The sequence below is a fragment of the Sphaerodactylus townsendi genome, linkage group LG06 (assembly GCF_021028975.2).
Source record: "Sphaerodactylus townsendi isolate TG3544 linkage group LG06, MPM_Stown_v2.3, whole genome shotgun sequence".
Classification (NCBI taxonomy): domain Eukaryota; kingdom Metazoa; phylum Chordata; class Lepidosauria; order Squamata; family Sphaerodactylidae; genus Sphaerodactylus; species Sphaerodactylus townsendi.
In genome coordinates this window covers 39310548-39382636 of record NC_059430.1, presented here as the reverse complement: position 1 = coordinate 39382636, position 72089 = coordinate 39310548, and the positions used below count along the sequence as shown (strand labels likewise).

At 44.1% G+C, this 72089-nt stretch overlaps 1 protein-coding gene across 3 annotated transcripts; it reads left to right on the top strand.

Annotated features, from left to right (window-relative positions):
- Positions 1-18391: 18391 nt before the first annotated feature.
- On the top strand, positions 18392-63895 carry PDGFB (platelet derived growth factor subunit B). 3 transcript variants are annotated; one of them, XM_048502088.1, is made up of 8 exons: positions 18392-18473; positions 30313-31336; positions 46206-46302; positions 53013-53102; positions 55296-55501; positions 58016-58151; positions 58581-58746; positions 61155-63895. In XM_048502088.1, exons 2-7 carry the CDS (start codon positions 31247-31249, stop codon positions 58715-58717), a joined length of 756 nt encoding a protein of 251 aa, XP_048358045.1. In that variant the 5' UTR covers positions 18392-18473; positions 30313-31246; the 3' UTR covers positions 58718-58746; positions 61155-63895. The 3 variants fall into 3 exon arrangements, with proteins under 3 accessions (XP_048358045.1, XP_048358044.1, XP_048358046.1); XM_048502087.1 differs by having other exon boundaries at positions 58578-58746; XM_048502089.1 differs by lacking the exons at positions 18392-18473; positions 30313-31336 and adding an exon at positions 33986-34325 and having other exon boundaries at positions 58578-58746.
- Positions 63896-72089: the final 8194 nt, after the last annotated feature.

Below are 72089 nucleotides of genomic sequence, written 5' to 3'. Positions count from 1 at the left end.
TAAGCTGCCTTGAGTTCTGATAAACATTTAGAATAAAAATAAATAAGACTGCATCACTGTCCTTTCCAGTACACAGCGCAAAGCGCCTTCACCTTCATCCTCTTGCTGGTCTCCTCTGAGCTCTGACTCATGTTCAGCGAAGGTGCTCATAACCACATCAAAAGGTTTTGCTGGAAGCAGATGGCCTCCTGGCTACAGCTTGAGGATCAATTAAGCAAAAAGGCTCTTATTGGGGAAAGAGATGCCTTTTCCTCCAGTCTTCAAGGGCTTCTTCAGAGGCAGACGGAAAGACCACCCTGCAGCACTCCAGTGAACTATAAAGCCTGGATGGTCTGAGGGTACAGTCTGTGGAATGCTGGGAATGCCTTTTGCATGTAATGTGCAAAACTTGTCACCCATTAACAAGTCATTGACCTGTCTCTTTATCAGCTCTTTCCCCAGGGGGGGTGTACCGCTCTGTGCTGGCACAGAGAAATACGTGTTGCATAAGCCTCCTTTCCCAACAGCTCTGGGAGTGCTGCATAAATTTGTGTGTGTGCCACCTGCAGGGGTTGAAAGGATGCGATGTTATGAACACTCCCTCCCCTTACGGGCTGTAGCTCATGAATCCTGGGGTCAGCTGAGGGAGACCTAGGAGCCACTCCCATGCTCTCGAAAACAGCCGCTGCTGACACCCGCAATACAGTGGATGCCAGAGATGTGCTGTCTCTTCCACCTTTTCCAACACTTGTCTACTGTTCTTCAACTGTTCCTGCTTCTCATGCATTAGAGTCTGCCTGGCACATTATGGACAATTGGGTCTGGATTCAAAGGAGTCCTCACTTAACCAATCCTAGGAACCTGTAGACCAAAGTCAAATAGCTAATTCCCTTCTCCCCTTGGTAACCAGACATTTCATTAGAAAGCACTATTTCTTCATCCAGTGTGCTTTCTGCTAGGACAGATGTTGATGCCAAATTGAAGGAGTAAACTAGAATAGGAGCTGTATATAAATTGAGTAGCTTCCCTTGCTAAGCAACAACCACAGAACTTTTCAGGCTGCAAGATGGTCCAATGTAGCTGCTCAGAGATGCCCTTTGGAATTCTGACATCTAGTAGTGGTCACAAATACAAAAATGGCTGCCACAGGTGAAGCCAGGCACAAAATGGCTGTCACAGGAGGTGGACTCAACTACAAAATGCCACAGAGTGAGGTTAAGCATAATTTTAATATAAACTCTAAAACATTTCAGGCATAAGCCTTGTTTAACAGGGTATCTTTTAATTTGTGCTTCCGATCAGATCTCCAATGCCCAAGCAGAAGCCCTGCTGGGCAAAAGCCCCAGCTGGCTCCTCCCACTTTCCAAAAAACACTTGATGGGCATCAGGACAAATGCTGACAGGCACAATGGGCTCCATGGGAGCCACTTTCATGAATATATAATGACCAACACTTTAATGACCAACACTTAGATCCTCTAGGCCAGGGGTCCCCAAACTACGGCCCGGGGGCCAAATCAGGCCCCCGGAAGACATTTATCCGGCCCGCTGGGCAGAAGCGGATCTCCCCCTTATCTATCTCCTTTTCCCCAGGTTTACAAACAGCATTAAGCGCGGGCGACTCGCTGCTCATTCCAAGCGGCCGGAGGGGACCATACCAATGCAGCAAGGGGGGGGAGAGAGAAAGGCAGCAGAGCTGCCTTTCTCCTCCTCCCCCCCTTGCCGCATTGGGATGGTCCCCTCCGGCCGCTTGGAATAAGCAGCGAAGTCAGCCAGCGCTTGAGGCTGTTTCCAGGTAAACCTGGGGGGTCGGGTGCCAAACTCCCAGGCGGCCCCTGGAGCTTGTGCAACCCCGACCCCCCAGGTTTGGCCAAACAGCCTCAAGCCGGCGGGCTGCACTTCGCTGCTCATTCCAAGCGGCCGGAGGGGACCGTACCAATGCGGCAAAGGTGGGAGAGAGAAAGGCGGCGGAGCTTCAGGGCCGGATTGGAAGGGGACCGCGGGGGTGGGGGGCTTGGCCAGGGGCGGGTCGAGGGCGGATGGATGGCACCCCCCCGCGGGCGGCACTTGGTCCGGCCCCCAGCTGGGCTCTGGCCATGCATGAACTGGCCCCTTGTTTAAAAAGTTTGGGGACCCCTGCTCTAGGCTCTATGGCAAACTCTCTCTAGATGCAGGACTGTAAGGAGAATGTCAGGGGAAATAAATGAGGTTCAGAGTCATGGTGCTAGCCAGTGAAATCCATCAGACTGGTGAAAGTGGGCAGGAACAAATACAGAATATTGGCCATACATTATGAAGAACAACATATTATTTGTACATGGCATCAATGTACATGGTAGCAGTGGTGGCGAACCTTTGGCACTCCAGATGTTATGGACTACAATTCCCATCAGCCCCTACAATTGACCATGCTGGCAGGGGCTGATGGGAATTGTAGTCCATAACATCTGGAGTGCCAAAGGTTCGCCACCACGGTGGTAGTGCAACATAAGGAAAAAAGGACAGGTCCCTATTCAAATGAGTGTATTATCTAAACACTTACATTTTATGTATATTCAAACTTGGAAGTCCAGAAAAATATTATATAGTCTACGTTTTGAAAATCTGTATATATTAAAATAAATTAGCACACATGCACCTGATGTTTTTTCCAGGATAGAAAAGGTAGCAACCAAGCAAAATGGACAGTGATAACAAATGCTGATACATACGAGAATACAAACATCCTTATAAGGATACAGGCAGGAATGCAGAGCCAGACAATCACAGGAAAGCATGTAGCCTGATTACAATACACATTTTCTCCTTGCAGAGTCCAAAGACACATTCATGTGCAATGCCTCATGAGCTATCCTCCACCTTTGTTGCAAACAGCAGCCTTTGGCTCAGGGCTCTTTGGAGCCACTGAACTGCCAGGCCCCCAGGGAGGTGAAGATGGGTTTCATTGCCACCCAAGGAGCAATTTGTCTCACTGCTTACCTTCCAACAGACTTGGCAACTACTGCAAGGTGCTTCCTCATAGAGAGAGAGCTTGAGAAATTTGTAGGAGCAGGACAGAGGGGAAAGCTGGAAGAGCTAGCAAGCTGGTGGCATCAGGACTCTGACATCATGCCTTAACTACCACAATGTTTTTTTGAGATAAGTGTGACCTATTCCCACTCAATCCATAGCTGAAGCAGGAGTCGGCTCTTTGCGTCTGACTTGACCTTCAATTGTGGTTCAGAGACTTTAGGAAGTCAGTAAACAGTAGTGGTTCCACAACAGCTCCCCTAAACCTCACTGTGGCTTTGACTCTGGCATCCTGGGCAGGTTCTGGAAAGTTTGTGTTAGCCATGGTTCTTTGGTCACTCCATGTGTTTTTAGCCACATTGGCAGGGATTTGAGCTTAGTGTGACTTTGCTGAGGATATCATCCATTAAATTTGCATGGATTGCACACGCAATCTCAGCCGCTTGGAAAAGTTGCAGTTGTGATTTGGCACCAATCACAGGTCTATGCTGACTTCAATATGCAGCATCAGTAAGGTCACTGGGTGGGAGAAGGTTAACTATGTATGCTGGTTTGGGTCAATTGTAATGGGAATGTGATTTCAAGTGTGCAGTTGCCAGAGGGACAGCTGTGTTACACTACCACAGCAAGAACAATTATGCACTCCATAGGCCACTGACTTCAGAGGACATTTGAGGATCTCAGTCTGTGTATGGGATATCACTGTCAGTCTGTTACAGCAAAACCAATAAAAAGAGTCTTGCGCCATCTTAAAGACTAGTGGATTTATTATTATAAGACAATCATTTGTGAACAGGAGCTCATTTAATCAGACTATTGATCTTAGCCTCAAAAGGGGCTGCAATAATTATGCTGTAATAATTGTTAGTATCTGAAGCGCCACAACACTCTCTTTTTAAAGTGCACAGGTGAATCTGTAGATATTTCACCCATGCTTACGGTTGATGCAGATTGCAGATTGCCTTGGCTTGTCTGCATTCTTTCTAGTCTCTTTGACTGGAAAAAGCCAAAGGGCACATCTGTAGTACAAATTTTGTTTTATATCAAGTTAACTGTCACACCTTCCATCAAACGATCCTGGGAATGGTAGTTTGGTGAAAATGCTTAGCATTTTTCCTTAGAGATAATGAGTTGTTGCCCCTCTTATCTACACCTTGTAGAATTTTCAGGGGGTGGGGGAGTAACGTCTCTGTAGCATAGATATGCACAGAACAGACCCAGCACCGTGATAGATTTCTTTTACACATGAACACCTAGCAGGAAGATCTGCTACTCAATTCTGTTTGTGGTGCCAGACTACAGCAGTCTAACTACCAAAAATAAATACCAGGTGAGCCAGGGGATAAAGAAGGCTCTCCACCCTACAGATAAAGGGTTAGGGGGTCATTCTGGCATCTGCTCCTGCTAGTGAATGATGGGAAGGGAAACTGACTCAAAGGGAGCTAATTAAAATGTATATATAATTTCCATTCAGGCTCATAGCAGCTGCTTGTTCATTGTTGCAACTTTAAAAATAAAGGCTTCTTGGCATGGTGGCTGGAGGTGGAGGCAGCTCAGCATCCTGCTAGGACACAGAAAAGATGAGGAGAAACTCCCTAATTCAAATGCAAGTTGGTGCTGTGTTGTTTGCATTTGTCTCTTTCCCTTTTAGCTGTCGAACAAGCATCTCAGATGACACACCTTGCTAGCAGGAGACAGAAATCATGCAGAGGTAGCCCAGTTTGTTCACATATACAGAGAACATTTAAATTCTGAACAGATTCTTCATTCAAAACAACAGTGTGAAAATAAAACTTTTGCACATATGTGCATGCATTCAATTTGCAATTAGTCGTTCTGTTTGCACTGTCATCTAAAATTGGGTCTGAGTTTCAACAGAATTTGAAATATTTTTTGGCAAAAAGCTTTGTTGGGCATTACCATAATTTATGTCTTTTACAGTTCCCCGGCAGGCAGATAAAGATACTTTCCTCATGCTTCATATGAAGAAATGTCTCACCTGTTCAGCTTCTGCTTGTCACACAGTTGTTCAAAGCACAGAGGCTGTGCCAGACAAAAGGATGCAATCCTCAGAAAAAGCATGGCAAGCGAAAACTGGTTACAGTATCAAAAATATTTCCACAGCCATGAGGACTTATATTTTTCTTTTTAAATAATGGAAGTAGAAGCTTTCAGGAACCCACCCTTGATGGCAGGATACAATATGGAGCTCTGGGCAAAGAGAAAAGTCCTAGAAATAGCTTGCCATTAAATAGATAGCAATGGAATTCTGGTTTCCTTGAGGAGTCTCATGGAGATGGAGTTAGATCCAGACTATATTTTCTGCTAAAGGAAGGGGTGTGTAAATTTCCACCACCATCCATTTCCCGCTGCAGATCCATAATTTTTCTCTCATGCAATTCCTGTGAGTCCCCTGCACCTCAGCAGCAGCATTTCAGGGTGACCAGTGGTTGTTGTGGGAATGGGAGACACAGGGCATTTTCCCACTTACTCTCTGCCCCGCGCTACTGCAGGCAAGTAGCACGGGGTCCCCCGGCACTCCCCACTACAGGGGCGGCGACAACGCAGCCGCCCCGAGGCTGCCGCTGTTGCACCCCCTGAGCATGTGTCACTCCTGGCGCTCTTCCAAATGGCGCCTTTTGATGACCCCGCGCAGAGCGCGGGGAAGCCTGGGCGCGCGCCAGAAATGTCGCGCGTTGAGAGCAGCGCGCGGCATACGGGGGTTGTGGCAAGTGGGGAAACGCCCACAGAAGCATTTAGTTCCACTGACCTAAGTGCCCCGGAGAAGTGAAAAATTTCATCTGGATCCAACCCAGCACTACCTTGGAACACTTCGAGTTAATCTCTGTGTTGGGCACTTCCACCTTGGAAGAGGGGTTCCATAACTCAGTGATAAGGGCACATGACTTGTTTGTTTAAAATTCAGTCTCTAGAGTATCTCATTAAGGAACCCAAGAAGAAGGCCCAAGTAACATTCCTTTCTCAAGACCCAGGAAAGCTCACACCAGCCAGATCAAACAGCACTGGGTTAGACAAAACAAAGGCTGAACAACAGGCCAGTGTTAGTGTGACAGTTCCAAATAAGCCTTCCTTTCGGACCCATTCATGGGTTCATATTTTTTTTGTCTCTTGCAAAACCTTGAAGTAACTCACTGATGTCTTCCATTTCAGTTCCAGAGAAAGCTTCTATAACTATTGAAGGACCCATTCTCTATAAATGGGTCTAATCCCCTTTTAAAGACTTCTACACTAGTATGTTATATTCTAATGGTGAAATCAGCCAAATCTTTGGATACTTCACTCCAGTGACTGGAACTGTGAACCTGTAAGACAGATGGGGTGTGGTTTCCGGGCTGTATGGCTGTGTCTTAGGAGAAAATGCTACTAGAACATGGCCAAACAGCCTGGAAACCACACAATACCCCAGTGATTCTGGCCGTGAAAACCTTCGACAATACAGGTAAGACAGATCTTTCTACAATCCTGAAAAGAGCCTTGGGTTTGCAGAAAAATGTGAAATATAAGAGAAATATGTTGGGGGGATTTAAAATTCCAAAAAATGATTTAAAAAGCACCTGTAGCTTTAAGCAACAGATTCCCTTAGTACTGCTGCTGGGCAACCACAGGTTCCAAGGCTTGGTTCTGTCAGTAAAAGGGGGAGGGGCAGAGCTCTTTCAGGGCACATTGGGATCAGACCTGACTAAGGTTGCCAGTTCCAGGTTGGGAAATTCCTGGAGATTTTGTGGTAGAGTTCGAGGATGGCGAGATTTGGGGAGGGGAAAGGCCTGATACACCAATAAAAAGAGGCCCCCAACACTGAATATAATGCCATAGAATCTATTCTCCAAAGCAGTTATTTTCTCCAGGGGTACAGATCTCTGTCATCTGGAGTTCAGTTGTAATTCTGGGAGACTGGAAGCTCTAAGTCTGGTTGCATCATCTGGGTGACTTGATACTACTCAACTTCTATGATTCAATTAGGCCTGGCTGCTTGCTCCTCTCCAACAGCAGCTGCCCTATGAAAGCCAGTGTGGTGTAGCAGAGCTTCTGAGCAGGGTCTGAGAGACCCAGGTTCAAATCACCATCTTCCTGTGGAAGCATACTAGGTAATTTTGGGCCAGTTCAGCCTAACCAACATCACAGGGTTGTTGTGCAGGTAAAAAGGAGAAGAGGTGAATAATGTAAATTGCTTTTGTTCCCACTGCGGACAAAGGTGGGATATAAAGGAAGTAAATAAATAATAAATGTAGCTGAAGATGGGAGGCAAAAAAAAAGTATGCTGGTGAATGGCTAATGAGGCAAGGAAAGGGGAGAGGATATGGGGGTTACCAGGAGGAGAGAATGGGGAGAAGGATGCAGGGGAAAGTGGGCCTGCCCCAGCAGCTGACTCCACACAACTGTGCCATAGTTGGAAAGGGGAAGGAAAACTAAAGACAGTGGGACAGATAAAATGTAGATTGGTTACTGTTTGGGAAGGAGAGAAGGAAGGAGGAAAAGGGGAGACGTTTCAAGGAAGGGAAGTGGAAATTGTGAGGGAACCTTGCACGCTGTCACTTATTCATTCTGTTAAGATCTAGCTGTGGGAAAGGAAGATATCCATGCTTCAGGACCCCACCTTTCCCAATTTTGCACACACTGCACAACAATTCAAGTGCCACACACTCTTCAAAGGGAGCCCATCCCACAGTTCTGCTGCTATAGAGAGGAATTCTCACATTCTCCAACACTGCTTTCTGGAGAATTCCCATCGTTTTCTGTCTGGGATGGGGTTAGAAACCTTGACACAGAGAGAAGGGATTCCATAGCCTGATCTTAATTTTTACCTGTTTGCAAAGCCATCGTATAACTTTGAATGCACCCTCCTTTTTCTTCCTCCCTCTTGTTTCTTTTCTGTCTGTGATTCAGATTGTAGCTGCTGTTCTCCTGTTTCCTCCCCCGCTCCTTGTGGGGATCTGGTGTTTTCTCCCCACGCCTCTGCTGCATTTGGCACACCAATCACGGCAAATAAAAGCAACATTCCAAAGAACTTGCCCCCAGATTCTTGGCAAAGAGATAAAACACACACACACACACACAAATCCCCTACCGAAAAAAATATATATGAGAAGCAGGAGAATTCACAGAATTCACCTGCTCACTGCAGTATAAATGGAACATACTGCCTGCAAGATCTGTGACAACAAACATGGACATTTTGAGGAAAACTCCTTTAATGGAGTTTCTTCTAGGATGGAAACTGAAAAAAAAAGTTATGAGAAACTCAGTGTTTTAGATGTTATGGGATTTGTTCATCAGAGGTATTGACTCCTTTTTGTTTTGCTTCATATTGGAACTTATTTCAGGAATTGAGTCTGAAGAAATAAGGAAAAGTATCCTTAATTCGAGAGCTGATTCCTCGCTTTAATTTTCACTAACATTTGGATAGATTACACAGCAAGAACACAGTGCCAGAAAGTTTTGACCCTGCTCTTTAAAGCTCCCCCCACCCCAAAATATCCGATGTTTCAGCCTTGTGAGGACCTGCTTGCATCTATCTTACAAAGTGGGCTCTAAAGCCATGAAAGGTTATGCTAAAACAAACATTTGCTAGTCTTTCACATGCCACAAATCCCATTTTTAAATCAAGAATATAGTTACTCCACCAGCGTGATGTCAATTTAACAAAACATAGCCTCAAAAACAATTCAAGGCCTCCAGTTGCTTCGTCATCTTCTCGGGTCAGCATAGAAATAATGGACAAGGATAGGCACTACAAGTCCTGCAGACTACAGATAGTCTTCCAGAGGTTGCTACTGTGCAAACCATATATATTTTTTAAAGTGTGGGTGGTTATATAAATGTTTGAACCAATTTCTAGCAACTTTCCCATTAGGACTTGGGAGAGCGCCCCCCCCCCCCCCCCAGGTGCTGGTACTCAGTACTGGAGATAAAGAACTGAGTACTGCCACAAAGAAAGGGCTGCCCAACACATATTCAATGGCAAAGATGTCCACTCAACATATACATGTCTGTATACTGTAGACAGGGGCAACTGAAGAGTGCTTGCAACAATGCAGCCACATCAGAATTTTTGAATTTACAAGCGGGGCAACTTCACCCTGTAAAGCGACCAGTAATACCAGCACAACTGCAATATTTATATGATTAACCAATCAGGTACACCAATAAAAAGGTGTCCCTAATTAATCAGATAGCAGGTTATTTTGAAGTAATCAGGTCAAGGCAAAGGAGGGCAGGCAGCATCAAATAAGAAGCTATTCTCTTCTCACATAAAAAGGAGAGTGTCTTCTCAGGTGTTCACTCTGACACATGCATCCAACACCTAAAAATAATAAAGAATCCTTTTTCCAGAATTTTCTTTTTGTATATGCAAACCTATGCAGATTTAATTAAAAGATGAATCAATTAACCCTCATATGGCTAGTTGACTTAACACTGCAATCCTACACTAAATTACACTAGCTGAAGCCCATTCTATGCACTCAGACTGGAAGATCTCTGCCTAGGATTGCTCCATAGAACTCTGCAGCTGAGTGGCTGCTCTGCTAAAAAGTCCCTTGAAATATTAGTCACCTAGAATTGCAGCAGCCATACTGGCTCTGTGATGTTCACAATGCTTTCGGGATACTAAGCAGGTGTATCAACACTAGGCATGCACCTTCTCCACCTGTGTTGTACCATGAAATGTGTTCTCCATTTTTGTGTTGTGCCATGAAATGCCTAGCTAAAGCTGTTGACTCCTTCCAGATGACTGGCCAATGCTTTTGTGCAACCTCTTGGTTCAGCTGACAATCAACCTCTTCCGCTTCATAAGAATGAACAGTACACACAGCTGCAGCATCACTGTTTTCGAATCCTAGACCAGGAGGCGGGTTTTGAGGTACACTCCCCACCACTCTATTTGTCGAAATGCTGTAGTTCTCTGACGCACATTTATGTCTCCATTACGGTACAGCCAAACTGCGGAAATGCACCAACGCAAGCATGACCTGACAGAATACAGTTGGGATAGTAAAGGCTGTGCTGGCAAGCCCATGTAGGTGGTCCAGAGTTAGAACAGAAGTGGGTGCAGGAGGAAATGGAAGTGAAAGGCTCTCTGTTCTAGAGCAAACTGCTTCACATGTGGGATTAGTGCCTCCTGACATTTACCCCTACACACATACACACACACACCTCTGGTTTGAAAACAACAAGAGGGCCAAAATGCTGGAAATCCCCTCAGCAGCATCATGTGGGAAGGAGGGGGTGGTCTTGGTAGTGATCTCACTCTCTTTGTGTCAGTGCATGAGATTAGTGACAAGTGGGGGAGGCGGAGAAGGACAACAGGAGGGGAATGACGGGCAGGAAACCAAGAACACATCAGACACTCTATATTTAGAGCTTTTTATTCAGCAAAAGACAATATTCCTTGATTTTGCATTGTTTAGGAGAGGGCAGAGGGCAGAAGAGCTATTGAAACCCTTTGTCTTTGGAGATGCCACTTTGTCTGGGTCCATGGGGGGTGGGGGAGAGAGAGGACATGTTGGCCCTCTCAAATATGTGTATTGGGGTGCTTTTGTTACAGAAGATGTCCTGATTTGGAGAAGGGGGAGTCTTTGCACCAGTCCTTGGCTGTTAGAATCATAGAATTGGAAGAGACCACAAGGGCCATCCAGTCCAACCCTCTGCGATGCAGGAACACACAATCAAAGCACTCCCAACAGATGGTCCACCCAGAGCCTATTCTGAGCCTGCAGAAATGTTGCTCTTTTCTGATGCAGAATCAACTAACCATCTTCTCTACGGCTTCATGGCTAAGGTTTCTCTGTGGTCACTTTTTAGGCAGACCTGATAGCAAGAACTGGGATGGTAAAAAAAATGTTCAAAGCAACTGTCATGTACTTTTTTAAAACCAGCACACTCATGTATTGGGATGGATGCTCTTGTGCAGAAACGGGTACTAATAGACTTCATAGTGGGATTTTTTAACATGATTCTGCCACTGAAAAAGGAATTATTTATGGGCAGACAGACACATGTAAGCTAATCATAACTTGATTCTTCTCAGCTGAATGCATGAGCTGTAGTTGTTTAATATTATGATGTTTGGATCTAAACCAGTTGCTGTGGAATTCTGACCGGGGTGAATCCATGGAAAATAGTGCCTATGGCAAGCACGGACACTGTGCCCTGGCCAAGGATCTGATACCCAACCCTGCCAACTTTGGGTACCCAGCCTGGGGATCAATCCTCCTGCTGGCCAACAGTGTGCCTTGTTGCTGGCTCAGGGTGGTGGGAGCCTCTCCCTGAAGCTCGGCTTGGGGTGGGTGCTGCATCACCAGTGGCTGAGCAGCAGCGAGGGGCTGGATGGTGGGTCAAGTAAGGTGAGATGAACGGACAGCACAGTGGGCGGGCAGGCAGAGATGGGCCCCATTTCAAATGACACCTAGGACATGTGCCATAACTTTCTTTCTTTAGATACGCCACTGGTTCTGACTGTGGTTAATCTGGATAGCTCAGTCAGAATCAGTTAAGGCTCAATGACTGATAAACATGAATGTGTGAATTAGCTTCTAAAGGCAAGCCAATATGAAATACATACTAAACCATGTTACTATAACATATCCATTTTTGACTTTGCCATGGAATGTTTGCAAGCATTATTGTGCCCAGTCTTCCAACAACTCTGAGCAGCAGGCCACTATTTTTTCCCAATTCACAGAGGAGGTATTGTATATTTTTGCACAGTATTATCTTGCCGTTATTTTCCACCATTCTATCCAGGCTTATCGGTCACAGAATGCTTTGCTAGGGAAAATAATTTGACCCTGCCCAAGTTAGTTAAGGTAAAAAGATAAAGCAAATCTGGAAGGGTTCAGTCTTCCACTGCCAAAGCTGTGGCTCATGTGCTGACTGAGGGCAAATTGTGATTCGAGTATTTGGTTTGGCTGCACATCTGTAGTCAGTGCAGTTTTAAAGAAGTCCTGAATGAAACTTGGAAGTGCCGTAACTTCCCAAACCTTCACAAGCTGGCAAATTCTAAACAGGATATGACCAAAAAGGAAGAAGAAATGAAATATGGCACCACTGTGTCCCATAGGTCTAAATAAAGGCCGTGACTATAAATGAAGGTGTAGTTGGTAACTCTTAAGGAAAAGACAGTGACTGTGGTGACCTCCACCCATAACAAAAGGAATAAACTGATCAACAGAATCCCTGTCAAATAACCCAAAGGATAAGAATAAAAAATAATGCACTCAGTTTTCACGCACCCTGAAACTGAAGCAGATGAAGGTTGAGGGGAAGAGGGAATCTATTGAGCCTCCAGCCACTCCTTTTGATTCTGTTCAGACTCATTTCATAGTAGGACATGTGTTCTGACTTCCCCTATCTATATGGGCAAAGCAGGTTCCCCCATATAGTTTTCAGGTACAAAAGTAGGGACTGAAGCAGAATGGTTCATGATCACTGTCTGCACCAGTGCAATGCTCCATAAACGGATGTAAAGGGGTCTGAGGGTCTCATTCCAATGCCAGAATGAGCAGGAAGGACTAAATTCTAATCACAGAAATTGATAGGAATTCTACATCCTACTCCTTCGTTCCCTACAGCTTTACACCAACAAACACACTGACTAGCAGCACACACTAAGCCAACTGGCAAACTAGCAGTGGCGTTTCTCCATAGGGACGAGGGGTACCCCTTGTCCCCGGGCGCAACAATGGCGGTCACGTGGGGGGCGCCAAAATGTCGGGCGGCGGGCCCCTCCCCCGCCTCCCCAGACTGCACCAGATCATGTGAAGCCAAGCACATAGCAGTCGGCAGCCTGCCTTAGCCACGCCCACCCTGGACGGTAGCCTCTCTGGGCCAGTCCCACCATTCAGACAAGCCACCAGAGTCGAAGGGCGGGGAAGCTCCCGCCCTTCGTGCCTTGCCTCCTTCTCCTTCTCTCAGCGCATGTGGTCGGAGGTTGCACAAACCTCCTCCCCTGCTGAGTGACTGTAGCAGCGCATAAGGGAAGGAGAGGTGAGAGAAGGCCCGGGAGGAAGCAAGCAGCGGCAGCAGCAGGCAGCACAGGCATCGGCAAAAGAAGCGGGCTCGGGCTTTTGCCTTCGAAGTCCTGCCAGTGCCGAATTCAACAGCCTGTGTCCCTCCTAGTCGCAGCCACAGGAAGCAGGTTTGTTTTTCATCCGTCGGCCCATTGCTCTCCCTCCCCTGGCATAACAACTGGCCTTAGAAGAGGCTTAGGAAGGGAGTGAGGGAGAAAGAAGGGGGTTGCTGCTGGCTGGGTGCTGGAGGCGCCCATTCGACCCTCGTGCACTTGCGGGGGGGGAGGGGGATGCGGTCGCTTCACACAGCCTCCCGTTCTGAGCAAGAGAACAGGGGGCGCCAGGGCGGCACGCTCATCTGGGCTGTCGGTGCGCTGCTTTCAGCTCCCTTTCCTGTGTTTAGAGGCACCTGAATAGGTGGGCATGGAGGTGGACTCCAGTCCTTGCAGGGCTTGTTGCTTCTCCACCAGGGAGGTTTGTTTAGTTTTCCCCGCGGGCCCATTGCTCCCCCTCCCATGGCATAACGACTCACTGAGGCCTTAGAAGAGGCTGAGGGATGGAGAAAGAAGAGGGTTGCTGCTGGCTGGGCGCCGGAGGCTGGCATTCGACCTCATGCACTCGCAGGGGGGAGGGGAGGATGTGGCAGCTTCACCACGGCCTCCTGTTCTGAGCAGAGAAACGAGCGGGCGGCACGCTCAGCTGGGCCGTCGGTGCGCGCTGGCCAAAGGGCGCTCTGGCTGGGAGAGTAGGTGGCAAGCAGACGCTCGGGGGGGGGGGGCGCAGACAGCCTGGTCAGCTCCCTCCCTGTATTTAGAGGCGCCTGAATAGGTGGGCATGGAGGGGGACTCCAGTCCTTGCAGGGCTTGTTGCTTCTCCACCAGGAAGGTTTGTTTAGTTTTGCTCCCCCCTCCCCCTGGCATAACAACTGGCCTTAGAAGAGGCTTAGGAAGGGAGTGAGGGAGAAAGAAGGGGGTTGCTGCTGGCTGGGTGCTGGAGGCGCCATTCGACCTCATGCACTTGCGGGGGGGGGGGGTGCGGCCGCTTCACACGGCCTCCTGTTCTGAGCAGAGAACGAGCGGGCGGCAGCGCCGAAGGGCGCTCTGGCTGGGAGAGGACTGGTGGAGTAGACGGCAAGCACACGCTCACGGGGTGTGGGGTGCATGCAAAGGCCCCGGGGGGCGCAGACGGCCTGGTCAGCTCCCTCCCTTTATTTAGAGGCGCCCAAATAGGCGGGAATGGGAGGGGGACTCCAGTCCTAGCAGCGCTTGTTGGTTCTCCACCAGGAAGGTTTGTTTAGTTTTCCTCCGTGGGCCCATCGCTCCTCCCGCCCCAACAGGCAGTTTCGATTCCTTCCTGTGGCTGGTGCCAGGCACTTGTGGAGCAGTAGTGGTTAGAGCGGGTGCAGGTAGTGATGCAGAACCCCAAGGAAAACTTCAGGGGTGGTGGGGATGCCAGCTCGGCGCCTTATGATGAGGGGGCTGGGACAAGGAAGGACCAAAGTCCTGGCAGGGAAGTTGGCAAGCGGGAATCCCTGGCGGGACACAGGCTGGCAAGGTTCCCACCCTGTACCAAACTAGGAGTCTTCCTAGGGGGGGCACTTTGTAGGGGGGGACACCCTGCTAGGAGGGGGCTCAGACAGGCACAGGAGATAGCCGCAGATTGCCTTTATTACTGCTGATCCCAACATATCCTGTTTATAAATTCAAATTTTGAAGTGAATAATAACTAAGTGAATGGAACTGTGGTGCCCTCTTCACCTCTTCCCCAGCCAACCTCTTCCCCAGCCCGCCTTGTAGGAGAGAAGGCCCAGCAGCGCCCAGGTGAGGGGTTGCTGGCTTGAGCCACCCTCCTTTCCGAGGAAGCTGCCCCCCTGGTTGGGAAAGATCCAGCTGTTCAAAATTAGAAACCCACCCCTGCTTCTTCCCACCCCCCGCCTCCAAATGAGGTTTAGGAGGTCAGAAAGTGTGTACTACCAAAGATCTACCAGCATGATTTCTGAATTTCTAGCTTTATAACTCTGCAAAGAATAAGTCTATTGGGGGGGGGGGGTGTTAATGAAAGCTGAGAATTCAGAGATCATGGCAAAGGATTTTTAGAACTTCAAGTGCACACTTTTGGAATACAAATTAAAGAGAACATTCCATTGAGTTGCAACTGACTCATGACAATCCTTTGCATGGAGCATTCCAGGCAAGAAACAGAGGTGGTTAGCTATTGCTTTCCTCTGCATAGCAACCTGGTCTTCCTTGGTAGTCTCCTCCTATCCAAGTAGTGACCATGGGTGACCCTACTTAGCCTCTAAGTCCTGACAACCTTGAACCCAACTGGGCTAATCAGGATGGTGTGATAGCAATAGCAACAGCCAATGTTTTAAAAAGCACTCTAGTGATACTGCACCAGAGGAAGCGGGAATGCTGGGGAAATAATGGGTGACTCTCTGGGATGCAGTCACAGATAATTAAATCTCAGATTAATCAGTTACCAATAAATGCTGTATGTGTGTGTGTCTGTGGGGGGGGGCGACTCTGTGCATGCCCACAGAGAGGGCTCTGAGTGCCACCTCTGGCACCCGTGCCATAGGTTCGCCACCACTGCTATACAGAGTTCTCCAATCTAAGCCCATGGACCACTGTATACGAGCCTGGCAAGGAAGGGGGTGGTGGTGACACCACTCATCCTTGACAGCTGGAGTAGAGCTGTCTGGGGGTGATTTTTGAGAGATTTGCATGCTTAATACCCACTTGCACTGGCTGGGAGCTGTTTCTCAGGCTAACAACCTACCTCATAGGGTTGGTGTGAGGACAAAATTAGGAAAGACATTTGATTGGGGAGAGAGCCATGTATGTTATGCTGGGGCTGGGAGGTGTTTTGTGAGAGATGATGCTGACATTCATTTGGCAAATGTTTTGCTGGGGGTGATTTGTGAGAGATTTACATGCTTACTTGCACTGCCTGGCTTGGAGGAATGTGGCAGCTACTTTCCCTTCTGCCTAGGGACGACTGCTGTAGTAAAACATTTTGAAAGCATTTTGAAAAAATTGTCTAAATGTTTGATTTTTGCTGAGTGGTATAGACTATTGCTGTGTTGGGGCATGTTCTATGGTGATTTAGAAATGACCTGGTGCAAAAAATCATTGTTTGGTTGTGGGCGGGGGGGGGGGAAATGGCCACCCACACCGGGGGGGGGGGGGGGCAAACTCAAGTTTTGTCCCCGGGCTCCAGTCTACCTAGCTACACCTCTGCAAACTAGCTTTTTAAATAAGAAAAATGTGGTCTTGTATGCCATAGTCTGCAACTGCTAGTCAATACTGAATACAAAAAACAAAACCATTTAGTGTTTTGTGTTCTATTTTATATGTCAACACTAGAATATGTGAGGGCCTGTTTTAACACAACTTGCCGCTTCTACTGGGAGACAAGAAAGTGAAGACACAGAAAAACCTGATAATCAGAGAAGAAAGATCTGATGCAAATTTGAAAGTGATAAATGCAACTCATAAGCCAGCTTTCTCAGCCGTGTGGTAAGACTGCTCCGATATGATAAAGAGACAATTTCAGGATAAACAAAATCATATTGTTTACCACAATTGGAAGAAATTCTTTCCCCCATATTAAAAAAAAATCCTTGCATGTAAAGTAGAAGATTATACAATGATAGACCTCTGATTTATTCAGCTAAGTTGGGGAACAACCTGTCCATAGGCTCAATGTCCTGGCCCTGAAAAAATGAGAAGGAAAAAATGGCCTCCACACAGTGACACTCTAGGAATTTCTCCCAGTCTTTATGAGCAAGACCACATCTAGAAGTGATGCTGTGTCCTCTTCGTATTCTACCCCCCTCACATGCAGCCCCCCAAATCTCCCAACATTTGTGCTAGGAACTCTATAAAATGGAGAAACAACCAATCCCTGACCTGAACTCTGAAATGGTAGAGTTCAGCAAGACTATTGCACAACGGTGCTCCAAGGCTCACTTTTTGGGTTCTTTTCTTCTACCTCCCTTACATTGGTTTTACAACAACTTTTATAATGACTACCATGTGACCACTAAATTAGTCCAGATGGCAACCGCTAATGTACTGTGGCTTATCACATAGGCTGGGTTAATTTAAATCATCCTGACTATTGATTCTGCTATTATGGGATATTGAAAACCACCTGGTTTGAAATGTGTGCACATCAATACTTCACTATTTAACAGCCTCCACAGGAACTGTTTAAAGTCATCTCTGGGTGACTATGTACAAATTAGACCATAGAGTTGCAAACAGGGAAACACTGAATTGAAACTAGCCCAGAAAAATAATGGGAAAACTGGATCAGTAATGAGACTGAAAATGGTACAGGAGACATCTTAAATGCTAAATGGCTAATCATGACATGAGTTCATGAGCTTACTTTATCACCCGATCTGCAGCTGACGAACCGTACTGTTTCCCATGAAAGCACAGATTAAAATCATCCACCTAGACAATATTCACACATTTGCCTTTGCAGTGTTGACATCTATGTGCATTGACTTTGCCACAGCATTTTCCACTTGGAAAGTTCTGGAGAAATTGCCCCAGTTCTTTCCAAAAAGACTCTGGAAGTGTGAAAGGGGACAAGACAAAAGCATGACTGGCAATGTGTGGTGCAGGAGGGATTATGTGGACTGAGAATGTCTCAAAGGGCCCACCAGTGCCCACTGAGATGGGGCAAGGCCATTGGGGGCTGGAGGCAGTGAAAGGAGATCTAGTGTGAATGTAGCAATTGGCTCTGGGAGCCCCATGTTCAAATTCCCACTCTGCTGTGGAAGCTCATAGGGTACCTATGGGTCAGTCACACATTCTCAGCCTAACCTACCTTACAGGGTTGTTGCTCTGAAGATAAAATGGAAGAGGGGAAAATAATGTTGCAAGCTGCTTTGGTTCCTCATCGGGAAGAAATGGAGTATAAACATCTAGATAAATAAATACTTGGCTGCATTCCAAGCCACATGAGAGGAAAGTGGGAACAGGGTCTTGGCTAATGCCCACCTTGGCCTACCCAGGAGTTGGCCTTGAGTAGTTCCCATGAAAGAAAGAAACACATTGCTACATGAGAGAAAACATGAAAACTGTAGAGATTCCAATTATTTTAGAAAAAATTATATGCATTTTGGAGCAGTTACCTGGGTAATTTACCTCAATAACTTCCCTAATTCAAGACGGATTTGCTCTTTCTCTCTCCCTCTTAGATCTGGGAAGAAGCAGGGGCCTGGGTGGAGGTGGGCATGGGGTGAATTAAGCCTGTGCATGGTTGTGGGTTGGGGAAGAAACGCAACCGCTTTTGATTTTCACATCTCTTTATTTTACCTCATGAGTCATGTCATCATGTTCTCAGGAGCTGAGTAACTGCCGGGTCTATTTTTACTCTTGTTCAGCAGGCTTCCTTTCCTCTGCTGCTGCTGCAGGAGGAGTGAAGGACATGAGGATGGTGAGTGGGGTGGGGGAGATGGTTGGGTTATAAGAAAAGGGACTGGGTAGTGGTTGGGAAAGGAACTGTTGCGGGGGGGGGGGGGGGCTAAAAATTTCTCCCAGTTAGGAAAAAAAAAATAATGCGTTCACATTCCAAAAGAACAGGATGTATTGTGATGTGTGTCATATATAAACAGCTATATCGTTATATTTTGGGGTGGGGGAGATATTTCTTTCCAGTGATATTTGGCACTTCTGAAAAATAAAAAAGGAAAGCAGGGTCCCCCCTCCCACATCAAAACAGGAAAGAGATGGAGGGAGAGAGGAGGGTGGAGGGCATGTACACCATCACTTGCTGCTCAGGATGAGTTCTTTTTATCTGCCGAAGTCCAAGAGGGGGAAAAATGAATACATTCAGTACAGATTGTTGTATTGGGATGGTTTTTTTTAATCTTTTGCTCCTAAAAATATATAGACATCATAACAAGTCTAAGGTAACTGCTTTCGCCTCTAGACAGCTTTAATTTTTCTCAATGTATCTCTCTTCCTTGTGACATCCATCAGGGGACAAGGGCAGCATTCTCAATTTCATGTTCTGTGGACTAGCTGCCCACCCCCCACCCCCAAACAGCCTTTCATCATCATATGGTACTGACAAAATTATGGAAGGATACCTCTTTCCCATGCTTCCAGTGCATTTTTACTATGGATTTTAGTGGGCTGTAGGGAACTAGAAGGTAGTATTTCTGAGTTAATAAATTCTGAGCATAAGACTGGTCTAATACCTGAATAACTACCCCTAAGAGAGAGCTTGGTAAAAACTTTTTTTAATTCATTTTTCAAAACATGCATGCTGACTATAAGCTTTTCAAATACTAGGAGGAGGCACTGTAGAGCTATCACTGACCATTCTACAGATTCATATTGGGTCTCCCGCCTTAATCTCTATTCACATTATTTCTGCGCTTTGGGGGTGGTCTATCATATGACTTCATGTCATACCTTGGAAAAGCTAAATTTAAGCCTTCCAAAATGTATGCACTAGCATGCATTTTGGTGCAATTGCTGTAGGCACCTTCTGGATAATGCCCACCACAAGTAATACACTGCTAATCTAAATGGTTATAGCGCTTTCAGAACTATTTTTAAAGTTTTTTTTCAGTTAACCCTTTTACATTACACAAGATCTGGGTACCATACCTGTCCATGCATGTGTTCATATATCCCTCTAAAAGGATCACAAAAAATCTTGCTGTTTCCCTCAGGTGTCCAGAAATTTCTTGCCACCTGCTCTAGTCCATTTTACATTTCCTTTGAATTCTATGAGATTAACACAAGCAAGTATTAAGTGAAAAAATAGCAAAGGACCTAGTTTCTAAGCAGTATGGTCCCCCACCACACTGTATATTCAGAGTTAGCCACTCCACAATAAAATGAACAGAAAAAACCACATACTTCAAAGACACAACTATATCACAAGCCTTGGGCTATCTTTTATTTATTTCAAACATTTATATCCTGCTAACCTTTCCAAAAGCATGTCCAAGACGGCAAACAGCAAAACAAAACAATTTCACAACAATATTATTCCACAATTGTGACTTTGTGCTACCAAAGGCCCTAATTACCTGCACGTTATCCTTGCCTGGTTCCCCGGAACTCATTCAACATGTGAGTGTATGTTCCACCACCCCCTACCATCTCCTTGACGTGAAATAGTGTTGAGGAGCAGTTATTTGTCAAATTGAAGGCACTACCATATACTGATGGGCTATAATATTTTTCTCCAGCATGGTAAACAGTTACTCAGGTCAGGAAATTGGTGGTTGGGGGGAGGGAAAGGCTTAAACCACTCTTCCTGCACATGATGCTCTTGATCTAATACTGGTCCCTGTGTACCTGTGAATTCATTTCCAAGCACAGAACTCCAAGTGCACATGTGGTAGACAAGATCTGTGGTAGACACACAGGGCATCCAAGGACAATACATTGTGTACCGAGGCCCATAGGAAAAAAAGGCCACTATAAAATATGCTGGCTGATGAAATATATAAATAGCTGCCTAATGATGAGATTAGTAGTATCAAAATAAAATCCAGCAGAATAAAATAGAAACAAACTATTAAAGTTTAATAACAACCACAAAAGAATATCTCATAACAGCACATAAAAGAAACTTAAGCTAAGAAACCTGGAAGCAGAAAAATATAAACAATGACCTCAAGAACCAAATACTAACTGAAATAAAGCTATTGTTGTCGGCATGAAAATAACAACAAAGATGATGTCTGCCGACCCTCTTGTGGAAAGCGGTTCCAAAGTTGAGGTGCCATTGTGGAAAAGACCCATTCCTGAGAAAGGTCTTTTGAACCAATCTCTTTCTTTGATTCACCTGCTCCCCTCACAGGGAGGAGAAGGAGAGCTGGAGGTGAGCCTTGGAGGTTAAAGAACCCCACCAAAAGCAGATGAATGACAGTGAAGCAGTGGATCACTATGAGGTCTTGGCAGCTTCTGTAATGCAGCAGCAGCCACTTAGGTGGCACATTTTGCTCCTGCATACACTGTGAATAGCCTCTCCCCTTTAATACCTGAAAAGGTTTTTGAGCCACAGGCCTCTGGAATTCAGCAAAAGACACTCTATTCAAATGCCAAATGCTCCTTAATTCTCTAATCCATCCCACACAATGACAACTTTCCCCACCCCCCTCTTTCTCAGCCATTAGAGCTAAAATGATGCCCTCAAGTCATCTGTGCAACTGATTAGGTTAACAATAGCATCTCTGAGTTACACATTCAGAATGTTATTCTGATCTCTTAGCCAAAGATGGAGCAAGTCCATTGAAACATTGTGATGCTACAGGCATAAAACAGATGAAAAATCAGGGAGAAATTCCATTTGTTACTGCTATTTCACCTTTACTTTGCTGAAACTTAATAGCCCATAGGGCATCTCACGATGGTAATTCTCATGTTAAAACTGAGTGCTGCTTTGAGTACTGTGAGACAGAAACATGGTGTATAATTCTTTTCTATTTATTTACTTATTCCGTTTATACCACACCCCCCCCCCCCCCCCGCCCCATGGTATTCCAAAGGGGTTTACATTGTTCTTCTTTCCTTCATTTTATACTCATAACAGCCCTGTGAGCCAGGTAGGCTGAGAGAGAATGACTGGCACATGGTCACCTAGTGAACTTCCATGCCGGCACAGGGAATTCAAACTTTACGTTTGTCAGTTGTTTTCCCTTATGACAGAATCAAGACTGAAGCAAAATGCCCTGCCTGGGCAGTTTGTGCTAGAAGCAAGATGTGCAGAGGTTCACATGCAACTACCTTATACTGAATCTGGCTTTTGGTCTACCAAAGTCACTTGTAGGTTTCCGAGCCTGTATGGCAATTCACAGTAGTATTTTTTTCCTGATGTTTCATTTGGGGGAGCCCAGGCTGGCATCTTCAGAGTTCCTGATCCTCTGAAGATGCCAGCCACAGATGCAGGCGAAACGTCAGGAGAGAATGCTGCTAGAACACGGCCATACAGCCCGGAAACCACACAGCACCCAAGTGATTCCGGCCATGAAAGCCTTCGACAATACAAAGTCACTACTTTCTGTTCTGACTGGAAGTGGTACTCCAGGTGGAGGTCTTTCAAACTGCTTATTACGTGACCCTTTAAACTAGAGATGCCACAGACCAAATGTGGGACCTCTTCCCACAAAGCAAATGCTTTACCTTGAGCCACAGCCTTGTTCCTCAGCCTCTTAGCCATTATGCTATAATGGGTGAAATGGAACTCTATGTACCTAAATATCTTTTGTAGCAACCTCAGCAACCTAATCCCACCTAAACCCCTTCAAGAGCCTTGTGAGAATATTACCATTTTACAGAAGGGTCATAGAAGATATGACACAAAATTCGCTCAAAGCCACACTGTTTTGGTTTTAAGCAGAAGGGGGTGGGGTGGGACTGAACCAAAGTCCAGCTTCCTGTCTACTGGCTCTCAATTCCTTGCCATCTTTTGTTTATACTTTCAGCACATGCAGCTTGCAACTTGGATCTCAATTGCAACAAACAACTCCAATAACTCAAAGATAACCTTTCCAGGGCCAGGGTTGTTATTTTTCATGTCATATTATCCACTGAAGATTTATGTCTCCTGTGAGTGAAAGTGGGGAGAGCACAACATGCGAAAATATCTAGGGAGAAAAACTGTAGAAACATTGATCAGGGTTCTGTATCTACTAAGGAGCTCAGGAAGGGATTTTTTTCTATCAAAGGTATGGCCCTGCTCTGTCTGAAAGACACAGGAAGGCACTTTAGCTTATGGGGGCACAAACTACTGACTATATATGGTTTTATGTAGTAATTGTAAATGCCATTACTCATATATGAGGTTGCACAGTTTACCACCAATTCCTCCTTCAGAACATGGGATAGATCCACACCCACCCCTACAAAAGGTGACAGTACAGTAAGTACAGTTGCAAAAAGAACTCCCTCGTTCTATAGGAAGGTACACAAACTGTCAGCCATAAAATCACCAGCCAACCTTTGCCAAATTATTCTATCTCAGTCCGTATCTGAAATAAAGGGGTGCTGACCTACCTTACAAGATTATCAGATGGATGACAGAGATAATGTGCGTAAACCATTCCACAAAGCAGATAGCAGATTCAAAAAGCAATATATAAATGCTAAATATTTAATCAGGTAGGCTTGCAAGTGAAAGGAAACAACTCTCCATGTTGCCACATACATGGCATAAATAACCTGACATAATCACTCTTCCTGACAGATATGGATCAAAATTTAAATGAGGAAGCAGGCTTAATATAGGTCGAAGATATTTTAAGGTGCTGAAGGCGGAACAGCTTTGGGAAAAGAACATCAGATGGTTGCCCCAACAGGATAGCACTGTTTCTACCAACCCAATCAGAACACATTTTGAGACAGAAGGTTGGAAGGAGCTATAGCCTCCCTTCCATCTATTGGCCTTGTTACCCCTCCCTTCTTCAGAGAAGACTGACTCCTGCAAAGTTGGTTAGAATGCAAGACAGCTGTCTACCCAAGACAACGCGTTGACATTTTAGTTGAGCAAGGATTTGAACCTGGGTGTCTCATTTCCAAACTCAATGCCCTATCCTAGAGGCGTAGCTGGGCCATACTGTGCCCAGTGTGCACTCTGCATTTTCCCTGCGCGCGCCCCTGCTGTGCCCCCCCACCTTAGTTCAGCCTGGAAGTGGAGACTGGAAAAAGCGGAGGTCTCCTGGGAAGTGTAGTTCCCACCAGGCTGTTTTCAGCCTCAAGTGAACAGGGCCGCTTTTCCAGCTTGCACTTTCAGGCTGAACTAAGGTAAGTGGGGGGGAGCTGCGGGGCACCATGGAGTGGGAGTGGGAGATTTTCCACCGCACCCCCAGGCGTGCGCCCGGTGCAATGCACACACTCTGACCCCTGATAGCTCTGCCTCTACTTTATCCATAACATCATGCTGGTTCTCGTCAGTCTACAACATTCGGAAAGCAGTGCCAGGGGTCAAGAACCACCACCATTCACAATGTCTTCAAAAAGATATTGTACCTGTTTCTGCCTTGTCCAAATCAAGCCTGGTCTGCTTTTATGATCTGACAGGGACAATCTGTTTATTTCCCATGTTAAGTAAACAAAATGAATAGCCACTGAATTCTTACACAACTTAAAATATTATTTACCTTTGGCCCCATCCAGGGCTCTAGGTGGATTTCCAAACATCCTCTTCCTTATTGTCTGAAGAATAAGTTGGAATTAGGTTCTTTCTACATCCATGCTTCTAAAAATTCCTCTTGGCATCATCCACATGAAAATAAATAACCTTCTTCCCATTCCAGCTCCCACGTAATTTAGCCGGATGCAAAAAAGACTGTGTACCAAAGGCTGAAGGGTTCAACCTGAGATTTCCAATAGTATTAGACCGCAAACATTGTACTTGCTGGTAACATAGCCTTGGACTCTGCACAAAGTCTATTTGATGTACATAAAAGGGATTGCTTGGTACCCCATCACAGAACACACTGACCTTTGTTTGGATGAAAAGACAGACAATGGTTACCTATAGATGTGATGGTTGGAGAAAATAAAAATGGCCATGAGCTTCTTTCTTTCATATGCTGAAGGTTTTGTCTAAAACAAAATGGTCATTAGCGTCTTTCTTTCATATGCTAATATAGAAAAAGTTGCCACTTGTGGGGACTGATCTCGTTAACAGGTAGCCTAGACATTCAATAAATAAGCAAAGGAAATTGTAGAAAGCCACCACGGAATAATAGTTCGAGTGTTAAACTAGAATCTTGGAGATCCATGTTTGAATCCACACTCTGACTGCAGGGTGACATTGGGCCACTCACACTCAGCAAACTAATTCAGAGTTATTGTGAAGATTAAACAGAGAAGAGGAGAATGCTGTAAGCTGATTTTGAGTCCCTGAGCAAAGAAAGTTGGGGTATAAATGAAATAAATTGATGCACCAAAACTGGAGTGATATGGTCTCTGTGACCCGCTCTTGGCAACATCCTGGCTGCATCATTCTGCACCAATTAAAGTTTCTGAACACTTTTCAAGGACAGTCCCTGTAATGTGCATTGCAGCAATCTATTTTAGATGTAACCAGGATGTACACAACAGAAGTCAGATTTTTCTTCTTGGGAAAGGCCACAGTTGGCTTATGAAGCTCTTCTGGCCACAGCTGCTACCAGCTTCTCTAGCATTAGGCCTGGGTTCAAGAGTACTCTCAAATACGGACTTGTTTCTTCAGGGGGAACACAACCTCATCCAGAACAGGTGACACCTTAAATTCTGGGTCATTCCTTCCACTTACCAGTAGTATTTCCACCTGGTTGAGATTGAGTTTAGTTCATTAGACTGCATGTTCCCTAAAACAGCCTTCAGGCACCAATTTAAGGTTTCTACCTCCTCCCTAGGATCAGTCGGAAGTGTAAGGTAAAGCTGATTGTCATCTTTGTATTTATTTATTTTACTTATAATTTCATTTATAGACCACCCTTCCCCTAACGGGCTCAAGGCAACTTACAACAATATTCACAAAAAAGCCAGAAACCAGCAACCAGTTCCCACAATATGCCACCCAGTGGCATATTGGTGACAACAACCCAACCTGTTTCAGATCACATTAATCCAGAATGAAACACCAGATCAACATTGGACCTGCACAATATGTAGGTCCAGTTATTATCTGTCACAGGCCCACGGTTGTCATATACGGCATGAAAAGCTGAGCCACTCCTGACAAGACAGCCTCAGCATGAAGGCTGAAGTGTCCCAGGGCAACCAGTGTAGGGGTCCTCACCACCACCTCATGACCCCCTGTCAGCTCAGGCAGAGAGACTACTAGGCACCAACCTCAGGAAACATCCTGCTCTTTTATAATGTTATTAACGTTTCAAAAAACAAACAAACAGCAGCTACACACACTATGAAACTAGAAGCCCTGAATGGGGAACCATGCTGTGAATGAGAGTCCCTACAAATCTCAGCAACACCACCTCCCCACCCACCAGACCTATACTGCTGTATCACTGGGGGGTACATTGGGAAGAGGTTAACCCCTCCCTCAGAGCTATGTATGGCCATGTAAATTGTGATCCATTGATTTCAATGGAGCTTCCAAATAAACACGCTCAAGATTTTTTTAAATTATATGCCACTTTTCTCTATCAATGCACCAAGTAGTACACAATAATAAAACACCAATATCTGTCATAAGACAGATTACATATACATTAAAATATACAGTCAGTACAAAATTACAATCCATTTAAAAGGATACATTTTTCAAATCTATAAATTCCAATGGACTTTGGAAATACAGTGGCATTAAAAATTATTCTATCAGACTACAAGTTGTACATCTGTTTGGTGTGTCTCAGAGCCCACAAATGCTGTTGTAAGGGGGTGGCATATATTTATCAGTCAGATCTTAATCATGTTTACTTACCTCCTGGTGTGTTCAGCTGAAACTTTGTTCCTAATAAGTTTGCTTATGACCACAACTGATTTCCCACAATGATCTTCCCTACACCAACACTGAGTTGGGTTGTCAGCAGCATTTTTATAGCAATGAACAGAGAAGTATTTTTACCCCACAAGAGTCCTTTGACTAGCTGCTCAATAAAGACAAACAATCTTGTTAAAGACTGACAGATTTAAATTGGACAGTCTCTAAAGTGCCACAAAACCCTCAGTTTTCGAAGCTTTTCTGTGTGATTATTACATTTTCTTGTGTGTCACAAAACAGAAGAATATGGGATGCAAATATATGATTTTGCAATGCATGGCAGTGTAAATCCCCCGAATCATGAGCAGGGCTAGATTACATGAGATCACAACAGTGCCTTTCTGGAAATGAATGAATGCAGACAGTGTCAAAGCCTGAGGAATGCCACGCTGAAATTAAGTTTTGAACAGGCTTCTTCTCCTCCTCATATACTGTGGCTGCTGTTCATAATAAAGGTAAGGATCCTGGGGCTCCACAGGGAGAGCAACCCCAGTCTTGTAGTTAGGATGAAATTCTGATATGGAGATTGAGTGCCTGACACAGCTGGCTGTCAGCTCTGCCAGGGTTCTCAGTCGTTGCAGTGCAAAGCACGCCTAAATCCCAGAAGTATAAAAGTGAAATTAGAGCAGTACTATAATCCTACATGTGTCTAGCTATATCTATGTGACAGAAAAAGAGAATGGGAAGGCTGTGCTGTTCAGTCCGTACGGCTGTGAACTGTCTGAATTTGATAAAGTTTGTGTGTATGAAATAGATATTTGGCTGACAAGATGGTTTTTCACAAAGATAGGGTTACAGGGTTTTTATTTAAACAAAGCCGAGAGGTACTCTGCGACTAAATAAACCCTTCCTGCTTTCTCCACATGATCCACTTCCTCTCAGCCAAAGTACTTCTTGTTTCACCCTTGATATCATCACCAAAATGGATGACCAGCTGATAATAGCAGATGGGTTCAAAACAGAGAGAGGAAGTCCTCTTTTTTGTGGTGAGATTTTGTCAAAGTTAGGGGACATGTCACAAGACCCTTCCCTTCAGTCCCTGTGTGAAAAGACTACCTTACCTGATTCTTCTTAGAACAAGCACCCAAATGGTAAACTACTTTCACAGACATACAGCTACACGAGATAGTCCTGGGACCATTTTTGAAATGTAACCTCTTATGACCCTTGGCTGTTTGTATAAATTCTAGACATGTGCTACATGACAGCAGCAAATTCAATATGGGCTGAGCATTTAGCTGTTAAAAGATTTTGAATGCATGTTTGTTGAATGGGAAAACAGCCTAGACGATGCCTACAAGTGGATGGAATGGCAGTGCAGCAACTAATTCCCACAGGAATAATATTGATGGCAACAACCAAGAGGCCCTCTCAGCTGTAGTGCACTTCGCATGCAGGAATAACACAATACAGACTATGCTTGTGGAATGTATACTGCCTTCCACCTGATCGGAGATCAACCTGCAGAAACCAAGGTGGTACCATCACAATCTAAATGGCATATGTTAACATATTTATTTATTTATAAATATTTATACCCCGCCTCATACCAAAGCCTCCAGGTGGTTTACACAAGGTAAAAAACAATAAAACATCACAATAAAAACATCATAAAAACTATAATAATAAAAACAAAACAATAAAAACAGCGTTAACAGCTAACTCCAATCCTAACTTCCCCCCCATTTACCCCACAGACCAGCAGTGTTTTTATTTATTTATAAAATACTAAAGTGGGATACAATACAGCATACTCCCATTTTTGTGGCGAGCTTCCACGTAATGTCATGCTGTTTCCAGGTAGAATGTGCACAATTCTTCAGGCTCTTCTCTTCAAGACATAACATAGGAAAACCTTCCTTTGCTCTGGCTGAAAGAGAAAATGGCAGGGAAGCTGTGGCAGAGACTTCAACTGGAAGTTGCGCCCACAGTCTTTTCAGGGAGGGCAGCAAAGTTAAGTTCCACCTTCAAAATGGTAGCGTTAAAACTTCTGTTTCACTGTCTTCCCTTTAACCGTTTAACTGACTTTCCCCCTTCAAGTTCACAGGTGAGCTGCAATGCCTTGAGAACTGCAGCTCAGCTGTGAAGACTGATGAGCCACCAGGAGGGAGACTCAGCAACATTCTTGCCACTTCTGTGCTGATAAGATAGAGGGGTGGGGATAGCAGCCAGCATAATGGAGATGGGGTCTGTGGACTCCGTCCCTACCCAGTTTCCTGAAGTGTCCACAGCAGTGAACACGTTTTTCATCCCCATGTGGAAATAGCACTTGAGTATCTGAACATGTGGTAAGCATACACAGAGTATTCTGGACTATGGTGCACCTAGTTCTTTTACAGCTTCATCACCACCTTCTTTTTCTTTCCCTTCTGACTTGGCCCTTCCCTTATCCTCATTACTCTTCACAAGTCCCTAACCTTTCATTTTTCAAATTCTATTTTGACTATTTAATCTAGAGGAACAACAAACCGGAGTCGGAGTTGTTCTCAGATTTGGAAAGGGGTCTAGAAAATGGCAAATAAGACTGAAGTTGTTCTCAGATTTCGAGAAGGGTCTAGAACAGGGGTAGGGAACCTGCGGCTCGAGAGCCGCATGCGGCTCTTCTGCCCTTGCACTGCGCGGCTCCAACGAGGCAAGAGCAGCTTTAGCCAATTACATTCCTTGCACCAGCCTGCAGGCAGCAGGGCTGGCGACCAACTTTCACCCACAGTTGGCTGGAGCCACACCACGGGCTTCCCCTCTCACCTGCTGCCTGTTGGGCCCGGGGATGCGGTGCTACCTGGCTGACCTTGGCGAGGGGTCGGAGCCACCCGACTTTCATCCTTGCCCGCCCTGCAGGCAGCAGGGCGGATGTATCCATGCGCTTCTCAGAATGAGCGGAGTAAAAGGTAGACAAAACCCCAATATATACAGTGTTATCTTTATTTTAAATGTCAAAAATTATTTGCGGCTCAAGGGTTTTCTTTTCCCGTGGAAAACGGGTCCAAATGGCTCTTTGAGTGTTAAAGGTTCCCTACCCCTGGTCTAGAAAATGGCAAATAATACTGAAGTTTAATGACTACCATGTTCATAGAAGGAAGGAAGGCAGATAGCTAACTGGTACACAGAAGGATATGAAGGTTTTGTCAGATGTGTTTTGGACTCAGGGATATGACCAACAAGAAACCAGAGGGATTGACATCTGCAACCATCTTTTGCAACTTCCATATTCATAAATTCGGAATGTGAGTAGCCTCAAGAGGATAAATTTAGGGAGGGAAATTGTGTTATTTTAGTCGAAAATGTTAACTATGCCTTACTCTCACCTGTTAACTAATTGCCTCTACTTCTCTCAGCAAATATCTGTTGGCTCAACTTTCCAAAGCTTGGATGTTGATTACACTGTGGAAATTACTATGCAACGGAATGCCTCCTAGCACTGAACACAACACCAAGCACCATGGATCCTGTTGTAACAACTTCATATTTCTTTGGCTCTCTTCTGCATATGCAGATAGATCAAAGATATTAAAAGCCTCCATCTCCCTCCTGAATCACAGAGGTGGCAGAGCTTAATGAACACAAATTAATCTTATCTCAAAAAAGAAAAAGTCGAGACAATATTAAGAGCCAAAACCCCAAATCCTGCTCTGATGGGAGTTACCATCCCTTTATCATTCTGTCCTGAAGGGACAGATTTTCTCGAGTACTTCCCTTTGATTTCAGTGATGTTCCTGCATTCACACTGTCTGCTGTTGTAGGTGGTTTTGTTTTTCTAAAAAAATTCTGTTGAGTTCTGAATAGTGCCTCATTTTTCCCTCTCTTTGATTCACAGCCAAGAGGAGTTTCTGCCAGCTCTGTCTCCTCCCCCCTCTTCTCTCTTCTCCTTTAAAAGAAGGAACAACTCAAAGGGTGACACCTTAATTTTCTTGCAAACTAAAAATCAAGACCCAAACGGGCTCTCTCCCTGGTGCTATCTCTCCTCCCACTTGAGCTTACCTTGTCTTTGTTGCTGAAACAGACCAGCGGAGGCAGTAGCAGCAGCAGCAGCAATTCCAGTCCGAGACTTAGCAAGGCTGGAAAGCACACGGGCAAGCTCCACTAGAGCCATCTGCTCACCTGGCCACATAGATACCAAGTCCAGCCTCAAAGTTTCACCCAACCTAAGCGTCTTGGAAAGAAACCTCAAACAGGCATCCAACCGAAAAGAGGAAAAAGTGAAACCCAAGAGGGGAAAGTGTTTTAAAGAAGACAAACAAGAAAGAAGGGAAAACTTGAAGACTTCAGTTCTCCCAGGCAAATTTCAACGATTTGATGTTTAATATTTTCTGAGGAATACAGCAGATTTTGATTTTGCCAGCAGTTTCTTTTTTCTTCCTTGAAAGACCTGATTTCACATGGTCTGTCAAATCAAAGGAAATGTTGAAAGACTTCTTATAGTGAAGGAAGAGGTGGTAGTGGGTCAGACACACATTCTGGATGTGCAAATTTTTTAATGGGGGTGTTTCCCTGTTCTATTTTTTAGATAGTTTTCCTCCTGTAACAAGGAGATAGAATAGTAATCACTCATTATCCCCCCTGCCGAAAAATCCTTCAGTCAAGACTGCATGATATTTTGGAGGGGCAGAAAAAGAGTTTAGAGGGGAGAAATGAAAAAGCACAGAAACCTCTGTGCATGAAAGACAACACAGGCTCTAGACAGAGACTTTTCCCTCTCATCTCTGTGCCTACAGTGTGGGGATTCTATTTTTTCAAAAGACTCTCCTCCAATGTGTCTAGAACTTCTGGGGATTGGAGTCGGTATGAATTTTGGAGTGCTCTTCCTGTCTCTCTGGTACCTGCCACTCATCAGCACTAAGGTGAGTACTTAACTGCATTTTCTTAAGGGGGGAATCTACCCATGAAATTCAGACACATGATAAAAAAATCCAGTGAGTAAGAGAATACTCTATGTAAGCACTTATCAACAAAGTATATATGCTAAAGAGTTAATATGTTTCTGGGCTACATTCTTCATTTTTAAGAAGAAAATTGTTAGATTTGTGAAACTACTCTTTTTCATGGTGATCCTAACCCATTTACATGAAAGTAAATCATTAAGTCTAGCCAAATTGATTTCCTCTATTAAGGATTACAGTTTTACAGCATAATCGTATGCCTTGTTACTCGGATGTCCCAATCAATTCGAGGAGACTTATTCCCTAGTAATCATGCAAAGGAATGTACCCGAAACTGGACTGCCAGCCAAACAAAAAGATGATTCAGTTCTGTTTGGAAGCTTCCCTCCAGACTGAGCAAGTGTAGTAGCTCTTTCAATGTTTGAATTCCTAGGGCAACTAGTGCAGAAAAGAAGGCTTTTAACTTTCTACCTGGTAGTTAGGCATTGTAAAACCTTAATTATGCAAACCAGATCTTCCAATTATCTCATTCACCCCTGTGCTCCTCAATATGATCATACATAAATTATACCCTTCTATAAGCAGCTGCTGTTATTCCAACATTTTAGATGCCTCTTCCATGTATTTAGGCAAAGCATGTTGTGTGGGAGCACTTTTGCACCCTACCTTGGTGGATAATGAGTTGACACCTTATGGTTTCAGAAGGGCTCCAAAAGTCAAGGAACCTCTTCCACTAAATGCCACACTGGATTGCCACAGAGGATCACTGCAAAGGTTCAGACAAGCCTACCTGGGAATTCAGCCCAGCTACTTGCTGCAATGAGGGTGGGAGAATCTATGGTAGTTACTGAAGGACTCTGCAGGATATATTATGTTGCCCAAGGGAGTCAGTGTGAATGGGAAAGTGCAGATAGAGCACTCGCCCTCCCTCCAAGGGAGGTCAGGCGAAAGGCAGCTGAATATTACAGTTTTGGCTGGCAGCTGAATTCCAACCAGGGGTTAGTAATTGAGGCCACAGTTTCCCAGCTGTTCCAAGCTGAAACTGCTGCAGAAGGGATCCTGTATCAGTTCCAAACAAATGCCTAGGAGGAGAGACCCGGAAAGATCGCAGAAACTGGGACTAGGGAGGGACTCTTAAAGGGCTAGAGCTCAATTGTTCTTTGATTTTAAAGACTATTCCTGCCACCTCTACATTCATCTTAAGAAAGTTTGCACCTTCTTTCCCCAGTTTTAATCCTATTGACTGAAATGTCTGGCAATGTCTGATAAACGAGGTTCCTTTATGGGAATTCCATCCAGTCCATCACCTTGCATAGGGTTATAATTCAGTTTCCACTGGCTGAGTGTTTTTCCCAGGGAACTTCAGTCGAGGCTACAGCCATTCACACCAACAGGTTATTTGACCCTGATTTACGCTCTCTAAAAACCAAACCCATGCCTTCCTGATGCATATGAAGAAAGGGGGAAGGGGCATTTTAACAAAGCTTTGTTTGAGATGCTTACTCAAGTTCATGTAACAGCTTCATTGCCATTTGCCTCTCAAAATCGTAACCACCTCGATCATTTTAACATAGACAGCGTCCTCTAACACCACCAGGGGAAAAAAGCTAGGTTATGCTTGGTGGGGGTTCTAACCTACATCTATGAATAAAAAAAATGAGGCATAGGTAATTAACAGTCCGAGTTACTATAAATCTTGTGCCCCTTTACGTCAGGTAACCTCAGGCCTTCGTATGCGTGAGAATATGAGCATCTCTGGAGAAAAGAGCCAGGCCAGCAAGGCAAAGAGATCTGTCTGCAAATGCATAGCTGCAAGGGAGGGACTGGAGAAATCAAGTCGGGTCGGTTTTCTGGCTCCTCCTTGCCACGAGCTGCCAGCAGCCGCAAGAAAGCCAAGGGGAGAAGAGCAGGAGGAACCATAATCCTGTAATAGGCGTTATTTATAGAGAACTCGGGGCATGGTACGGGCGATCACAAACAAACCGTGTTCGATTCAAAACCGCCCTTTTCAAATAGGAAGCAGGAGGGGAAGCCAACAGTGCGCTTTGGGCTAAGAGAAGAAGTGTTTTCAAACGGCAGCAGTGTGTCAGGAACGCGTGCGAGACCGAGAGCGGCTCGGAGCATGGGCAGAGTGCCCTATTCAGCCTTCCATGCTAGGCGGCTTGGTGGTTTTCCAGGCACAGTTTAAAAGGGAGTGAGCGCAAATTGGTCCGGGGGGGGGGGGGGGGGGGCGATTGTGCCTGCAAACCTATGCCAAGAGGCTGAGCCCTTCTTTTGTTCTCGGCGCAAGAACGCACCGGAGGTGGTGGGCACGGCAGGGTGCTCGCGCGCGCCAGCCCCTTGGCAATGCCCGCCAGTGGCTCACCTACTTGCAGGGGGAGGGCGGCGCCATCCGCTGGGCCTGGCCTGTTGGTTCCCCAAAAGACGCCCGTCTTTCTTTTTCGCCTCCCCCCGCGGTCCAGTCACTGCGGGAGGGAAGTGCTTCGCCTTGGCCCCGTCGCAGCTCTCAGGTCGCGTTCCCAGGCCTCCTCTCCTCTAGTTTCCCTAGAGTTTTGTTTACCCTGGAGGAATGGTAATTTGAGTTATTTTTCCTTCTCCCCCTCGCAAAGTTCCTGGGCCTTAATGGCTTCACAGGAGAAATCCGCAGGTGAGGGCTTTTCTCTGCAGGGAAATGCAAATGCAGGAAAAGCTCGGGCTGGCCTGCTCATCAGAGGGTCACTAGTCGGGTTAAAAAAAAAGGGGGGGGGGGGATCCTGGAAATTTACCGCATCTACAGAAATGAATGAGGCCCAGTACTGATGGTATCAGACTTGGACGGCCTAAAATCTAATTCCTGTGCAGCCATGAAGTTCAGTGGGTGACATGGAGCAGCACAGACTTACCTGCAGAGATGCTGTGACAGTAAAATGGAATTATCTCCTGTATGCTGCTGTGAGCTTTCAGGAGAAAGGTTGGTACACAAAAACCAATTTTCACAAGTATGTGCAGTGTTTCTAGTCAGCTGTACTAGTACATTTAGCAGTGAGGCAAAACTAGCAGTAATGGAACTTGAGTGTTTCTTTGTACTGCAGTCGAAACACTCTTAGCGCAGAGTTGGCTGGTACAGCAGAACTATATGGATATTATGGACCTCTTCAGTGCTATACTAAAAATGTTACTTATGCTAAATTATCTCTGATGATAAAGCCCCCTTTCCATTGGTTGTACAATCCAAAAGTTTGTCTAATATAATATCCCAGCTGAAGTTGGTTCAGTTAAAAGTAGCACTGTATGGATTTCTTTTCTCAGAGTGTGTTAGCAATATTCAAGCTGCTCCTTACGCACTTCCTCATTGCATATTGATCAAAACACACATGCTGTGTCAGTTATGAAGCTGCATGTATATAAATAACTTTTTAGCAACATGAGCTTGTTACTGCTCACAAGCATTCATTGGGAAAAGCTGTACATGAGTTGTATTTGATGATGCGCATGTGAATCCAACTAAGTTACTGTGGTTAGAGGTAAGCTCTTGCCTGAAGATGCCTAGGTTGGTTAATGAAAAGAAAGAAGTTTGCCCATCATGACTAGACATATACCACTAAAAGATACCATCCCTAGTTATACAGGTGACGCTCTATGCATCTAGTTTTTAATCATCTAGAAGTATGTAAAGCACTTACTGCAGACAGGTAAAGGCAGAGTCGCTGCCTTGAGGAGGATACATTTGTTCCTGAAACACGATCATCAGACAAAAGAATGGGCTGTGCTCTGAAGCAAAGGACAGAGACACTGCAAATTTACATAATATGGCACACACCTACTTGATAGTTCACTTAAATAAAGATTATCTTCCGTACCATTAAATGAAATTAATGAAATTTAATGCCTAAATTAAAATGAACATCTCGATGTGAAGAACATATCTACTCAAGGAGTGTGTGTTCCGTCACACACATAATGAATGATATTATTCATAAGCTAGTTTATTCAAGTAGGAATAGACGTTGCCACTTAAACCAACTGATAAGATCTCAAAGAAAGCAGGATCTATCTTGGATCATCTCTGGATAGTTGTTTGGACTTGGGTAATGCACAGTTGTTTCTATGACTTATGTACATAAGGGATTGATATGACTAACCGCTATGTCTGGCCACAACTCAATTACTGTTTGATAGAGAAGTAATCATCCAATATTACATCAGTTGGGGTGAAAAATCTGCAAAATGCAGGAAGAATTCTAATTGCTTGGTTGCTATTGGTGACATTGTAAGCCCGTTGACTTCAGTGGACTTACTCTGCGTAGAACAGCACTGTGTTACAACTTCGAGGAGGTTGCTATAGCTCCTTGATATTAAAACTAGAGAGCCTTGCCTGGGGAAGATTGCCAGGCTGTACTTCACAAACTTGTAAAAATTCCACTGCGTATACTCAGACCAGGACTACACAAAAAGTTACAAGACTTTTAGTACCATCCCAGAACCTTCTCCCATCTAATGGGAATGTGATACTAATGGTTAAAATACAGTCAAGTGGGGAGGTGGATCTGGGAGATTCCTTTTTCTTAAAACTCCCACCAAACTGACATCATCCTTCCCTCTTCTGCAATTTGGTCAATGCCATAGCAGCCACAGGAGAGTGGGTGTTTGTGATGCCTTCCTTCCGATGGCTGTCCTATTGTTACCCGAGTCATAAAGGGAAGCTATGTGAGCTATTTAGTGGTTTATATACATGAGGCCAATTATATTTCTTCCTTAGGCAGTAAACAATTTCTTTCCTTGGCCACTCTTGTAATCTGTTCTAGGAAGGAAATGTACACGGTCTAACCATCCTTGGTGTATGCATCCCTCAGCACGTACGTGCACATGTTCTTGCACACATGCTGTATTGTCACTTCAGTGTGGGATTAGGCTGCAGAAATTTCAACCCCATGGCAGGATGATCCTAGCATTTATTCCCCTACCTGAAGATGGCATTTGCCAGCTAGAAAATCCCTGGTTCCATTCAGTATGATGTCAGGGGTCTTCTGCTCAGATCTGGACTTTGAAGCTTTGGTTCTGAGGCTCTTACTCTCCACTGTCAACCTGTAGCTGGCCACTAATTCATTTCTGAATGGTGAGGCACTTGGTGTACCCTGTGAGACTCTTTATTGGCTGCAGATAGGACATTGTTCCTTGCTTCATCTCAAAGAATTGGAGAGTAATCCAGGTTGGAGAAATCAGACTGCAGGGGCTGCACTGTTTGGAATCACTGAATGAAGATTTCAGAACCTTATTTGCTTTTTTTTACATTTCTGCATGAGCACCCAGTGGTTTTTCCAAACACATATGATGTGTGAAGGAGCTGTTTGTTGGTCAGCAAGGATTCCAAACAGTTCAGCCCCTGCAGTCTGGATTTCTCTAACCTGGATTCTTCTTAATCGTCCTATAGTATTCTGTATTAATATGCTTTAGATTCTTCCCTTGTATTAGATGCCCTTATATTGCAGGCAAACCATCCTTGATTGTCTCCGGCCTTGAAAACTCTATGTGGTCACCATGTCAGCTGTGACTGTTGGCACTGTCCACCATTACACTGCAGATAAATTCTATGTCTCTAGTGCTGTAGTGATTGAAAGACAAGAGTTTTGCACACATGTTTCGTAAAGGGGCAAAATAATGTTCTAGTAGTGTTGGGAGAGATGGGGCTGTGTACCTGTGAATCTGGTTTTACATAGCCCTTTTGAACTCAATTTTCTAGTGAATGAATGAGAACGGCTTATTGGAGCAGTTAGATTGCACTGGTTATGCTAAGATAAGACATTGGAAATGGCAAAGCAATTCACAAACATGACTACATCCAAGGATGTCTCTCCAATCAGCTGATATATGGGTCCAGGGGTTAGTAATTTATGTTATTTCCTGCACTCAGCAGCGTACATCATGGCATTGGGGAAATTCACACTCTGCATACTGGGTGGTAGTGAGAACATAAAGAGTTGTAAGAACTATTAAGAAAATTAGTTTTACTCTTTTTTAGACCAACTGTATTTTCAGACCAACTATCTATTTAGTGACCATGAACTAAATATAAATATAAAAACTACAGTCTAAGATGTAATATGAATATGAAATTCTAGTATGGGTATATTTGTACAATAGTATGTACCACAGTATGACTGGTGGAAGAACTAAAAAAGTGCCCTTACATGTAGAATTTAGCTTTTCTTTGCTCATGAAGAAGCAACTTGAATGGCACATGAGAGTGAGAAACCCTTTTGTTAAGATTTCTAACAGTGTGGCAACAGAATTGTTAATGGTGTCTTCTCAGTTATGGAATCAGTGGCCCCCGGGGTTAAGTATTTTTTTTGCCGTATCTCTTGCTCAGTTCTGCTGGGACTCGTCTCTGTTCTCCATGCTGAGGAATGTCACGGTGTTTCCCCACCACCACCTCCAAGCACGGCTTGAGAAAAGAAACATCTTTATTTCTCCTTGTCCTCCAGGTGTGCAGTGTGCACCCCACCCTGATACAACACAGAGCCATAACAGTTAATCGCTGTAAGGCGCAGATTTCCCCAAGGGTTGGTTGGGACCTTGTGGGTGGCCTGCCAGGTTGGTGGTAGTGATGGTATCAATTTGGCATGCTGGGCATGTGAAACCTAGGTAGTTTTTCTAGATTATTGTTCTTTTGAAAAAAACCCACTTAGCTCTAACAGCTTTATTTGATGAAAGAGAATGTGTTGATTTAATTAGAATCTTCCCCATGCTAAAATTTACTGGGAAGATAGAGTAAGACAAGGAACAGGATGGATTCCAAACCTGGGAATTTGGGCCTGTTCAGAAATCAAAACGTTCTTGATAAGGTCTCTTTGGAGGAGAAGGGAATTGCTGTATGTCATGACTCTTCACCTAGCTCCTTCTCTTTGTTACTTCAATAATAAACTGGCCCCAAAATTCCATAATCTGCCATGATCAAGGGAAATAAAATGTTAAAGGAGAGGGAGAGTAGAGCCATTCATTCGTTTTTGAGATCAGGAGATCTTCTATACTACCTCATCTCCCAGAATTAGCAGCTTAATACAAGATAAATCTTCCCTTTTCTCTCTCTAACTCACTGTTGCTTGTCAAGTGCTATCCTTTGTCCATCACACTAACAATATGAAATGGGCAAATGGCGCTGAGGAGTTAGTTACAAAGTTTATACATATTTTTCATCAGCATCTACAGATAAGAGAGATAGCAAAATAAAGGTGATTTTGTGGGAAATGATTGTAGAACTGAAATAGCTGGAGTTTGGGTGAATGGGACAGAGATGTATGACTTTCCTAAAAGTGGAGGGAAGAAAGGGACATTATTATTATATATGAACAGAGGACCCACAAGGAGTTGTGGTGGGGGGCATCTCATTTTGCTTTCCTCTATTTCCTTCTTCCCTTCCCTGGCAGCGTCATCTCACCTCCTCTTTTCCTGCATCCTTCCCCCCTTCCCACCCACCAGCCAAACTACCTGTACCTGCCCCCCGCCCTCCCTGTCTTCAGCTTTCCTTCTTTCCACTCCCTGGCAGCCTCTACACAGAAAACAATGAACCTGCTGTGCAGTGGCAGCTATCAGGCTGACTTACATGGTGGGGATGCACCTGAAAGGACTTGCAGGAGACACTTCACTTTCCCTTGTATCCCCCTCCCCACACTATTTCCTTTCCCTCCTCCTAGCAACTCCCATATCTCACTTTCACTGCTTGCTTCTCTCTTTCCCATCCACAAAACTGCCTTTTATCTGCTCCTCTCATCAGCTATGTTTATTATTTCTTTATTTTTGTCCCACTTTTCTTCCCAACAGGGACCCAAAACAGCTTACATTGTTCTCTTCACCTCCAGTTTAGCCTCACAACAACCCTGAAAGGTAGATTAGACTGAGAAAGAGTGAGTGAGCCAAGGTCACCCAATGAGCATCCATGGCAGAGTGTAGATTTAAACCTGGGTCTCTCAGACTCCAGTTTGATACTCTAACCCAGTAGTGGTGAACCTTTGGCACTCCAGATGTTATGGACTACAATTCCCATCAGCCCCTGCCAGCATGGCCAATTGACCATGCTGGTAGGGGCTGATGGGAATTGTAGTCCATAACATCTGGAGTGCCAAAGGTTCGCCACCACGGCTCTAACCACTAGGCATGTCAGGCTTTTGTGGGGTGGCTATTGTTGAATGAGAAGAAGAGCTGGGCCAGGGTTAGTCATGCAAGTTACATGATAGCTGCCTTATCAGGTCTGAATGAATCGTCCCTCAAAGGCCAAAAGAGTCCTGGAAATAATCCTTTCCCCACTCTCTGTCTCTCCCCCCCCCCCCCATTTCCTTTATGGCAGTCCCAGTGCAAAGAGATACATTATGATTTCGCATACCAATGTGGATATATATATGAACAATGGCTAAAGAGGAAAGGCTGCTCCAAGTGGTTCATTGAAGCTGCCCAGACAGTCTTCTCCTATTGGTTGTGGTGGGTTTTCCGTGCTGTGTGGCCGTGGTCTGGTAGGTCTTGTTCCTAACGTTTCGCCTGCATCTGTGGCTGGCAACATTAGGAACACTGTCTACCAGACCTTGGCCACACAGCCCGGAAAGCCCACAACAACCAGTTCAGTCCAGCTGTGAAAGCCTTTGACAAATCTACTCCTATGTCTTCCATTTCTCTCACGTATACCCACGTCAGGGAATCAGGGCTTGACTTGGGCCTGGGAACTTCGTAAGTTGACCCAACTGGCTAGTAAAGTAACTCAGAATTATGTCCTCTCAGGGCCTGGTGCTTATTTCAGGCCCCAAAGGAAATGTGGATATGAAACCTTGGCCCCTGTAATTGGCAGGCAGCTGAAGCTTCTGGCTTGGCTGGAACTTGGCCTGCTGCCTGCCTGGTCAGGAGACCAGAACAGACTGCTTGCTGAGGTTCACGCCCCAGCCCCAACTTAAGCCTGCAGGTCCCTGAGTTGAGCACCCACTCCAGATCTGGGTCCTATTATAGCTGCTCCACCCCATCTTTGCCAACTAGATCTGTGGACAATTGTTAGAGCAGTGTGTATATGTAAAGAGAGCACTTGTACGTGTTGGTCTGGTGGCTTGTGAGCCTGTGGCTGCGTATGCCAGTACGCACTGTACACTAGAGAAGCTGTAAGATTGGGAAGGCAAGGCGCACACAGAGATATAAACATCACTGGGCTAGCAGGCAAGGCCTCAGGCACTTGACAGCCAGCCAGCAAGGCCAGTGTCTTCTTTGATCTACCAAGCAATTGAAAGGAGATCATTAACCTGCTCTAGACATAGAATCTTACCTTCCTAGAAACCATAAAACAACTCGGACTGCCTTGATTGGCAGGTGGAGAAACTCTGCCCCCTTGCTACCCTATTGCCTTTCTCCAAGTCATTTCACAGAGGAAGGTGGCTTAAGTTTTTCGTTAATGATTTGCACCGTGTATCTTTGCTTATAAAGTCTGAGAGTGTCTGCTTGTCTGGAACGTGGGTGTACAACAGCCTGAGCAAGCGGCTTCGTCTGAACCGGGTTGTATGACATCAGCACGCTGGGACAGTTTGGAGTGAATCAGTTTCCTGCTGAAGAAATGTAGACGGAAGGAAAGCAAGGCTCACAATTCCAGCTTGAAGTCCCCCTCTCGTAGACCCCCACAGCCCAATCCTGTGCCTTTAGACCTCGGTCCAAAGAGAAAATAAAGAGCCTTTGTTGCACAGGCACGCACGCCTCTCTCTGTGAGACAGAGGATAATGAACTTTACAAGCTGGGCGTGTTGACATGCTTTGGTCCAACTGATAACATCTCTGACAAGGAAAAACTTGGCACCTGAACCCACCTCTTGGAACAGGGAGTGGGAGCTTAGTCCTATAATCAGTTCCTCCTCATGTCGGCCTCCATTCTCTGTGTTCTGCAATTCCTCCAGTAAAAGTGTTGATCCCTGACACCTCCTCCAGTTTGCTGTCCTCCCGTTATTAAAAATGTACTGTTCCCTCCCCACCAAAGTCATACAGACATGCAGCATTTGCCCAGGTGCCCAAGTTTTGAATGAATTTAAACTGATTAAATATCTGGAGTCATCTACGTCGTAGCGATATTCACACGCTTTTCTTGACAGGTGCAATCCATTCAAAATGGCACCATTTATCAATTCTGCTATTAGGTTTCAAAGATCTAAGCTTTTGTAGACAGTCTTTTTTTCAATAAGCCTGTGCAACACTCGGATTCTGAAACCAGATGAAGATTTTGTCACTGCATTGAAGCTCTAACCAATCTAAGCTAGCTCATGAAATGACATTTTCTTTACAGGCAGCTACTGTTTGGTTCCCAAGTGAGATGTTCTTGTGTTCTCTGGCATATAAATATATACTATGACAAACTTACTTTGGTTTAACAATTGTTCCTTCTTTCTGAGAAACCCTGGGAACTGTGACTTTGTGAGTAGGACTAGGATCTCCAAAAGAGAATTCTCAGCATGGCAGTACAATCCTTTTCTGGCAATAAGCCCAACTATGTAGACCTCAACTAGGATTTTGAACAAACCCGCTGAGGATCTCAGTGTGTAACTGGAACTTCTGTGTAACTGGAAAGTCATCTGTATCTATGAACCCCCCCAGATAACAAGCAAACCCATAAATACATGGTATTTACTCTTATTTATTAACATAGTCCAAGGAAAATACGCTGGGTTTTCTTTCTCCCCTTTGTTTCAGAACAGCCAAATAAGTAGCCCTAGACTTGGACTCGAAACAACCCCTAAACTTGAACCTATTTAGGCTGTCTGCCCAACTGCATCAGGGGGGAGAGAGCTGCATCAGATAATTAGCTCTCTGGCCTCATCTTCCTGGCCCTCTCCCAAAGAAAAGGTGCCTTATATATACTTCAGCCAATTGCTTTGCTCACTTCCCTTCTTTCCCCTCTCCAGGCCAGCCTGCTGTAAAGCCAATACAAGTGTCTTGTGCATGCCCTGAACCTGGCCTCTGGAACTTGACCTCTTGAATTGTTGATGCTTTCCTTCCCCATTGCAGCTGTCTCTTGTGTGGGTTAAATAATATTATTAGAATAGTGTTTCAAGTCTGATAACACTGGAGTTATCAAAGGATTGTCAAAATGAGACATAAAGTATAGGAGATCTGGACCTTTACAAACTCGAAAGTGGTTTTCAGTTGTGATTTTCTCATTCTTCACTTCTTTTTGTGATTTTATGTTTTGATCATGTTTCATTTCATAAGCTGCTCCAAGCAGGTTCTTTGGATATGATGCCGCGCCCCCCCCCCCCGGCGCGGTGTCCCCCCTTCCCACACTTACCTTAGTTCCTTTCCTTTTCCTAGATCTTTTTCAGGCTGAAAAAAGGCCTATTCACAGTTCAGGCTTAAAAATATCCTGATGTGAGCCCCAAGGTCTCCTGGGAACTGTAGTTCCTCAGGCCGTTTTTAGCCTGTACTGTGAACAGGCCTTTTTTTCAGCCTGAAAAAGTTCTAGGAATAGGAAAGGAACTAAGGTAGGTGTGAGAAAGGGGGGGTGGGGGGTACTGCAAGTTTGTGCCATGAGGGGAGGGGCCTGGGGGCGATTTTCCGACCCCAGGTGTGTGCCCGGTGCATGGTGCACCCCCACCCCCTTGTAGCTCTGTCACTACCAGAATATAGTGGCAGTAGAAAGGGAACAAAGTCATATCCAAATAATGTATTATTCCAGCATTGCATCATCAGTTCAATTGTATCCTCTAACATTGTGCAAAGTGATTTAATCCATATGACAGGTATCTAGGCTAGAACAGCAGAACCTTAGCAGTCCATTTCCCAGGTCAGCAGTCACCTTAGCGACAATAGAGAAGACAATGAGTAGTAAGTTTTATGGAATGGTAATTTTTTAAAAATTACATACTTCTTCAGGCTGATACAACATTGAAAAGGCAAGTTTTAGCTTCTAGCTTAGCCTTCCCTCACTGTGTGTGTATTTAAAGACTAAAATCAATTCAATGCATTTTTAATTAAAAGTTATTACTGGGATACTGAGTGAATGTTTTGCTTTTCTGACAATGGGTGTAATCAGTCAGGAGCTTATGCACAAAACCTACTCAAATGACCAGGATTTGCTAAAAACTCCAATGATCTGATTGGGATCCTGCATGTTCAGTTGAGGCACGTGTAGGTCAGATTCCTATATTTGAACCTGTTACAACTATACATAAACATATAAGGTGGGTGGTGGAATCCCTTCCCTTTGATCATAAGCTTAGTTGTTGCTCAGTATGTGTCTTCTTTACCACTTTTGTTAAAGAGCAAAGAACAGAAGAATTGCTTGGATGCCATAGAGTTCTGCAACCTGCAGCTCTCCAGATGTTCATGGACTACAAATCCCATCAGCCCCTGCCAGCATGGCCAATTGGATTTCTACAGGTGGGGATGGGGGGGGGGAGAGCCGTTTCCGCCAGTTCCCCACTCCAGCTTCACCCGAATGCAGTCCCTGGGGATCCTCCATCCCTCTGGAGCAGCATTTTGTGGATAGAAATGAAAATCCCTTCTACCTGCAGAAATCTTTTGTGGCATCAAACTCTGTTTTAACTGGTTGTCCCAAAACTAGAGTATTTTATTTGAAACAAATGAGACCCAAGGCCATGATTTATTCTGGCTTCGTTGTAACCGGGCTAAGATTTGAGCAAATACACACATTCCCTCCCAAAACGGGGAGGATCAGATGCCCTATGGCACATGAAATATTTGGGTATTTGAAAAGGAAGAGAAGAAAATATAATTTCATCAAGTATTTCAACATTTCAGAACATAAGTATTCAAAAATTCAAGCAAGGGTTAACTGCCCTATCTTTGGCAAATGGAAATGTTATCAATACTACTGGTTGTTTTGCAATTTACATTCTATGTCTTTTCCTCCTTTCCAAGCCAGCTCTCTTTAGTAATACTACATTCCTTCCCATCTCTTCTACAGTGCTGGGGAGGGAGGGAGAGAGAGAGTGCTTCGTGTAGGGGGAGACAGTTGAAAACTGTAGAGTGGTACAAAATATGCTAGTGGCATGTTAATATGTCCCAAATGGCCACAGCTTGCCCTAGAATTTATTGGATGTCATGTATATTTATCAAACAGAATAGCAAATATATACAGTCAAACCAATACTGAAAGATATAAGGCCAGCCAAGCCTAAAAAACAAGGACTGTATATATAGGGATACAAGGCAATGTGGTATAAGCAGTTATTTTGAGTGTAATTTCAACAGATACTTCATAAACCGTTCATAAAGATTATTCATACAGATATATTGTGGTTATTTAACTGGATAGAAAGGTAATAAACACACATATAATGAGAGCATTTCATAAACATTGTCCATGAGGCACGAAACCTGCAATAGTCATATTGCGTTCCAGTCAGTAGAAAGAGTCAGTATCTCCAAAATTCAATGAATCAAAAATATTTAGATGAGTTGTGGTAGTTGGCAGCAACAGCTCCAGCAAGTGATGAAGAAACTACGGCGACAGCAGCCACATTCGCAGAACGCGTTGCGCGCTAGTCCACGTTTTCAATAGAAATTTCTTCAGTGCGTTCAGGTAATTCTATTAGAAATAGCTGCATAAATATAAACTGTCATTTTAGATGTTATTTTAAATTGTGTTGGACATTATATATGTTACATCTTTGTAGCAATATGGTAACAGTTGCTTTCATAAAAGCAGCGAAATCAAACAATTTAACGTCATCAACCATTTATCAACCATAACCAGCCTGTAGTAGCAGTAACTCCTGTATTGATTGAATATAGGTGACTTCTTGAAAAAATTACACATGTATACAGCAACATTTAGGGGCTCAGTGAACGTTATACGCAAACTCATGTAGATTTTTTTTTGTTTCTTTTGCAGAAAATATTGTTCTTTGTGTCTGTTTCTTTGAAAGAGAAGTAGCTTTATGACGAAGCAACTGGCATTGTAAAATCATTGGATAGGTGGAAGTCCCTGAGTAGTTTCCCATCCCTGTTTTTTGGGGAATACAAATATGTGTTTACATACATTTTGGATTCTATGGGGAGGGAGTAGCTGTGAGAGAGATAATTTGTTGAGGAAGAGGTAAGTAAGAAAAAAGGCTTAGATTGTTTCCCATTAGAAAAACTGCCATCACGTTTATGTGAAGCTGCTTTCCTTTAAATTTTTTTAAAAATAAAATATATAGTTTGCATGTATTGTGTAACTTTCTGCCCCTAATTCTTACCTCAAGAATGCAGATTTGTTGATAATACATTTGATAAAAATTGCCAGTTTTAAAATGCATCATAGTTTATTGTGAGTTGTATTGCACCTTTACTGACTGAAAAAAATCAGGTTAATCAAAAGACAAGTCTAACATCCCATTCCTTGTTCCCAGTGTTTTAACAGTATTCATGTTCTTCTCATAATGGGTCAACAATATAAAATCAGCAAAAGAACAAACTGAAAGAATATCCTCCAACTTTATTCTACGTGCTAGCTTGATATCAGAGACGACTGTGTTTTGTTTGGAAGGCTTTTCAAAGCTTGCTGGACCATTTGTGTGTCACAAGTGCCTGCCCCCAAGCACTCCCAAGGCCAGCCTATTAGCAGTGTGTTCAGCGTTCTTGTGTGTGCAATCCTGAGGGTCATCAAGTGTCATAGTTTTCAGTCTGTGGAGCAGAAATGAGGGATTCTCTCACGGACCATCGAGCCTCTCAGGTTTCCAGTCCCACCCTTTGGAAGTGGAATACTCCTGTACACATTTTGTCTTTGTTGTCCACTAGCTCATCCCCAGCCGTAACTCTAAAGCAACTGGTGCAAAACTATCTCATGGGATTTATTTTACACTTAATCTATTTCTCTCTTTCTCTTTATTGTCTGGCAGGGAGATCCCATCCCTGAAGAGATTTATGAAATGTTGAGTGACAGCTCAGTGCGCTCCATCAGTGACCTCCGGCGGGTCCTGCGGATAGACTCCGTAGGTAAATCTCCTCAACGTGGAATGCTCCTCTTCCTTAAAATCCAGGCAAAAACGACAGTAAGATGAGAAACCCCATGTGTTCCAGCCAGAGATGCTATTCTTGGAGTTCGCTCAGAGGAAGAGAATGCTTCATTCTCAAGATTTGGGACAGAAAACCACTGGCTATAGCTTGTTGGTCAAAGTCTAACTTGATTCACAAATCATATATGTGGGACCAACTTATACACAGGAAGAAAAATTTTCTAGGAGAAAAATATAACAGGGAGGACCTCAGTGGGGTGGGTATGGCCTGTTTCTGTTCCCTATTGTTCTAAGTAATTAATTTGCATGGCCTCAGAATAGCAGAAAGGGCAACAACAACAACAAAACCAACCCTTGGTATGTGCCTGGAGAAATGCCTAGAGGATCTCCTGGGAAATGACCAGGCCTAGTAATGGGAACAGAAAGAAATAGGATGGTTGAATGCACGGGTGAACAGATGCGAGAAGGATAGTGCTGTCTTCAGTACATGTACTAATGTACCTGCGGCAGGAACTGGATTTGACTCCCGTTCTTGACCTCATGTACATGCAGTACTTTCAGTGCAAGAAATACATACAGAGGTCTCATATAGTATTCATGGCATGTAGCTTCTGCTTCTGTGATGTTCTAAAGAATCCCTGCCTGATTAAACAAAATAAAGATCCACATAGTGGCCAAATCTGACATCTCTTTACAGGGATTATTTTTGGCAGAAACAATGGTGGAAAAAAGCAAGACACGTGAGAACTTTGTGGGGGGTAGAGGAAGAAGTCGGGGGTGAGGGCTGTGAAGTCATGGCTCCCCGCCGTTGAAACTTTCATCTGCCTGTTTGTGGTTTGTGAGAAAGTTTAGCCCAACAGTATAAAGTAGGAAATTGCCAAGGGCAAATCTAGATGAAGGAAACTTTTAATAGGACTGCCAGTGTAATAAAATGTACTTCTGTTAGAGATAAATATTTTGAAATACAATTTAACAGGTAACCTATTGCTCAACTGCCAGTATGCTGTTGCTGACTTCCTCTCAGATACAAATTTTCTGGCTGTCTTTACACTGTCAGCACCCACACACACACACATATTATCTGATTATCTTTTCATCACTTCTCTTCTTCCCTAGACTTTCAGAGCAGTTGTACCACAGTAAGTAGCCAGGAATTCCCCAAGTTTAAAATTATTCTCCTCCATGAACTTGCCTTAAAGGGCTTTAAACAAGCAACTGTTTTTTCTCCAACCTATACCTGTGAATGATTATACTGGACTACATTACAAGTTTGATGTTCAGCTCAGTTATAAGAAGTTCTTTGAATACTCAGAAATTGGTTATGTAGACTAGGTAGCATCCAAATAGCATGACAAGCCATGATTTGGTTTAAACTGTAATTTATGCTGCAAACTCCCAGATGGTGTATAATCCCTGGGTTGTATGCTACTTGAAAGATACAAAGCTGCATTTTACTGAGCCAGAACACTTTCTGTTAGGGTCAGTATTGCCTACTCTGAATGGCAGAGGCTCTCCAGGGACATAGGCAGAGGATTTTGACATCACCTGCGACCTTGATCTCTCTACTGGAGACTCTAGGGATTGAATGTGGGGTGTTCTTCATGTGAAGCCGGTGCTCTAAAACTGACCCACAGTACAAGCAGAGAGGGACTTCTTATGCCACTGTCTCTGGCTAGGTGCTTATGAGGGATGTCATTGATTTGTGAATTCCAATTAGTCCAAGCTATGAACAGATTCACTACACATTCTAATTTGTAATGCCAGTCAACAAACTCTATTTCAAAATGTCGAAGGCTTTCACGGCTGGAATCAATTGGCTGTTGTGGGTTTTCTGGGCTGTGTGGCTGTGGTCTGGTAGCTTTTGCTCCTAACGTTTTGCCCACATCTATCGCTGGCAACTTCAAAGGTATGTCATGACAAGATGTCATGACGAGATGCGACTTCACACTGTGCTACAGAGAGAAACACATCTTGCTATGACATTCCTCTGATGATGCCAGCCATAGATCCAGTCGAAACGTTAGAAGCAAAAAACTACCAGACCATGGCCACACAGCCTGGAAAACCCACAACAGCCAAACTCCATTTTATTGGACTATCTGTATTCAGACAGCAAAACTGACCAGGGTTTATCGTGATGTCTGAATGCATCCTTATTACTTTGAACCCTTCATAAGCAGACAGCGCTCTTAGGCCAAGATCAGGTCAGGGTACCATGCTAACTTAAACCAGGCCTAGCATAGCGACAGTTGCCCCTGGCCATCAGCTACTTGAGAAGAAGCTGCAGAGGGAAGGACATAGGAGTGAAAGGAAGTGAGAAATACCTTCCAGAGTTGCCCGTTTCTCCCAGTTAATTATTTCAGCATGTGTAAAGATTTTCCCCTCCAAAATCATGACTAATAGTCTCTTTGTTTTTAGATCAGAGCAGAGATCTTAAGGAGTCTGATCATTTCATCAGCTTTTACCCTAGAAAGTAGACTTTCCTGATTCATGGCACAGTTGCTGCCTTATGAATTTGGCAGTTTTGCTTCCTTCTCTCCTGTGGTACATGAAAAAGTGAGGCTGTAGAAAGAAGGTGAAGGGAGCCGAGGAAACATACTGGCTGCCTGCTGTCTCTGGATTTTATTTTGGCCGTGCGGTGCCACTCTTGGGGACTGTGGCCACTGAGCAGCAATAAGATGTGGAGGATTTGGCGCATATAGGAATGTGAGCACGCGTCACAGCCACAGGGTTGGCCCTGGGATATATTTATAAACACTTTCTTTGGAGTGAATTCCATTCTGTTCCAACTTCTGCTGCCGTCTGTCCTTCCCCCCACCTCCCACCCCCTTGCCTTCTCTGGTGTTTTGTCTGTTTGTAGCTTTGTAATCCTTGCCGAGACACTATCTACGGGGGAACAGAATTTCCTGCTTTTGTTTCCTATGCCAGTCGGACCACTGGCGTGCTCTCAAAAGCATTCCCGCTCCCTTTCAAAATGCCTGTGAGGGGAGGAGGGAGGGAGAGAGGGAGGGCACCAGCTGCGTTCTGCTATTGTTTCCCTTAAAGAAAGGCGACTAGGCCCCCACCCCCTGCCTTCACTTGGACTCTGCCTGCAATACAATGGTGTGGCTTCCAAAATTAGCAGCTCTGGCTTTTCCAGGGTTGGGCCTGCCACCCCCGCCAGCAGTCACTGTTTTGCCCTATCAAGGAGCAGAATAGCCCTGTTGGGAAAAGAAGGTGGGGCTGAGCGGTGAACTCTGTTTTCCAACAGAAGATTTGCTTCAAGTCAACAGTGCTGCTATTTTTCCCCTTGTCAATTTAACCTTTGGGTGAAAGGCGGCCCCCACCCTAGCCTGATAAAATTCCAACACAGGGGAATGGAATGATGGTGGGGAAGACGTGCAGGCAGCCTGTCAGCCCCTTTGGCACAGGGATAATAAATACACCTTTGTTCCACTGACTAATCTCACTTATTTCCTTAAGGGAAGGGGCATTTAAGGGCACAAAATTTGGGAGCGCTGCAAAGTAGTTTCAACTCCTACATTCGGGATTGTGTGGGCACTGTGTCTGAAGGGTTTGTGATTGACACTGAAATAGCCATTGGCCTCATATGACTTCTGACCATTCCGTGTGCTCATTAGTTACAGAATACCTGCTGTAGGCACGCCAACCACATCCTAATCAGGTGCTCGGGAGCAACAGCTGCAGGAGGCCATTGCTTTCACATCCTGCATGTGATCTCCCAAAGGCACCTGGTGGGCCACTGCGAGTAGCAGAGAGCTGGACTAGATGGACTCTGGTCTGATCCAGCTGGCTAGTTCTTATGTTCTTATGTTCTTAAGGAGTGGTATCAGATATAGAAAAGTTGTGCCTGTGGGTTGTACTTGCGTACACTTGCCACCTGTTCTTTATTTCAGAGACCCATTCTTGATTTCACCTCACGCTATTGTGCTCCTACCTTTTATGTGATGCACCTCTTACCTGGGAAAAACACTTAAACTGAATACATTACAAGAATGGTATATTCTAATAAAGTATTGCTTAGTATCCTGATGCACATGATGCACTGTTTCCTTCCAATCTCCCAATGCATCACTTATTTTGGAGCACTGGTGGCAACGTAGCTTGAAGATACAGCCCTAGTGGTGCACTGTGAGAAGCTGTTCTTTAGTCCTGGCCTGCTGTACAGATCAACACAACCCTTCAGTTCCCTCCGCCTGCCAATCCCAATCAAGCCCACACTATTGACGTCTGTCCCATTTCTCATGACAAGTCAGCTAGCTAACAGAGGAAAGACCTGCAGCTGAGTGGGACCTATCTTCTAGTTGTGCCATTGTCCCAGGCTTTAGAAGGATTGTTTGCAGGAACTCCTGGGGTGGGCTGGAAGGGTTTGACGGAAACTACTTTATTCAGCATTTCCTATGGGGAAACATAGGGGTGTGTGTCTTGGGAACTGAAGTGAACGATGTGGCAGGCCTTTCCTTCTCTTGGAAGCAATCCTCATTCTGTTGCCCTGCACACCTGAACCTTTCGGTTCAACCACTCCTGAGCTATTCATGTCTATTGTCTCTCTCCCAGTTAAAAAATGTTCCATTCTTTTCTTCCCGAAGCAGGCCCAAGGCAGATAACAAGACAGTTAGCCTTATAAGATGTAGACGTAAGAACACCCCATAACTATAAAACAAAAATCCAGTAACTATGGATAGATTTTTTGCTCTTGCAGGGTCAGGGCCCTTCTTTAAAAGGGAAATTCAGAGCTATCCGTCTGCAACCTTGCTTCTAAGCCTCCTGGACTTGACTCCTTAATCAGATAGGCCTTGTAGAAGCAAGGATTATTAGAATGCAAGCGATAATTCAACAAGGTATATTCATAGGACATCATCCTTTCTGGAAATACTGTTTGTGGTCCTCCATGGCAGTCCTCTTCTTAGCTCAGTTCTTAGTTTATTTCATCCTGCTATGGCATGCATGTCTACTTTTAGTGCATTTTCCCCTTAGCCTATGCTTTATTGTCTGCTGGAATGGTCAGAAGCCATATGCTCTATGACAGTGTTTTCCAACCTTTTTGACATCACGGTACCCTTGACCTCACTCTTCATATCTCATGGTACCCCTGCCATCCTCCCCACACCTTTCCCTCCCAGTTCCCGCTTGCCACCCCCACCTTCCCCTCCCAGGGTGTAGGGAACCACAGGGGGTGGGGGGTGGATGTGGCTGCTGACCTTGTGGCAGGCCCTGCCTCCTGGGCCAGCTCCATATCCTTGCTGGTGCCAGCGGGAGACACCGCAAAAGTGTGGGGAGCTGGTAGCATTGCCGCATTACCCCTGGGACATGCTCACGGCACCCCAGGGTACCACGGAACCCTGGTTGGGAATAGCTGCTCTAGGAATACTGTGAATCTGTACCTATTTAATGGGGAGGATTTAGTTTTTACTACACATACAGATTGTATCCTTATTTCCAATAATTCTTCACTCTTTTCCATCTTGTACAAGGCTTTTCAGGTCAAGACTGAAAAGAATGGGGAATTGTCATAGAACAAGCCATAGAAAGGGTATACGGTGAAAAATAAATAATATGGTATTTTTAAAATTTGGGGTAAAATGCATGTCATATTGACACATTTATGGTCTATCAATGTAAAAAATACAGAATGTAGAAACATACTCAAAATGTCTTTGGTGTGCTGTTTTGATGCCACCTCCACGGAAGTGACATTAGTTGTTGCCTCTCTATGAGCCACCTCCATATTAGTTTCAAATGATAATGGGTATATTGTTGAGGTGCACGTGCTCCTCTGGCTGCTTGCCACAATTCTGCATACACAGGATTTGGTATCCTATTCGAAATGTGGTTTTCTCAGGGGAAGACTATACATTCAGATTTTTAATGTCAGGTCCAGATTTCCCGAACCTAGCTCATGTTCCTTGCTGATGTGGGGAACAGCTTTTAAGATACAAAGGAGAGCCCAAATAAGGATTGGGATGCTGCCAATTGGGAAGAAAGGACACCTGCATTCCCTTCCCCACAACTGTTCTCCAATTAAAAACCTGAATATGTAGACTGGCCCTATGTCTCATCTTTTTCTCTTTTCTTCACTGTCTCATCTTTCACTTACACGCACACACACAATTTCTGCCTTTTTGGCTATTCATTTATATAGTGCATCATACAAGGAAAGCATTCCATTATTCCTAGTATAACCAAGTCATTTGCTTGTAGTTTCTACTCACGTTTCCTTATCCAGCCGTCTTTACTGACTTTCAGCCTTATATGTGCTTTTTTCTTATTATGCAAAATCAACCAGTTGGCAAATGTGGGATTGATTCATCTATTTTATTTGGTTTACAAAAATATACCTTTTCTTGGTGCTGAATTTGGAGCTTTCTCCAAAAGAACATGCTCTTTGTACCACACTTGTTTACCCAAATTGATCCTCCTAATAACTATCCTGTGAAGAAATGTGTTTCAGAGGGTCATTGTGTTGGTCTGTAGTGGAAGAACTTGATTCAAGTGCAATAGCACCTTAGAAACCAACTAGATTTTCTGGGTATAAGCTTCCAAGTGTCAACGTTTCCTTCGTCAGACACGTATGAAATAATGGTAGTGCTTTCCTTGATTTTATCAGACTTCCTTTCTGAATCTGTCAGTCTCCACATGCTTGCTGTATCATTTGGATCACCATATCTATGCCTTTTCCCCCTTCTGCAGAAGAAGATGACTCCAATTTCTATCTGAACTCCACCAGAATGCATCCTGGTCGAAATCATGTACCTTTTTCCCGACCAAGACGAAGTCTAGGTGAGTTTCAGAATTGGCTGACCTAGACTCATGTGAGGAAATGCGGTATAAGACTATTATTGTGGACAAAATGTGTTTTCTGCTGTCCTTTTATTCCATGTAAACCCACAGAAAAAGTGCATCTGGAAAGCATGGGTTGGAACCAGTCTATTGTCCAAACTTTCCTATACTTCAGCAGTCCCTTCTGACTCTGTGCAGGTTGATTCCGGAGATCTCATGACCTGTATGGAGGTCAGTGGGCTGCCCTGAGGAGAGGGTGTGTGATGAAATTACCATTCCTGCCTCTTCCATTAGAGGACCATCTTCCCCCTCCTCACTGCATCCTGCCATCTATTGACAGTAGGAAGGAGGGAGCGAGTTTGCCTTTTCGCACTGCAGCCAATCAACCTGCACGGCTGTTGCTCCACATGGGTACCATGGTTGCAAGAATCAGTTCTCCTAGGATCAGAAGGAACTGCTTGGAGAAGTGAAGAAAAGCCAGCAGGTGCAACTTCTCCTGCGCTGCAGTGGTGGGAGCTGTGTAATCCACTGCTTTTGAACCTTCTCTTTGTCAACTGTGGATTGGCCTGTTTTATTTTTGCTTGTTTGTAAACAAAGCACATTTTGTTTCCAGCAATATGTCTCGGCCACCTCTGACCTGACTCGGGATGGAATGTGCTCTGGGGTAGCTCAGTGGAGTGCAGGAAACACTGCATCTTTCTCTGCACTCCTTGCAGGTTTTTTGCAAAACGGTTTGCAGAAATCAGCCACGTTTGGTACGGTCTGTTTGATCAAACTGATTTATGAGAGCTGTCATAATCTGAATAGACTGTTGAAGCAGTGAGAAGGGTAGGATGAGCAAAAGTGTAGTATACTTTTGTGCTATTAAAAGTGCAGGATGGGAAATGGATAGTTCTGACACGCGAGGTACACCCCCGCAGGAAATTCTCCTGGGCAAGCCCCGTCTCGCATGTTGTCTTCACCTTTTAGTGAGATTTGAAGCAGGAGACCTTATTGGAAGTTTGTATTGCATATCCATTAGTACTTCATTTCAGTATTGTATTATTACTATTCAGCTAATTAATATTAGGGTCTAGCTTGGTATTAGTCTCTGCAATGATAGGGTTGCCATTGCCAACCTCCACGATGAGGCCTGGAGATTTTCCAGTATTATAATTGATTTTTAAACTGCAGAGATCAGTTCCAGAGAAAATGGCTGTTTTGGACTCTATGGCATTAGAGCTTGTTGAAGTTCCTCCCCTCCCCAAACCCTGCCCTCCTCAGGCTGCACCTCACAAATTTCTAGGTATTTCCCCACCAAACATTGACAGTGTTATTGTGGGTATGAAGACTTGTGTCTATAAAGAGCAGCTTTTTCCCTTTTGTTTTCTTTTTACCTGGCACAGCAGTCCAAAATGCCCCCTGAAATCCCAATCCCAAGGGTCTCTTCCTCCCTAGGAACAGAATTTCAGGGGGGCATTCAGATCTACTGCAAGAGAGGGGTGTGGAACATTGTGCTGCAGAAGGGTTAATCTGAATCCAACCTTCCAGCAAAATTGTTCTCCAATTCTGATACAAAAATTCCTTGTGCAATACTAGAACTAAATATTTCACTGAGAACTGAGTGGTGATGCACATGCTTTGTATAAGTCACTCAAAAATTTCTTGCCATGGCTTTCACTTGAATGTATGAATGGCTTCCACAGAAAAGCCTCAGGTTTGTAAAGGTGTTGGAGGAAAGGCTTGTTTTCGTGGTCCCTGCTTGTTACCATTTCTATGACTCAAATTAGCTGAGGGTTCAAAAAGAAATTGGGAAGCAGTAGTTCAGAGATGCAAGCACCTAGGGAATGACGTAGAACTGTGCTGGATATAAACTCTGTACTCTGTCTACTGGAAGTCTTCATTAAGACTCTGATACTTTCTGCATATGTAGGAGTATTTTTCCAGGGTTTTTTCTTTCTTTTTCTTCATAAAGATTAGAAACCAAATCTTTTACAGTAGTTATCTAATAATAATCTGGTTTTGACCCACAAGATGAACAAGTCAGTGCATTGGATGATGCTCAGATTCCACAGTAATGTGAAAATATGTGTGTGTGTTTGCGCGCACACACGCACGCATGCACGCGTGCGCGTGTGTGAATATTAATAGGACTAGAAAAATTATAGTTTTACGGATCAGTGCAAAAAAGTTCTCCTTTTGAAATATGTTCAGGTGGTGAGGAACCAATTGAGCCAGCAGTGATTGCTGAATGTAAGACACGGACAGAAGTCTTTGAAATCCCCAGGAGCATGGTAGATCCCACGAATGCCAACTTCATCGTGTGGCCACCATGCGTGGAGGTACAGCGCTGCACAGGCTGCTGCAACACCCGAAACATGCACTGTCTTCCTATGCGGGTTCGTGTGCGTCACATCCAGGTGGGCAAAGACTATTTTCCTTTTCACATCTCTAATGTTTCCATTTGAGCAAAAATAGTAACATATAGGAATAATAAGTTACACAGTCAAAAGAATAATAAGGTACACAGTCAAAAGCAGTCAACTTGACAGTTTTGGAAAATTAAACAATGTGGATCAAGGGTATCTCCAGCCTGATTTGCACTTCTCGCTCTCTGCCCTCCCCCCTCCCCACATATCATTTGTGAGTCTCAGCTGAAAACAACGCCTATAAAAGGATAGTATTGTGAATTTGGCCTGGAGAGCTGTGACTGCTTCTATCACAACTCTTTTGCCTAAATCGTTGTGTAATGGATGTTAGAAATTTGACAGAGTAACTTCCTTTCAGTATTCCTTTAATGTCTCAGGATGTTTTCTGGACGGAAGTGTCACCTGCAGGATCCAAAACCTGTACTCTACAATATATCTTAGAGACTGATTCTAACTGTAGTTAGCTGGAATGGCGGATGAAGTGGGAGCTCTTCAGCAGCCAGTTCTCTGCCTGCAGAAGAAATGTCTGCCTCCAATATGCTCTGCTTCTATATTTGTAAAGCAAACTTTACAAGATACTGTGACTCATCAGCACTCTCTCATCCAACCAAACCTTGTTGGAAAGTGTATAATTCTGTGGTTTGGTAATAACCCACAATTAAACAGAAACATTTATACATTCTGTACAGTTCATATCTTGAAGCCGTGGAGTAGATTTGAGTGTGTATTGCTCTCCTGTCTTTCTAATTCCCTATGTGAATTGGCTGACTTGCATTTAATCTTCAGCCTCAAAACTTCTTGTGTTTTGTCATAACTTGCAGAAAAGCTAAAGACATGCAAAAAGCTCTCAATGCTTTTCTTTGAATTCTGCTTTTGAGAAATCTGTTTTGATCCCCTTATAGAGGATCTGGTGTTTTCCTGGGACTGCTGTTTAGGACGGTGTTCCATGGCACTTTTGTTTCAGCAATCCCCTATCTTTGCTGTCACCCCACTGTGTTCCCTATAGTTTTCTGCAGGGAAGAATTTCCCACACGAGCCTTGTGTAATGTCTTCTCTGCCACATGACTTATTTGGGTCTTCTGTGGTACTGTAATCTGATCTTACAAAACATATTTCACTTAGCTATACTCAGTCTCAGATAAAGGTATCCGTACAGTCACTTGAGGTGGAGCAGTAGAGAAAATCAAATGCTTCAGCATTGGAATATAGTCCCGGTCTGGCATGTTGAGTTCTGTGGCAGAGGAATTTACAGTCTACTAACATCTTTTTGTGAGACAGAGTATGGTGCAGAAAAATGCAGTCTGGGTCCTATGTAAAACTAAGCAGAGTGAAAGTGGTACGGAGGCTGAGGCAGTGTGGTGGTAGAGCTCAGAATGTCCAGCCCTCTGCTTCTTCTCAATGACAACGCACCTTACTCTCAGTACGCACTACACCAGCCAGCAGTTCCTGTTCCTGTCTAGAAGCATTGCAAGCGGATACCTGACCACTGACCTCTCGCTCTGATTCTGTTAGATAGATCTTGATGCTTCCTCCCAGACAGATTGTTTAAAAATATCATGCAGATCCCTTGCTTGACCTTAATATATATATGTGTGTGTGTGTGTGTGTGTGAGAGAGAGAGAGAGACTGACTATGAGTGTGTGGCGGGGGGGATTCCATGGGCCTCTCTTGGTATGAAATCATGTGGCAGAGAAGATGTACACCATACAAGTGTGGGAAATTCTTTCCTGTATAACTCCAAGGGAGCATGGTGGGATGACAGCAAATACAAGATTGTTTTTGTGGAAAAAAGCAAGCCATGGGTCAAAGGCTAGCCGAAAAATGTGACCTATGAATGCTTCCTCTGAAAATAGAGATCCCTGTATTGTTTGGCTAGAAATAGTTGCCTAGCAGGCAGCATGTGACTGAAGCGTGCAGACCAGAGCTTTCAAAGAAAGATAAACAGATAGTTTGGTCACCATTTCTGGACAGGACACTGTCCAGTGCTCTCATCAATGGCAGATTTTTAAGTTACTGTCTCTTCCAAGAGAAAGCAATATTTGTGATACAGTGCATTGTCTCAACACACCATATATGTGGGTCCTGCCCCCCCCCCTTCCCCCAGGTTATGGTTCAACATCTAGCTGGCATAATGTAGAACTATTTTCTTTGCAGCTTTCTTTCTGTAGAGTATCAGTTCTTGACTTGTGGCACAGTGTGGGGTGGTTTCAGCAAAGGGAAGGTTCTCCTTTGTTATGGGAGGTTGAATTGATCCAGTCAAACAATAATTAGCATTTAAGAAGGAGTTCATACATCTATTGTACCTTCCTGACTCCTGAGTTAGTTTAATGAAATGATAGCTGATGGTTCAAACTAATGAATATGATAGCTACATTGAACTGTGCTGAATCTGAGTTTCAAAAACTGGAAAAGGCTTTAAGATATCTATAGAACCTTTGATGTTTGTTTTGTGATTGATTTGGCATGTTTACGTACCAGGGTTTTTAAAAAAATCTTTCTTGATAGGTAAATAAGATTGGAATTGTCCAAAAAAAGCCAACCTTTAATAAAGCCATTGTGGCCTTGGAGGACCACCTGGAGTGTCGATGTGAGGCAGTATCACCCCGACCTGTGAGTCGGGCACATTCACATGAGCACAGAGGTGAGTATTACAGACCTGATATTTATGAGGGCTAGGTCGGAGTGAAGAGGGAGAGGTCTGAAGAAGAGTCAGGAGTGGGTATCTTACTGCTCCAGGCATGAAATGCAGAGTTTTCTTACATTCCTGTGTTCTTGCACCCCTTCTTTCCTCCAGAAAGATCAGTCCCATGGTTGCAGGATCTGTGCAATGGTGTATCAGATTGGGGGTGGGGGTGGAGTGAGAAAAGATTTCAGTAGCTCCTCCTTCCTCTTCCATTGAGAAAAGGAATCTATTTCTTCCCCTTGTCTCTCCTCACTCAGCCCAAAAATAGAAAGGGGATGCAGGATGAAGAGTAATGTGGAGAAACTCTTTGTGCCTTCTGTTTTACATCTTTGTCCTCCTGCCTTCATAACTGTTGCTACTGGTGTATTGTGTTCCCTCCTCCAGCAGGTGGGCCACGACTGAGCACTGTCAGTCCTCTTCCAGCAAGGGCACGAGCGCACCGGTTGATGCCACAGAAGAGGAAGCATCGGAAGTTCAAGCATGTACATGATAAGAAGGCACTGAAAGACATCTTCCCAGCATAGATGTTGGCAGAGAAAAGCGCAAATGTCAGGTAAGCACAAAAAACTCAGCTGCTGTGTTAGGAATGCAAGGCACCACCACTACAAGAACACCACCTTGGAATTTAGGAACACAGTAGAAATTGTAGGCGATGTTCATTGGGAACGAAACAAAAACCAGTGGCGTAGCAAGGGGACATAGGGGTGTTAGAGCCCTGGGTGCTACTTCATGGCAGGTGCATTGCAGAGCCGCCTTCCCTCACCCACCTCGCCCCCAACTGCACCCCATCCTCAAACTCCACGTGGAGCTTGGGACCTGGGCCAACCGGGCTTGCCCCACCCTTGAACTCCATGTAGAGTTCGGGAGCAGGGCAGCCTGTTTGATGCTAGTGGCAGCTGGCCTGGGTCCAGCTTTAAACTGAAGGCATTGACTCTGCAGTTTAAAGCTCAGTCCAAGCCTCATTGAGACCAGGATCAAACTGAACACTGGGGCTGGCTGGCTGTAGCTTTATACTGTGTCTAAAGCTAATGCTCGTCAGCCCTGTAGCTCAGTTTGATCCAGATCACAGTGAGGCTTAGATTGAGCTTTAAACCAGAGTCAATGCCTGTAGTTTAAAGCCGGACCCAGGCCAGCTGACACTAGCATCAAACGGGCCTGTGCTGTTCTTGGGCGGGGCAAGCCCTGCTGGCTGGTACTCATCTGGCCCCTTCCCCAAACTCCAAAGGAGGTTTGGGGATGGGGCAAACCTGGCTGGCCCTACTCCTGATCTCCACGTGGAGTTTAGGGGTGGGGCAAGTCCCAGTGGCCAGCATTCGACTGCCCCCTACTCCAAACTCCACAGGGAGTTCTGGGGTGGGTGAAGCTAGGAGGGGGGGGGGGGCATGGTGCTTTGACTGAGTCCTGGGCACCTTTAAAAGTTACACCCCTGGCAAAAACTGATGCAACATGGGAGAATCCCAAGTTAGCATCATAGCAGGATCACTGGGACATACTTGGCAGGTGTTGGCTCTGTGTGTTGCTTCCTGTGCAATGCAGGCGTCACTCATGCACACAGTGTGGAAGTTGCAATGCTACTGGCTATCCAGTGTGTAACATTCTTGACAAAATGAAACCTTGCCTTTGATGTGTAAAACAATTGGTGGCTAGCCCGTGGAGCTCAGAGCTGTTTGATTCCTTGGCAGTTGCATGGGAATAATACTTAATTTACTTTTTATATTTGTAGTACAAAGAATGTGAGGAAGAGACAAGGAATAAATATTTCCTGCACTGGGATTTCTTTTATGGAGGAAGGCTGATTTTTGTACCAATCTTTGATTAGTCTTAATGAGCCATCACCTGTCCAGGAAGCAAGGAAGGCATAATAGACATAGACCTGCTGGCTGAGATGCCAGATCAAAGGGAAGGAACTAGTTGCTAGTCTGTTGATCTAACAGCTTAGGTTTTGATTGACAGGATACTTAGAACAAAGAAATGACTGCAAGTGCAGTCACTGTGGGTCTGCTAGGACCAAACAGAAAAAAGACTATATGCCCATTTTTCCCTACTTCCTTCTACTGTTTTGAGACTCTGTATGGTTGAGAAAAGTGGGGTATAAATCCAAACTACTACTACTGTTCTTCTTCAAAAAAAGAATGCATTTGCATAGTTTCTTGTTACTTTGCTTTCATTTGAAAAATCACATTTTTGATTTTTCCAGATACTCCCCTCACTCTCAAGGACATAGTCTGTTACAGCCCAGGCCTTTTCCATTACTATGGAAGAGCCCCCGATAGGAGTAAAACAGACACCTCGAGGCCTTATTGCAAGGCTATAAGACTGAATTATTATTTTATTTTTTTTGTATTTGATTATTTTAAAGAGCTTATGGGCACCTCAAACAGGCTCAGGCTTACCTGTTTTAATTATCTGCTTTAATTAATTTAAATAATGACTTTTTTGTATTTTTATTGTTATTGGTCCTGATTGTGGTGAAAGATAAGATATACAATTGTTCTACATAAATAAATTAGTCCCAATCATCTTTCATACACATATTTAAAACCCCTGCTCATGTGGCCTTTTGTAACAATCCCAGAGTACTTTGGCATTGCCACCAGTAATTGAATACTTAGGTGAGTGCAAAGGCAGCCTAGCAGTAGCCTATATAAATAAAAATAAATGTTTGACATCCTAAGTTAGCCTTTGATAAGTTTGAGATCGGCTTGGAAATCGTAATGTTCAAGGGAATCCTTTTGTCTTCTGAGACTTTGAGACATATGCTTATTATGTTTCCAGATTTTAGTCTAGAATCATGAGGACTAGGAATTTTCTAGCTTAAAAAAAATCTCAATGAGGCTCTGTCTTCAGTAACCGTTCTGCTAACAGTATGTTGTCCATATCCTCTAAGAATAACTTCAATGAAAGTGTATGGTAGAACAGGATGGAATCTAAACCTTCTTTTCCCGTTTGTTTACCTTACAGGTTTATTATTTAATATATTTGCTGTATTGCCCCCATGGGGTCCTCAGAATTTTTCTCTCCGTCCATCTGCCTCATCGCTTGTTCTGGACGGCAAATGGTGCTTTCCAATCCCTCACTCGCTGGACGTTCTCCCACCAAAGTTTACCCTTCAGGTTCTTACTCTCCACTCCTTAACCACATTTCAGCATTATCCCAAAGGAAGAAGACTGTGGAATGAACAACTTGACAAGTTGGATAGACTCTGTGCTTCCTGTTGCAGCAAACCCAAATGGAAATGTGGCACTTGTGGTCCCAATCTCCTTTTTGAAGGGGGAGGACAAAACAAGGAGAAGGGTATTTTCTCTCCTATTCTTTTTCTCCCCCCTCAGACATTTAACTGGGCTTAGACTGTTTGGACACAATTCAGAGCAGTTGAACTGGCATCCAGTGACATCAAATGCACTAAGGACTTCTGTTGTTATGTCTGAATAGATTTTTTTAAAAAAATGTGTGTATGTATATTTTTATTTTTAAAACCACTAAACCATACCATGCCTCGGGGAACAGAAGCAAAGAAAACAAAATACATTCACCTTCTGTACTCACCTTCTGTCAACTGGACTTCTTACAGGACAATGGACAGAAAGGGAGCTGTGGCTGGGGACACCACTGCCCCCCCCCCCCCCCAATCCATGGATCCCCTTGGGTCAAAGAGGCCTTCTTTGCACATGACTGTGGAGGGCTTGGCCTATCCTGTTTCCAGCCTCCTACATCAGTTGGGAGTTTAGATATTTTTTTTGGTATGTGTAGCTGTATTTCAGTCATGGATTTATTCCATAGGAGGAACCTGTTGCTGGATCTCAAGAGTATGGTAGTGGAAAGAGCAAAGATGCAGTGTGTGCAACTATGTGAACTGTGGATTCATGAGGACAGGAGATGGAGGGTGACAGTGGTCTAGTCTCCTGTTGCCTCTTTGGCTCTGTTGGACAGCCAAAGACGATGATCTTTAAATTCAAACTACAGAGAGCTACCTTCAGAGACCAGGATCAGATGTTCTGGTGGCCACTGGAAGCAGGCATAGAGGTGTCTCGTGGTTGAGTCGTATGGAAGCTCACTAACATGGCATTTCTTCCTGCAGATGTACCCTTAAGGTGCTAATCTCCAAATATTTAGGAATTTCATTAGTTAAGAATGCGCAAATGCTCAGGATACTAACACATTAATAAAACTGGATTAACATCTTGTGGTCTGAAGAAAATGCAATTGTGCCCTGATTACACAAAAGCTCCCATAGTAGCCCTAACAGATTATGCACTATATATAGATGCAGTCTAAACTCCCAAGTGGGGCATTTGCACTTCATGTCTACTTCCAGTGCTATCCAAACAGAGTCCCCAGACAAAGATCCAGTCAGTAGCATTCAGTACTCATAGCACAGCAAAAGAAGGCCGAAAGAGCGAATGAACCCTCATTAACCACATGTCATTTTGTCAGCTTCTTCTCCTGTCTTTTGTTTTTAGAACACTGGGGCAGGTTATTACTTTCTGCGGTTCACAAAGCCATTCCAGATCACCAAAGAATGTGACCCCTTCAAAGTTTTGAGTGATTGGACTGAGTGAGACACGGACCTATTTGCAAGAATGGTGTAAAAATATCGAAAGGTAATATGCCTGTTTCTCTGAGGGAGAAAAACTCACCTGAACATGGTGGGAAAAGATGGCGAGGAGAGCAAGGAAGAATAGAATGAACCAGGCCCAGAAACCTTGTGGAAAGAGACAAACGTTTTATTTTCCATCTACCTCTATGGCACTTTTTGTTCACTGTATTTTCTTGCTCCAATGGAGAAAAGGCAAAATAAATCATGATGTGCAGGAGACAAGGGCTGAGTTTGATTTAGCTCCTCCCTCCCACGTGAATTCTGCACTGCTTCAACCCTGTCTCTCTCAGCTGTTTCTGCTTCCCAAGTTCAAATGTGGAGTCCTAAGCATACAGGATGTTTATTCAGCATAAAATCCTTCTTGATTAGACCCAGCACATAGAAAATTTGCTGACGGCATCCTTGGGAGAGAAGAAGAAAAGAACAGTACATGTATGTTAGATGGTGATGGATGCTAGAGGCTATGCAGACGGGGGGTGTGGGGTGGGAAATAGGAATAAACCCCCCGGTGTCCCTTAAAATGTGCAGCACATACCAAATGCTTAAATAACTTCAAGGAGAGAATGATGTAAGCCGCTTTGGATCCCCACTGAGGAGAAAGGTGGGGTATAAATGAAGTAAATATATAAATCTATTGCTTGTTTAAGCTATTCTTGGTGAAGCCGAGCCTTTCTTGCTCCTTTCACTTGTATGAAGCAGGAAAGGGGGATAGTAACCAGAAGAACCATTGGGGGATGGGGGGGGGGGGGCAAAATCCCTACTTCCCTTCCTTAAAGTTTTTCCCCCAACATCAGCCCTTTTCCCATGATCCATAGAAGTGAATGGTGTCAGCATATGGTTCCATGGAGGAGTCCAATAGTTTGACAAAAAAGCATGTTGTTCACAGGTATCCTGTCTACCAGCCTTACACCCAGAGCTTTGCTTTCTGATTCCCAGTCACCTCTTACTCTCCACTCTTATCCTTCATGTCTTTTGTTTCCCTGCTTCTATCTTTTAATTTGCAAGGATGGTGAGGCCTTTTTCTCCCCTCCCCCTGTTTTATGTAAAGTTAATTTATACTCAGTACTGTATTTAAAAATTGTTTTAAAAAATACTAAAATCAAAATTCTCAGTGGTTTTGTGTTTCATTTGTATGCTGCCTTGAAAAGCATGATAGAGGGATGGTTGGGGAAAAGTTATCCCAAAGGTTTAATTTACATTCTGTAATGCACGTTTCCACATTTTGATTTTCATTTTTATTGTCATTCTACACTTCATTCAGCAAGTCTTCACATTTTCAGTAGTTTAAACATTAGAGAAGTGTCAGTCATATTCCAAGAATCTAAATAATGTAGACCATAACCCATTTCATTTGGTACACTTTGGGTTCTTGGTGTATGCATGATCCTCCTGATACAGTCACTATTTGAGTGAACCGGTTAACCTGTTGATTTTCAACTTTGATATGAGTGAATGCATATCTGCAACAAATATGGCTATCCAGTAGTGCCTACTGAATCTAAACAATGCATGAGTTGCCCTATTCACATAATAGGGCAACCATGCACATTGGGAAGATTGCATGTAGCCCGTTTATTATTTTATTTATTTTGCAGAAGGAGTATCACACATTTATTTATTTATTTGCCTTCAACCCTGCCTTTGTCCAACCAAGGTTGTACTCTCAAGGGCTGCTAAGGTAGGTAACATATTAAAACAAAATAAACAATAAATAATAAAAACAATAAAAAGCAACATATCATTAAAACAAGAATTTAAAATATACAAAAACATAAAAACATTTAAACCATCGGACTGGCAGAAAGGGATTACTGAGGGAATGTCAAACAAAACAAAAAGTCTTCACTCACTTGTGGAAGATTGCAGCAGAAGGGGACGAGCGAGTCTCCTTGGAGAGAGTTACAGAGTTTTAGTAACACAACCGAGAAGACCTCTCCTGGGTTGCTACCCTCCTAATCTAAGAATGCAGGGTCACTTGTAGTTGGTCCTCTGAAGATGAACATACCCAAAGCAGAAGTGCCTGAAAAGTAGTGGGAGAAAAGGGCTATCAGTGTATCAACCAGATGCAGTTACTGGTCTCATAAAGGACACACATCCTACAGGCATCAAGAGAAATTAAGCAGTGTATCTCTTTAAATATTAGAGCCAAATCTAGACAAGTTTGTCTTGAGCGGGATGAGTCACTTCTCTTGTAACTGAGATGACTCATTGTTGTGTGCCCCAAAAGGCTCGTCCAGTCAAAGAACATCCTTGTCAGTGAGTTTGCTGAGAGTGGATGGAATAGTAATTTGCTATGTGTTCCATAGCTAGTACCCTATCAAGGCGAATGCCATCCAGAGGACAACATCTGAGGGTTGTTAGTAGTACACAGAAAGGTAATCTAAGCTGTTGTAGAGCAAGGCTCTGTGCTAAAACCCATAAAACAAGGCATAGCACTGACCTTTCTACTTCACAGGAATTACATAGTGCCAAATATTGTAATGATTATTTCACATTCTGTAATTACTCTTGAATAAACTGGGAACATTCATATACGGTTGTTGCAGTGCTACAGTAAAGTACTCCAATTTTTTGCATCAGCATATGTCCAGCACACAAAAAAGGAATAGAAAAGGTCACACCGTCAACAATGGCATTTTACTGCAATTGGTTTTTAGATTTTCTACTTGAAGATCTCTATCTTTTCATATTGATTTGTCTTCTGAGGCATTTGCGACTCCAAATACAGTTTCCAGTGGTTAGAGCATACTTTAAGGCTATCGTAGTAGGCTGAAATGGTTATGTCTTAAATGATGAGCACCTACCATGGAAGCTTTTCATGTTACAGACGATTTGGGAGCATATTCAGTTCACTCCCAGTCAGCCCAATTGAGCATCTCTATCACTGCACATGATCTGAAAATGTGCCCTAGAACACACCCAACATTGTTGCAATATCAGTATCAAACAAATTAAAAACACTCCTTCAGGAATTCTCGCCCACCGTTACTTATCTCTTCATTGCAGAATACTTGATATAATTCCAAGGTTTCATAGGAACACAGTTTGAAAACGACTGCAGATCTAGATTTAAATGACTGCAATTGTCAGAATTCCATAGTCCAATGCATGTCTCCCCTGGCCAATACTTCCGCATTTCAGAACCCAGCCTAGTTTTCCCACTGCTGAGTTTTTCCTTCCATTCCTTGTCTTATTCAAAAGGTTCCAGAGAATTCCTCTCCCACCTTGCTGTTGACAATCATCAAAGCCCTGCAAACACTGAACGTATTCTCCCCCCTTAGTCATTGTCTAGACAGATTCAGTTCCTCTGAGTTCAGAAGGGCATGTTGTTTTCCTTTCTGATGAATGGGGGAAGCCCATACTTACACCTGTGCGCTATGCTGCCAGCCAGTGGCACACCGCAATTAGCACACTGACAAGTATATGCAGTGGCTTGGATCCTAACCAGTGTGAGTGGAACAATATCCGAGAAAGGCTAACGCAGTTAACTCTCTGGAACCTGTACAGAACCTCTGGAACCTCTGGTTACCAGCAGAATACCAGTAAGAAGCAAACAATTCATATAAACTGTGCAACACTGTGTAAAAGTTCAGCCTTAGTGAAAAGTAGATCTTCTAAAACTCTTGACCCTGGGGTCACAGGATGTCCTTATTTTCTTGTGCTTAGCTCTTACAACACACCTCATCTCCTTCTCCTCCAGTCCTGATTTCTGGAAATCCTATGAGGCCTGACATCCATTAAACAGCCCAGTTGGCTGCACTGCAGCCGCACATTTCTACTAAAGTCATAAATAAGCCTCAGGGCCAAACTAAACATAACATGGTCCTCACGTCCTTCCTGTGTCAGCCACAAGGACTTCCAGTTAGCAGTGCCCTGCAGGTTCTGTGCTCAGAATTCAGTTCCCAGGGGAATGGCCTCAACTTGGTTTGAGATAGCTTGTGAGAGAAGGACCTTAAATCTTCCCCCAACAGCAATCTGAAATTGCCCCAGGGAGCTGCTATTTGACATGTTGAGAAACTGTATATGGACTGAGGGCTACATCTGAGTTTCACCAGCTTAGCAAATAACAGCTACCTGGGGCCATTTCAGGTTGGGAGAACAGTGGTGGGGAGAAGATTTAAGCCCCCTTTCCCCAAACATTGTAGTCCTGAGCCAAATTTCATCTGGTGGATTTATGGAGGATGTGCTGCCCATAATGTTATCAAAGGGTTGGCAGTCCCTTGTTGTGGTAGTGGATCCTCCACCACCACCCCCGTCCTTCTATCCCACCACCACTAAGGATGTTGGCAGAAGAAAAATTAAAATTAAAACGCAACCATCAGATATATGGCTTTGGCATATAGAGTTTCTGGCCAGTTCTAGAGGCATGACATTACTTCCAGAAGGCCCAGGAAGTGATGTCAGATCATGTGCCCCCCCCCCGTCTCCCCCAGTTTTCCAGACTAGCAACCATAAATAGCAAGGCCCTTGGTGTTTAGCAGTATTAATTGGCTGCCTGTGATCAAATGTTTTTAAGACGTAATGCTAGAATTGCTGATCTGCAGCAACTGATCTACAGTAAACAAAAACTTTCTGTATTGGGAACTGTTCATGCAGTTCAGCTGTGAGTCACTGAATAATAATTAATTGAGTGAAGAGTGCAACTGTGAATCACAATGGCTTAACCTGACTACTTATCAAAAAATGTCCCTGTAGTTGGTTAGGTATCTTTCTGTTTATTATTTTTTTCTGTATAATTACTTTGAGAAAATCAATAAAAATATTTTTTTTTAAAAAAAAAAGACATTTCCCTGCAGAAAGAATTGCTTATTTTGCTTTCTAAAACATGTGTTGCCTAATTTGGCTTAAAGATAATGGCAAGATCCCCAGAAGTAGACTATCTTAGCACTAAGTTACAGTAACCCCCAGAAGCAACAATGACAGATAGAAGACTGAATGCAAAGTTCTTACCCAACCAAGTCTCCCACCAGCCTGTCTCAGATGGTAGACATGCAATGACAATGCTGATGAAAGATCAAGGGTGTGCATACAGCTGCCACCATAGCATTTCTTGTGCTGGCACCAACCAGAGGGCTGAAAACCTGCAACATTGTTGTTGTACAGTATGAATGCTATAGCTGTATGTCCTTTTCAAAAAATGGCTGTAAGGTATAAGAGATTTTTTAGATGAGAAATGTGGTCTAGGTGGAAAGGAACTGAGAGTTCGCTGCTTCCACCAAAGTTAGTAATTTAACAGGGAGAAAGAAAGAACTTACATTCTCACGCTATTAGTCTAGGTAGGACAACAGGTGTCTATCAGCCAAGTTTGTTAGCCACATATCAATTAGAATGCCTAGTAAGACTTGCAAGAGATAATAGCATAGTTTCTAGATTGCTGAAAACTATCAGATCTATATCTGTGGCTAAATCTACATTTGGTTGGCAAAAATGTACCAAGGAACAAACTGACTTTCTCATGCAGTGCTTGTGCAATGCCTTGTTGCATATCTCCTTGCATTGATCGAAATCAGGAGGCCTACAAACTTTCAGGGGACAGAATTGGGGCCACCTGTCAACTATCTAAAGCTGATCTTCATATCCTAAGGAGCTCTGCAGCACCCAGATTTGGGATGGGTTTGTTTTACCACTGTTACTTGGTTTGTTACCTGCTTTGAATATTGTAATGAAAGGTGGTGTACATGTTTCATTAATAAATTAGTAAACACAGACATATTCTCCCCCAAAAGATTCAAAATGAACTGTGCAACAAACGTTAAGCAAATCAATGCATGTCTGCATAAATTAACGTAAACATAGACTTTGGCAGTAATTGTGTTGAAGTATTAGAAGTATTACTGCAGAATACCAAGCCTGTGGTACCATCTTTTTTCTTTCAGCCTCAGGTTTTAAGAGTGGCCTTTAATGCATGCTCTTTGTGATTTTTTAAAAATTCTGCAGCATTTTGTAGCATGTTTGCATCTGAAGAGACTAAGCGAGCCTAATTATGCTAATATGCTCTGGAAGGGCAAACTGTTATCTCCATCTGGCCTGCCTTATAAGTTTGTTGGAAAGTCTGCTGACCTAATATATATTAAACACTAGGAGCATGTAGAAAAATCCTGGTAAAAACTATCTGCTAGCAAAGAATACTCAGGGCTGGGGTTTCCATTCGGCAAACCCTGCTCCTTTCCTTCTACCCTTTGTTCAGCCAGTCACATCAGCAGTTTCAGTGGTACGGAGATCACCAGTGAAATCTGGCATTAGCTTTTGCAACTAATGAGATCATCAGGCCACAATCTCTGGTCCTCTAGGAATGGTGTCTCATATAAAAGGAATTTAATGTCCCAACATTCCGCTCATTCCAGGGACAGGGGGCAAAATAGCCCATTCATACAGGAGGCAGAAGAACTGCAGCAGAAAAATGATCCTCAGTACTGTATTTGGTGAGAAAGCCAAAATACTACCTGGATTGTATATGTTACATTGTGACTTTGGAATGTTTGCAAATAGCTGGATGCTTTACTCATAGGTGAGTGCTCTACTCATGCCAATTGCCCTCCATTGTCTCATTTGTACGCATGAATATTATCCCAACTCGATTGCCCAAAGTACCAAGAATAATAGACTCCCAAACCAAAAACAGAAGAGAATTCCGGTCCTTTTTAGGAATTTTGAAATCTCAGCAGATGCAATTTTTCTCACTCTGGCAACATTACAACAGTTACAAGATGCACAAATGTGAAATGTTGCCTATAAATCCCTTTTGTAACCAGCCTCTCTACCCAACAGTTGGGCTGCTCCCTCACAGAGATGATTCCATGTTCTGTTCTGATTGCTACTGCAAAGGTCTTTGCAACTTTGCTCCCACACAAAGTTTTACTCTGCATTTTCCCTTCCAGTCTACCATTTTCCAGCATCCTTGCTGCTAGAGCAGTTTTTGCTTTAAAAAACAACAACCATCAGTAGTCGGGATACCAGTACCCTTTCACTGACATTCTGAGTACTACTAATATTTCAAAAGACAAATAAGAAATGATGGATAGGGTGGGAAATGGCCCCAGATTTCCCACTGAATGGCCCACTGAAGCTGTTTACAGCTCTTCTTCCGCTGCTAATGTGCACATGTGAAAAACGTAAAGGCTGTTCTAAATGTCCCAGTATCAGGTTTCTGACATGTGAAAAACCAGTATTTTTAAAATTATTATTATTCACTGGCACCAGGTTACTGAATCAATTGATGGCCATATAATCACATTTCAACCTTCCTGTACTTTACAATGCACGTACGATTTTGGTTTCAAATAATACGCTACACTAGCTCTGTGAAAGGAATTCAGCAGCTGTTTGGCGAAGGAGGTCCAGGTTCCAGTTCTCCGTTTTATCATGTAGAGAGAGCGTCACTCCCTTCCCCATCCAAGAGGACCATGAAAGATTCTTTTCTGCCCTGGGATGTGAAATCTGAAGGTTGCTGAATGCACAGCAGCTTGTGGAAGGGAAGGGGGGCAGCACATAAGCTGTGTCCACTTAGTCATGGGAGGATAAGAGGCAATATGCAAGAAAGCTGCTCAATTCACTTGTGGGCTGAGTGAGGATATGGATTGAACAGCTGTGGAATTTTCAAAATGTCCCAGGACCAACGTAGATTAGATGGTAGCAGACCTCTGAATCAGGATCAGGGTGCCTTTGAGTCCCTAGAAAAGGTGGGAGAGACTTTGAAAAGCACACCCCCTTCTTTTAGCTGCATCGTTCCTAGCAGCATCTCCTATCAGGAGAACAGTTTTTAATATCCTTTCTTAGAGGCGATGCGCAGGTAATGCGGCCAGCTCTCCTTCCGCTTGCCAAGCTACATTTCAAAGCTCCCCACCCCCCACCCCAAGATTCTAGGGATTCAGCATGGCCTTAACTGATTTGTTCTCCATCACATCTAGTTTTAACCACCTATTATCCTCTTTCAAAATACTCCCTCCCCATCTCTCATCTCTCTTTGGGCCAAGATGGACTATTTAATGATGTCTCTTTTGAAGTGGTATCATGAAATAGATGCACAGAAAAGTAACTGTGGCACATTCACAGATGATTCTGATATTTTAGCTGCTCCAAATTAATCTGGACCTGGTAAATGTACTTTTTTTTCCAGAGGGAGACTAGTTATATTTCCAGAGGAGCATGTGATCCAGCCATTCCTATTCTTTTGCAAGGGGCTCTGGGAACCATTTTCAGTTTGCACAAGGATCTGGCCATGCCAGAAACAAGGGCAGGGGCCATGCCTCAGTGGTAGAGTATCTGATTGCACGTGGAAGGTTCCAAATCAACCACCGGCACCTCCAGTTAAACAATCTGGCATTAGGTGTTATGAAAAACTTCTGCCTGGAGAGTCAGAGTAGACAATATGGACTCTGATGGACCAAGGATCTGATTCAGCATATGCAGCTTCAAATGTGTTCACATGAAACACTGTGAGAACATGGACTTCAGCATGACTTGCACCACAGGGAGCAGATGCTTCATCTGACATCACTGAAAGTGCAAAGATAACATGTTGCCCTAACAAAGCAGTTGTGAAATGCTCACTGCCCCTCTGCCTGTCTCTGCTGTCACTTTCTACTGGGCAGACAGGATACAAGCTGCTTCTACCTGGGGATTTTGCCTCATGTGGCCAGCAGGATACCCCCATCTTTCTGGGACCTTCTACTTGGTGTTCTTCTCTTTCCAGGCAGAATATGTGGGGCTCAAGAGCCTTTCTGCTTGAAGGAAAAGAAAGGAGCAAATCTTTTTTGCTCAGACTAAAAGTGCAGATATTGGGGTGGTTGCAGGCAGAACCTCCGTGTGCAAACCGGGACAGGGAGGGGAGATCAGTTACCTTCCCTCCCCCAAAGCTTTTCTTTTCCCCCCTGAGTGCCACTCAGCTGTGAAGGGGAAAAGGTGGTTGCCAAGCAAGGTGAAGTGAGGTATACACACAATTGTGATTGAACTCAGCGTGAGTGTACCAGATCACAAGGGGAGGGGAAGATGTGGCACGAGGATTCGTCCCATTTGCTGTTGCTTCCACAATGAGCACCTTCCCCACTCCCATATGGAAACAGCCAGAAAGAAGCAAATTTGGAGAAATTGTAGCAATCAAAGACCCTTCATTTCTACTTCCTTCTCCACCCACCCCTGCTTAAAAACATATTTAAGGGGATATTTTGGGTCTAATGTTGTTTGCAGTGTTGGCCTGCTGATTAAATTCTGGCCATTATTGGTCCAGGATGAAGCTCCACATGTCTGCCATTAGGAGATCTGGTATGGATTTTTGGCAAGTCTAGAGTGAGCTGAGCATC

Coding starts and splice junctions, on each gene's coding strand:
- PDGFB (XM_048502087.1), top strand. CDS start 31,247: ATGTGTCTAGAACTTCTGGGGATTGGAGTCGGTATGAATTTTGGAGTG. Junction 31,337..46,205: donor TGCCACTCATCAGCACTAAG/GTGAGTACTTAA, acceptor ATTGTCTGGCAG/GGAGATCCCATCCCTGAAGA. Junction 53,103..55,295: donor CCGACCAAGACGAAGTCTAG/GTGAGTTTCAGA, acceptor AAATATGTTCAG/GTGGTGAGGAACCAATTGAG.